The sequence below is a fragment of the Syzygium oleosum genome, unplaced genomic scaffold (assembly GCF_021117445.2).
Source record: "Syzygium oleosum isolate NSW1041296 unplaced genomic scaffold, Sole_v2.1 Sole_v2.39, whole genome shotgun sequence".
NCBI classification, from domain to species: Eukaryota; Viridiplantae; Streptophyta; class Magnoliopsida; order Myrtales; family Myrtaceae; genus Syzygium; species Syzygium oleosum.
Window position 1 is genome coordinate 1,885,461 of NW_026607523.1, and position 72,089 is coordinate 1,957,549.

At 39.5% G+C, this 72,089-nt stretch overlaps 3 protein-coding genes, 1 long non-coding RNA gene and 2 pseudogenes across 5 annotated transcripts; 4 read left to right on the top strand and 2 right to left on the bottom strand.

Moving 5' to 3' along the window:
- Positions 1–4,793: 4,793 nt before the first annotated feature.
- On the bottom strand, positions 4,794–6,846 carry LOC115691957 (desmethyl-deoxy-podophyllotoxin synthase-like). The gene is made up of 2 exons (XM_030618709.2): positions 5,911–6,846; positions 4,794–5,602 (listed from the first exon to the last, which is right to left on the bottom strand). The coding sequence occupies exons 1-2, from the start codon at positions 6,808–6,810 to the stop codon at positions 4,985–4,987; spliced, it is 1,518 nt and encodes a 505-aa protein (XP_030474569.2). The 5' UTR covers positions 6,811–6,846; the 3' UTR covers positions 4,794–4,984.
- A 9,855-nt stretch (positions 6,847–16,701) lies between these two features.
- Positions 16,702–20,124, top strand: LOC115691965 (desmethyl-deoxy-podophyllotoxin synthase-like; annotated as a pseudogene).
- A 5,582-nt stretch (positions 20,125–25,706) lies between these two features.
- Positions 25,707–27,250, bottom strand: LOC115691953 (protein ELC-like). Its single transcript, XM_030618705.2, has one exon. The coding sequence runs from the start codon at positions 27,145–27,147 to the stop codon at positions 25,912–25,914; it is 1,236 nt and encodes a 411-aa protein (XP_030474565.2). The 5' UTR covers positions 27,148–27,250; the 3' UTR covers positions 25,707–25,911.
- Positions 27,251–30,265: 3,015 nt separating this feature from the next.
- Positions 30,266–33,035, top strand: LOC130135903 (uncharacterized). 2 transcript variants are annotated; one of them, XR_008815062.1, is made up of 2 exons: positions 30,266–30,661; positions 31,013–33,035. It is a non-coding gene; the product is annotated as an uncharacterized LOC130135903 (long non-coding RNA). The 2 variants fall into 2 exon arrangements; XR_008815061.1 differs by having other exon boundaries at positions 31,017–33,035.
- Positions 33,036–43,811: 10,776 nt separating this feature from the next.
- On the top strand, positions 43,812–47,721 carry LOC115662177 (premnaspirodiene oxygenase-like). Its single transcript, XM_030584358.2, has 2 exons — positions 43,812–44,773; positions 47,067–47,721. The coding sequence occupies exons 1-2, from the start codon at positions 43,865–43,867 to the stop codon at positions 47,682–47,684; spliced, it is 1,527 nt and encodes a 508-aa protein (XP_030440218.2). The 5' UTR covers positions 43,812–43,864; the 3' UTR covers positions 47,685–47,721.
- Positions 47,722–64,550: 16,829 nt separating this feature from the next.
- Positions 64,551–65,545, top strand: LOC130135916 (uncharacterized; annotated as a pseudogene).
- Positions 65,546–72,089: the final 6,544 nt, after the last annotated feature.

Below are 72,089 nucleotides of genomic sequence, written 5' to 3' on the forward strand. Positions count from 1 at the left end.
TTGTTTTTGTATTTTCATTTAAAATTCTAAACTAATCCTATCTTAGTCTAGAAAAGAAAGAAAGAAACAATTGTATTGAAAAGCATTACGCAAAGTAAACAACAAATGTATTAAAACTAGCTAATTCTAAGTGCAAGAAAGAAAAATCCGCAACTCATAGAGTGTTTATACAACGCATATAAGAAACCCGAGACATATGTCGGGTAATGAATGAATTTTTATAAGAAAATAGATTGGAATGGACATCGACCATCGCCGTATACAAAGAATAGAGTCGGAATGGACATCGACCTTCGCCATATTCAAGACCGTCGTCTTTTTGGACCTATTCTAATCCTAATCGAAAACTAAAACTAAAGAAAGAACAACAACAAATAATATACAATCACAAAGTACACAGCATCACAAATCAATCAAAGATAACAAACAAGGCACAAAGAATTTCAAAGGTGGCTACGGGGTCGGCCTTTGTTCAAACATGCATCGATACCTTTTATTATCTACCCATGTTCGTTTTAAACACAATTCATGGTTATTAACTACCATTGGTATTCACCAACAGCAATTAATGCCATGAATCCCTAAATCAGTTTCTATATGTAATCCCCAATTTGGACCCACGATCATGCACCGTCCCTAGGCATACATCTAAAAATCACATGCATAGCTATGAATTAAACATGCAAGCAGGTCGAAAGACCTTGATTCTCATCTAATCACTAAAATTAATGAACCGACATCGGGTCACTTCATTCAATTCATCACGCGCCAATCATAAGCACATGCACTAGAAAATCGATAAATTGTGAGAATTAAAGCTCGTGAAGGCATTAAAAAACTGGTTCAGCATGCTTTATTTTCTAAAAATCCTAAAACAAAAGACAATTCATAAAGGAAAAACAAAGAACAGCAGAACAGGGGATATGAGATGCATTCAATCGGAAAAGGACCCATTGTTAAAATGTTCTGGAAAATTTATGGTACTTCAAGCACACAACAACGAACATTTTTTGTGAAGAAAACTCCTTAAGATAAGCTACACATGAATTTATAAAAATCACAGAACATGAAGAAGTGCATCAGAACATAACATAGGAACAGATTTTCAGAGCAACCTCATGGAAATTTGGGCATGTTAATGATGTCCAAAAATTATCAAATTTTGTCACGACCTAGGTCTGGGAATGACAATCAAAGCCCATGAAGAACTCATCATCAAAATCTTTACCGAACAATTCACACAAAATCAGCAAATCGCAAATACAGATTTGGCACATCAAGTATTCCGAATTCACAATTTTCCAGATTTCAGGGGAACCTCATACAAAATAGTAAAGGGGCCTATGGACATGCAAATGAGACAATCTCGGCATCATTAGAAAGCTTAAGACGTTCTCTAAGACTTTCTAGAAGGCATCGAGTTTGATTAACATCAATTTCATGGTCAATTGAAAAGGTTTCTACAATGATGCATATCAGTAATGAATTGCAGCAGATGAGTTCACAAGATACATGTTGTTTACTATCCTCATGACCTGGCAAAAAATATGATACAAATCATGTCAATAGTATACAATATGATGAACAATTTTCATGAGAAATCCAAACCTAATTGTGATTCTAAAGGAAAAAAAATGGGAAAACAGATCGGGTTCCTTGAAATCAACAATTACAGAACAAGGATTCAAGATTGAGCATGCAATTGACCATGCAGATGATGACCGAATGATATGATTTATACCTTTTTGAAAAGGTAATGAACTATACTATGACTTTCATGGAGACATCAGGGTCAAGAAATCACAATTGCACATTCAATTTTGAGCAAATCCAATTCGGGTTCGAGTAGAGGCAGACAAGACATGAGGTCAGTTCACAGAAGTTTTCACCTATCTACTTATCTCCAAAAAATCTGAAAAATTTATATGTTGCAACAAAGACATATGTGAACATTTTTCATGAGGAGACCTAAGTTTAGATCTTAGCAGAAAAATCAGAAAAAAATCGACAACAGTGCAGGTCAGGCAAAATCAGCATGTGCAGAGGTCAAATTTCATGAGTTTTCCACACTTAGGCATGTTTCAAAAATTCTGAGAAAAACCTATGTTATAACCAACCTGATTTAGATCATTTTTCATGAGGACAACTCCTATTGAATCTCAACACACAAGGCAGCAAAAAAAATCATCAAACTGAACAACCAGATTCAGAGTAATCAATGCAGAAAGTTGTTTCAGACCCTAGATCGATTCACAGAGGATTTCATTCATCTAGACTCATCAGAAAAATCTAGAAAAAAACATATGTTATGATCAAGATGATTCTCAGCAACTTTCATGAAGACCACAACATCCAGATCCGAACAGAAAAATCGGAAAAAATTAAGCAAAATTGCTCCGATCGTGTAAAAACGTGAAGAAACATAACAACAAAAATTCTGATTCTGATGCAAACTTTAGAATATGTTTTCAGGTAGCAAACGATACCAAATCAAGTGCCGTAAGAAACCAAATCGAAGCTCTCGAAGTGTATTACAAGAGTCCAGAAGGTGTCGAAGTCCAGAAATGAAGTTTAACAGGTCAAAATCGACAAAACAGAAAGTAGGTCCAGAACTCGAAATTGCAGAACTGGTTCCAACTCAAGAACATCATCATCAAATCATCAAACATGTAATCAGCAGCCACAAACCATCCATATGGAGTTCATAGGAAGTCCTAGGGTGAATCCTAGCCTCGGCTACCTATTGTAACCTCGCTTCATCGGATTCGAGACTGAGAGATTATCTTTTGTTATCGCGCGAAAACACGATCAATTGATTTGTGTCGATCAATGTATGAGGCACTCCGAGGGATCTCAGCTCACCAAGGATGGACGTTAACCACCAGAGGACACCAGGAAGTGTCCGGCGACGTCAGATCGGTGCCGGAACAGTACCGGCGAAGAAGAAGGATCAGACCAATCCAATTGGACTGATCTAATTCGCCGGGGAAGAAAGAGCCACCAGAACTTCTCTGGTGGCTTTCCGATGAAACTCCGACCACAGCAAGGTCGAGAAAACACCTGAGGAGAGATCGGCGGTGGTCGCACCGCCTAAATCAGCCGCTGAACAGAACTGGTTTGATTCGGACCAGCTCAAGACACCGTGGGAAGAGAAGGAGAAATGGAGCAAACGGAGGCAACTCCGGCGAGGCTCCGACTAGCGAGACGTCGAAGGAACGGAGGCGGATGTCAGAGGGGGTGGCGGCGCTGGTGGTTTCGCCGGCGAGGACCTGCCAGTGGTTTTTCACAAAACCCGGGGACTTTTTTGCAAAATCTGAAAATTGGAGAGTTCTCAAGTGAATTTCGCAAAATTGATTTTGGATTCGTGTTTATCTCACAAAAACGAGTCAAATGATATCAACCATTCGCGAATCGTGAACGATTGGTTCAAATCCCTAATTAGGGCTAAAATTGGGGGTTTTCATTTCAAAGAGCGGATACACAAAATTGGTCGCACGAGTAATCTTATGATGACATCTGGATCAAATGTCGTAAAAGGAACTAAGCTAAAATATGAACAAAATGAAAGTAATTTTGTTTTTGGCCAATTCCGAACCTATTTCCGCAAATTGGGAAAAAGTAGGTTCTTAATCAATTTTTGCAAAATTTCAAATGCCAAAATCAGATTGAATGTAAAATAAGATGATTTTTGAATTTTAGTATTTTCCGATTTTTTGGTCAAAGGTTTGACCAAAAGTCAAATCCTAGTTGACTTTTCACTAGGAGTTTGATTTTATGATCAAATCTTTGAATTTTTCTGCAATTTTCACTTCTAAAGTGAAATTAAACTTGAAAAGAATATTTTTATGCGAAAAGTCCCAATTTGATCCGGAGTTGACTTTTGGTGAAAGGATTGACCAAAAAGTCAAGCCGAAAGTCAACCATTTGACTTTTCAGGTTTTTGCATGAGATGAATGGTAAACCGTCTACAGAAGTTAAGCCAACAAACGGAATTAAAAAACGATACTTTTAACTCAAGAAACGGGTTCCGTCGCGATCGAAAACCCTAATCTTGAGTTTTCTGCTTTCAATGACGCGTCGGTTAAAAATTAGGTGTCAACATTGTATTACTTATTTTAACAGCCCTTATTTTAGACAGTTTTTCTCCCCTCTCCCCAAGGAATACCCGAATTTTAACGTCCCAAATTTCAGACAAAGTAGTTTAAGGACTTGCTTAAGTCCCATCTCCAAGATAATAGGAGGCGGCAACAAAAGACGGACAACCGGCGCTGGGAAGGGGTCATGAGAGAGCGAGAATAGTTTAAGGACTCGCTCAAATCCATTTCCAAGATAATAGGAGGCGGCAACAAAGGACGGAAGGGACAACCAGCAATTTCAACTGTGGCGGGCGTTGGGAAGGGGTCGTGAGAGAGACAGAGTTGTGTGTTGTTTTTTCACGTACTCTGAAATAAAACAAGATCACATTTACGAAGAAGCCAATAATATTCAACATCTTCTTTCCAATTCTTTTGCAATACATCTAATTGGCAAAACTTCGAGTTTAAACTTTAAAGTTGCATTTTCTAGGTTCAATTTGTAAACCTTTTTTGTTTGGTATCTTCCACCATCAATGAGTTACAACCCCAAATAAAATATACGCAAAAATACATGTGAAAGTAAACCACCAACATATGCCACCACAAAGCAAAGGCAGGCAATTTCTTGCACCAATAGAGGGAAGACAAACACGAGAAATTAAAAACTGATTCTAAGAATAACCTTACCAAAAAAAAAAGACAAACACGAGAAATTGATAAAGAGAGAAATTCCAAATCTTGGCATATAAAGCCAATACGATAAAAACCAAGACCGACACGATTTGACATGTTTCTAGTCCCTGTTTAGAGACTCTATTTTCTTAACTATGACGCGGGATGAAATAGATGATTGGCATGAGCACGATGGCGCAATAAGAATGGCCACCCCAACCAACAAGTCGTCTTTATTAGGCATGGCCATGGTTGTGAGGGGTGGCGATCGCATAAAGATCGCTCTTTCTGCGGACCGTGGCCTCAAAAGCCTCGGTCATCTCCAGTTCTTCAGGAGTTTGCCCATTGGGAAGTGCCCAGTCGAAATGGTACAACAAGACTGCTACTAAGAGCTCAACATTTGCCATAGCAAATGCGATGCCCGGGCACACCCTCCTGCCAAACCCAAATGGAACAAAATGGTGATATGTCCCAATGAAGTCTACTGATGATTCAAGAAACCTCTCCGGCTCAAATTTTTCGGGGTTTTTCCAGCGATTTGGATCCCTTCCTAATGCCCCGGCATGAACAAGCACCCTTGATTTCGCGGGTATATCATAGCCCTTGATCTTGCATGCTTGCCTTGCTTCTCTGGGGACTAATGGTACGGGAGGGTGTAACCTGAGAGTCTCTTTGATCACTGATTTTAAGTACTTGAGATCTTCGAGATCCGAGTCTTGCACTTGATCCTTTCGTTTCAAGGCCTCGCGTACCTCGGTCTGCGCCTTCGCCAGCACTTGTGGGTTCTTGAGCAATTCCGACATCGCCCATTCTACTGTTACCGATGAAGTATCGGTTCCGCCACCAAAGAATTCCTCAAAAGGTGCAAACAAAAAAGAAACGAGCATTTAGTCTACGAATGGAAGAATTTTGCTTTTGTAGGTCCAATATAATGAGTTAGAGTTCACAAACTGAAAGAACTTCGAAGGTGCTCGATACAGTTTTTCTGCAGTAATTTTAGCTGTGAAAGGAGTATTACCGTTTTTAAGCTGTTTGACAAGAACATATTACTCCAGCAGTTTGTAGCAACTTGTTGAAAATAGTGACACATAACTTTATGGTGTTATAACTTTAAAACATGTATTACCAAATTTACTAGCATAGCTATAGGATCTTAACATACCAGGATGACAGCTTTTATGTGGTTGTCAGTAAGAGGAAACGCAAGTTCGTTCGACTCTTGAATCCGTAAAAGTACATCGACAAAATCTTCCTTGACAAGGCTATCTTCCTTGGTACTCAAGTTTTCTTTCGGCCTCTTATGATCATTGAGAATACGATTCGAAATTTGATCACATCTTCGCCGAATGCTGCCTAGCCTCCATTTCGTCCCCCCAATGTAACGCAGGATTCTGAGGGACGGGAAAACATCCGCGATGCTAAAACCGCCGGCCTGCTCGACAGCGTCTTTAAGAGCTGAAAGGTACTCCTCCTGGCGCTTGTAGCTTTCACCAAATGCTGCTTTGGATATTATGGAATTTAAGCATGAAGAGATCTTGTTGGAGAGATTGAGAGGGCGACCCTGCAACGAGTGCACGGACTGGACCAGATTGCCCATCTCGTCATCTCTTACTGATTTGAAAGACCGAACGCGTTTGACGCTGAGAAGTTCCAAGACACAAATCTTACGAAGCTGCCTCCAATATTCTCCGTAAGGGGCATACATGAAGCTTGAGTCCGTGTCGAACATCATCTCTAAAGACTGGAATATTGGCTTCTGGGCAAAGTTGATCTCGTGCGTCTTCAGGACCTCTTCGGCAATTTCAGGAGACGTAAGAATGACGAACGTGAGCTCGCCGACCTTGAGGTGATAAATGGGACCATAGGTTTTCGCTAGGTTACTCAGATGATGGTGTGGCAGCTCGGGACTTATCAACTGGTGCAAATTTCCGATGAGGGGCAGTTTCTTTGGCCCCGGGGGTAACTTCAAAGCATTGGAACGTTTTGCTTTGAGAATTTTGATGAGCATGAACAGAAAGAGAAGACAAGGTAGGATGAAGGCAAAAGAACTGAAACTAAGCATCGTGGAGACTGGGTACTTTGGGCGCTCAGGGCTTAGATGATCCAGGCATAGTAAGCTAGAATTCACCCCCATGCATATTTATAGTGGTTTCTCTGTTCATGTGATTGGCTATTATGTCAGATTTTATTTGAATGAATCTAATTATTCGTGAGGGAAAATTCCAAATAATGTCTCAATGTTCTCTCATTTTCACAAATAAGGACATGAAGTGAACCATGTGTCAAATAAGGATCGAAATGCTCTCATTTTCTCAAATAAGACCTCGAATTGAACCTTGTCTCAAATAAGGATTTGAAGTAGCCATCTCAGTCTCAAAAAAGGGCCTCATCTCACCGGAGTCGAGGGCATTTTCATCTTTTAATTTTTTTGGTTTTTTTATTTTTTGATTTTTTTCCTTTCCAGTTTTTTTCCATAAAAAACAAACTCAAAAATGAAAAAAAAAAGCTGGAGTTTTAAAAAAAAAAACAAGGGGGAGGAGGCCAGCCCCGCTTGTGGCTGCCGCCCCATCGCCGGTGGGGCGGCGGCGATGGCCGGCGAGGTTGCCGGTGCCGCCCTCGCTAGAGCTGGGAGAGGGCTAGTGACCCTCGCCCAGCCCAGGGCAAGGTCGAGCGGCCCTCTCCCAAATCGGGGTGAGGGTCGCCGGCCCTCGCCCCGATCTGGGAGAGGGTCGCCGCCCTCTCCTGGCTCTGGCGGAGGTCGCCGACCCTCACTGAGGCGCCGGCGACCCCGCCGGCCATCGCCGTCACCCCACCAGCGATGGGGCAGCGGCCACAGGCGGGGAGGGTTGGCTGCCAGCCCTGCCCCCTGTTTTTCTTTTTTTTTTAAATTTTTTTAAATTTTAAATCTAATTTAACTAAAATTTATGTTAAAATTATTTTTGGACGAAAATGCCCTTGGCCAGCAAGCGGGGTAAGGCCTCTATTTGAAACTGTTATAGCCACTTCAGATCCTTATTTGAGAATATAAGTCCACTTCAGGCCCTTATTTGACATAAATTCCACTTCATATCCCTATTTGAGAAAATGAGAGCACTTTAAATCCTCATTTAGAATTTTCTCTTGTTCGTGATGACTGTAAGGAAAGAACCCGAAGCACCATGTGGGCTCAAAAAATCTCATTTTTCTTTTTTATGGACGGCAAAGAATCTTATGTTTAAGGAGACAACACAAACAATTTGGCATGTCGTGTAACTAGGTGGTCCAGGTGACTATTCTTCCGGACAAAAAAAAAAGTGACTATTCTAATTGGGTTGGCGTCCAATTTTTGGCCTTGTTAGGAAAATAACGATCCATCATTATCGTCCTCTCGAGTCTGTTGCGGGGGAGAGAACGAAGAGTCCTCTCACGTGTCTGGTCGAATTGACTATTCTAATTGGGTCGCTGTACTCGTACCTATCATACTTGGTCACTGAAAGGGCCGTGGTCATTGAATTTTGAATCAATGTACAAAAGATTTCTAAATTTTAACTCAACATGCAACGTAATCTTTGATCTTTTAATTTGTTTAACGAAGAGTCCTCTCACGTGTCTGGTCGAATTGACTATTCTAATTGGGTCGCTGTACTCGTACCTATCATACTTGGTCACTGAAAGGGCCGTGGTCATTGAATTTTGAATCAATGTACAAAAGATTTCTAAATTTTAACTCAACATGCAACGTAATCTTTGATCTTTTAATTTGTTTAACGAAGAGTCCTCTCACGTGTCTGGTCGAATTGACTATTCTAATTGGGTCGATGTACTCGTACCTATCATACTTGGTCACTGAAAGGGCCGTGGTCATTGAATTTTGAATCAATGTACAAAAGATTTCTAAATTTTAACTCAACATGCAACGTAATTTTTGATTTTTTAATTTGTTTAATGACGGTCCTCTCACCTGTCGAATTGACTATTCTAATTGGTTTAGCATCAATTAAGCAATGTGATTTCTAATTTTACTCAACCTATTTTTGAATTTTTAATTTATTCAATGCGGCCCTTGAAATTTTGATACATATTTAAATTATTCCCTAAACTATATAAAACTATTCAATATTGTCCCTGAACTTAAATTAATAGAATGATAACATTGAATATTTCATACAATTTATGGACTAGTTTGAACATGTACCAAAAGTTCAAAGATCACAATAAATAAATAAAAAGTTCAGGCACCACATTGTACATTGGATTAAAGTTTAGGAATCACATTGAGAAAATTGAAAGTTCAAAGACCACATTACACATTTCGCCAAAATTCAGGGTCTGTTTGTGTCATTTTCTCTCACTAAAATTAGTGAATTCTTTTTAGGGGAAAAGCCATTAAAAATCCTAAATATTTACCCTCTTTCAAAATTCCATCAATGAGAACCGTTAAAAATCTACCCACATGGACACCTGAAAGCAAACGGTCCGAACATGGCGCCCACGTGACTTAAGTGGAATAATGCTGAAAAAATCATCTGACGGAACCTTGTCAGAGAGTAAATGTGTCGCAAAGGTATAAGTTTAGAGCTTTTTATGTCAAAAGAAAAAGTTTTGTGTAAATGTGTCACGGTAGGTATAATTTTGGGTATTAAGCCGTAGAACTGTAATAACCAATGGAAGAACGTCTGATTTGAATCTCTTGACTTTGTAGGGCACGTGATGAAGACTTTGAACTTAACTTCGCTGTCTTTCTAGTAGTTAATGACAGTTGATTGTTCCTTTTAGTTCTATACTTTCGGTGTCGATCTAGCTCGTAATTAACACTTAGGCTATATGGCAAATCGATTTCCGTCGTGACCATCACGGCAGCTCCTTTTAGTTCTATACTGTCTAGCTGCTCGTGCCTATAAAATTTTTTTTTTTATTAGGAGGGAAAGCGCTAAAGTTATGGAAATATTGACTAGTAGTGCCTCAAGATATTTTTTTTTTCTGCCCAACAATCCGTGCCATTTGTTGGTAGTATTTGTCAAACTCAGAGTCCAAGACCTGGATCATTTGTTTGTAGTTATGGGCTTTGAAACATGAATTAATTTCATAATCTTAAGAAATAAAAAAAACACACATATTCACATTTTTGCATTGAGTAATGTTAGAAACACTGAGACTCATATGCTAAATAGTTTTACTAGATATTTTAGCAAATATTACGTGGTTGTTTAAGCACAAAATTTTCTAATGATTTAATAAAACCGGTTAGGATGCATTTGAGAGTACATTTACAAGCAGTTTTGAGTCTCCAAATGCTCTTGAACCAAAGCAGTTTTGAGTACAACCAAAGCTTTGGCGTTTGATTCAATTTCGCCCTCACTAGATATTAGTATTCCTACTTTTACTGCTCACAATTTTTTTTCTTCCAATGAAAGTTTAGGGATTTTCATGAACTTGCCGTGGCTGGGAAGCTTCACGGATGAGGTCGAGGTTTGTGAGACACCGGCAAAGCTTCACCAACAAGCACGCATCACTGGCAAGCTTCACGAAGGGTCGCTCGACGTTGGAAAGCGTCACTGAGGGTCGCTCGACCCCAGATCTAGCCATTGAGGGTCACGCAACATTGGCAAGCTTCGCCATGGGTCGCTCAATGCCAGATCTAGTTTGTCGACATTGGTAAACTCCGTCGACAGTTGTTCGACGCTAAATTTAGCTCGCACAAGGTCACTTAACACTAGATCTAGCGCATCGAGGGTCTACCCTCGTGTTGCCTAGTCATGTAGCCCCAGCTTTGCGCCACCTGGTGTTGCGCAACTAGGGTCGCTTAACCTCGGCAACATGTCGCCTATGGTTGTGTGATGTTAGTACTGGTGATACTGTTGTGTTGCTCCCCTGAACTGCAACTACAAGTTCCTATATTCTCCTTCTATATTTTATTTTCTTATTCTTAAAAATTCCTTTGCAAAGTATTTTACACGGTGTTTACCAAACATTATTTACTTTTCATGAGAAATCATTTTAGTTTCCTTAATTTAAATGCAAATTTCTAAAGCTACATGTATTGCCACAGAATGTCACGCGCAACATGAGATCTTTTGTTAAATTATGTATTTCTCTTTTAAGCACACAGAAGCATAACAAAATAATCACATCCTAAGAGAACGGAAATTGAGAAAATTAAAATAATTTATATATGCATCTTTCCTTTAAACTTCATCTTCCAAATATTAATACAAGTGCAAAAAAGAATTAGATAACAACACATTAATACTAGGAAGTAGTCGAGTCATCTATCGCCCTATACCCATACTTAATCAAAAACAAGCATGTACATCATCCAACCCACTGTCCAACTCATGGGTTGATGACCTCTAGCATCATCACGTCCCTTCCATCGTCATGCCCAGGGGATCATCAAAACCCTCTCAAAGGTCCAACTAACTCACCATTCTTATCAATGTACGGAGTGATGAAACAATGGGGGAGAAACTCAAGTAATCCTACATCCATCCAGACAGTAGAACTACACTTAACGTACACTCTCTCAAATTTCAGTACAAGTACATCTTGATAGTCTCATTCTATATTCACAGGTACTCTGAAACCTAGTAGCAGACGATGGTCCAATTTACAGATCTGAAAAAAAATAAAGGAGTGGGCCAAAACCTACTAAATGAAATCGTATAAAGTAGAAGATTGAGATCATCTTGCTACTCAACCTAATACCAATAAAACAACGTGAATTCAAGACGCATACAAAATAACTATGTAAGGCAATTGAATGAGTATATGTACTATTTTCCCTATCATGCTATGCTAATAAAAATCATTGAACACTATTGTAAAAGATTATTCACTCTAATGCAAGCAGATCAAAAAGCATATTGTCAAAGTAGTTCATCGATATACATGTGTGAATATATTTATAGATGCATATATACATATTTTACACTTGTCACCGGCAAATTCATCTCATCTAATGAGGCATTCCCACACATGGCACATTCCAACACACAAGGCCCTCAACTCTTGAGGCATCCCGACACACGGGTCATCTTGACTCCCGAGGTATCCCGACACACGGGACATCATCACCACTAATAAATGGGAGACGTGAATACAACATAATAATTTCAATATACAATCAAATTGCGACAGATAATAGCACTATAATCTTGTGATCTTCCTTGTATCAACAACGGAATCAATACCCATTTATTATTTCTTGCATACCCATTCCCAAAAATCAATATTTGGTATATAACATCATTTTATGCAATTCATTATGAAATACCATTGACATACCTTTTTCGATAATCACTTGCACAAGTGCAAATAACATACTTACCTTTTTGCATTTCCCATATAATCAGTGATAACATACTGAGAGATCAATAAATTCATGTGAGAAATCAACAAGTTAGAGAATCGACAACTTAGAAATCGACAGCTTAGAAATCAGCAACTTAGAGTATTGGCAGCTTTAAAATCAGCAACTCATATAATAAAAAATTTAGACATGGCAACTTGGGTCAAGATTGGCAACTCAGAAAATTGACAGCTCAAATCAATAACTTGATTAGCTACACTTAGTCAGTAAATCGACAACTTGGTCATGGTTACGAAAATTTCACTTGTAAGTCTAGTTTCACCATTTTCACATTTTCCACACCTAAAATGTCACCAAATCTCATTAACCTTGATCAATCGCACTCTAAGCAAGTAAAACTTATCGATTCAAGTCAAGTGAACGCAAAAGTTCAACATGCTATTATTGAAACCTACTCGCACTCAACATGAAAATTTAAACTAAACTAATAAACATCAACCAATCAAATCAAAAGTACTGCGTAGATTAAGCTAACTTAACTCTTAGAGTTTTCACTTACCTTGAATGAAAACTTGGACAACTCAAAGCCTTAACCTCCACGTAAACTCTTGAAAGGTGAAATTAGAAGCTTCAACAACACAAGTATGGAACCTTTTCTTTCACTCAAAAAGATTGTAAAGTGAGATTGAGAAAGAAAGTTGAAAGCTCAAAGTATTTTGGGATGGGATTATGTGGCCAAGGAGATTGTACCTAGAAGACTACATAAGAGTTGCAAGAGGATAAGAACAATTAACCAAGGTTAAAAGTAACGATGACCTTGGGTTTAAAACACTAGGTGGAGAATGAAAAGAGAGGTGTCCAAATTAAAAGGTGGCAGATGGCTTAGCTTAGGTGGTTCCAAGGTAGAGACTTTGATAAGTTACTAAGATTTCTAGTGTTTTAGTATAAACAAGAAAATCAGCGTTCGTTTTTAAATATCGATGATACCGAAAAACATATTGAACCTACCAAAACATTTAGCAAATGTTACATACCGCTAGGTGAATTACAACTCGGTAAATTTCTAACTTGAAAATTTTCTGATATGCATTTCACCATTACTCTATATATACAACCTATGCACAAATACCTATTAATTAAATGCCGACGAAATTGCATTCTAAAAACCACGGACACTTAATTCCTTTCAGAGTTTTCATGCACCACAAAGTTAATAATCCAACTGAGACTTGTTGCAACCTTCCTCAAGGTACATTACCAAGGGAAAGTTAATGGATTACTAAGCAAATACTTAGCGCGGACTCTCCCAAGCTCATACCAATTGCAACTTTGGGTTTTAAGTTAAGCAATTATACATGCAATTTAATTCAATTAGAAGTCGTAACTAATATATATGGACCAATTAGAAACCTAAGTAATCTTACCTTGTGAACTAGAGATTTCATAGATACGTGAACTTGATTACACTAAATAAATCTAATGTTCTTTCGGTACATTTTCTCTTTATTTCAAAAATACTTTGCAAGCAGTCTTGGTTAGACTTGTCAAATGGGTGGGTCGGGTCGAAAATGGTCCAACTCAAATAGACTCATTTACCCTATTTTGACCCATTTCTATGCAATGCAAATCTAGTAACCCATACCCGGCCTATACTCAGCTCACACCCGACCAATATTACTAAAAGACTTTCATATCTAACCCAATATAGGAAAAATCATTCCCAAACTAAGGTGAGAGTGTGGAGTGAGTGAATGCGAGATCAAATGAGGGCGAGAGAGAATAAAGAGAGAGTCATGAGTTGTAAATCCATTTATGACCCATTTAACATCCGTATTATGTTTAACTCATTTATAACCAATTTATTAAATATACGTAACTCATATAACAACTCACCCCATCATATATGGGTTAAGAAATGGGCATAGGACCCATTTTGACAAGTCTAGTCTTAGTTAATTTTAATCCTAAACCATGTGAGAGGTGATCACGTGGGTGCGCAATTATCAATTTAACACTTAATAAATCAAAATAATAAAGTGCAAGAAAATAATCAAACCTCAAAACCTTAAGAAAGTCAAGTCAAAGTTCATCATAATAGGGTTCCTACAAACCACAAATTAAAATATGAGTGCAACATGATGCATGAATTGATTATAAACATGAAACATATGTTAACAATTTTTAATTAACATGAATGCAATTTAATTTAAATTTTATGTCTACATCAATTCTAGTTTTATCAGGCATGAATTATCAAACTAATGATGTGTGACATGGATTGATTAAATGCCATCTATAAATGACCTAATTCTAGTGACTGGCAAAAGAATCATGAACTAATCTACTATGTTATTATTAAATTGAATGCAACCTAAAAGCAATTCTAATGACATGAATAGGATCAATATAAACTAACCCTATTATTTAAACTATGTGAGAGTTTAATTATTTTTCTTGAGTTTTCTTTTAATAAATAAAAGACTAAACTTTAAGACACCTAAATATGACCTAAGTGACGTTATTAAAGAATGATGATCTAATGATGTAATGCATGGCTTAAACACAATTTCTAAATATAATTACTGAATAACATGCAATATATGACAGATATTAACTAATTAACTCTATATGAGATTCAGACCAAAAAAAAAAAAACTCTATATGAGATATGCATGAAGTATTTTATTATTATTTTTTTAATTAAATAGGAAACTTCCTAAACTTCACGATGATCTAATTTAAACTAGGAAATAATTTATATTCAATCCTAATCTAAATTAAGTCATTTCCTAAATTACTACATAATTCATAAAACATGCAATCCAAACTTAGGAAATTTAGTTGATGCAATCTATCCTATATGTAATAATTTTTTTTTGTATTTTTTTTTGTAATAGGGATGCTTCCGCAATGAATGACATATAATAGTTAAAAGACACATGATTAACGATATATGAAATATTCGTCACAACCAAAATCGAAACAAATTTATTCAGGGATCCAATTTTTAGTCTCAAAGATCAAATCCCCAATTACAACAACCCAAATGGGGAAACTTGCCTATTCGAGATATAGATAAAACTCAACCAAAATCACATTAGAATCAAAATTCTTCATATTAGGTATTTGGATATTTGAATTGAGCATAATGTAGGAAATTACCTAAATCAAACAATGGATTCCAACGATGACCAGCATTGAGAGGGCTTGACGGAATTCACGGCAATCGGCGAGCCAATTCCGGGCACAAAAGCTTCACAACGCAAGGCCAAGAACTGGCTATTAGGCTCAACGTCGCTACAGGTGGCTGCCGTAGCGCTGGGCAAGGATGACCGAAGTTTAATTGCTTCACTGGTGCGAACAAAGCTTCGGAAGTGTCGGAAAGCAACGTCGTCAGGGAACCTGCCGGAAATACTCAAGTCACAATGATTTATATAGGACTATGACAAGCATAATGTTTGTCAAGCCTCTAGACCTACCAAAGTATAAGAAACGATCTATGATCAGGGCTAAGGCAACTCGGGTTTAGTCATTCAACAAAAATAGGTTGGACGAGATCTTCAATTTACTCCTGAATGATGGCTTAATAAGATTAACAAAAGGCCAAGTTGTTCCAAGTAAGGAGGATTTGATAAACAAGAAGATTTGTAAATGGTACCATTTCTGAAACCACAACACATCTCATTGCATTGTCTTCAGGAAGACGATTCAGGAGGCTATTCAGTAAGGGAAAATCAACCATCGCCGATGACAAAGGAAAAGCTAAAATGGAAGTCGACGCTGATAAATTCCTTGAAATCGTTAGCATGGTATCGGCCAAGTTTGAAGGAAACCAACCTCACCAAAATCTCTGCTAACAATATCGACAGGAAATCAGTCGAAATTCTAATGATAAGGGGAAAGAGAAAATGAAAGTAGAATTCCATCCTGGTCGAGGTAGAAATGTTAGTTATTAACCTACTCCTATCGGTCAGATGCAACGTCCGAATGTTTTCGATCGAGTAATTTTCCCTAGGAAAGGTCCGATAATTGGCACACTATGTCAGCCCAGTGGCAAATTTAAGGGGACTGCAGCTCGAGGTATGATCCTGAGGACATCCCCTGTGCTCACAGCGGAATCGCAGGGAGAGATTGAAGGCGAACACAGAACTCTCTGCAAGGAGCGAGGGCGAGAGTGAGAGAGAGAGAAAGAGAAGATGAAGAGAGAAAGAGTGACGCCCTCGCTTGTGGTCGGTGATATCGCCGAGGCCTGGCGTCTAGTGGTAGAAACAAAAAAAAGAAAGAAAAGAAAAAATCAGAAAATTATTAAACAAAAATTTAAAAATCATCCACGTCAGTGTGTGGCCATGCCACGTAAGACGGCCGGCGTTAACTAGACCGCCACATCAACTAAAACGATAACATGCAGCAAATTTGGGAAAATTGTCCAAAAGACTTTAAATTTATTATATGGCAGTGAATTCCCATTGAATGGCAATTTGTGGTCTGTAATGCATCGTTATTCTGTAGCAAGTCCCATTTAAAACTTTTGAGTGGTTTAGATAAAAACTGCTGCATAAACAAGTCAAGAGGTGGGGACATCGTGTGAAACAAGGTTGAGTGGTAGACTCAAGAAGTTCAAAAAAGTATTTATTTGAGATCGCTATACCTTACTGATTTGATTGCATGTTCTTGCAAGGATCAATTACTCCCCCGAACACCAAAGAGCTGACCGAAGTGTTCACAATGCTTCTTCATTTGTGCCTTTTTGCCACCATCATTCCTTGTTCTCTCTCTTTGTTCATGCTGATGATTAAATTCTTCAAAGCAGATGCTGCGAAGAACTCAAACTACAATCTGAACTTACCGCCCGGGCCGAAGAAATTGCCACTCATTGGAAATTTGCACCAGTTAATAGGCCCTGAATTGCCGCACAATCGACTGAACAACCTAGCCAGAGTCTATGGTCCGATTTACCGCCTTAAAGCCGGCGAGCTCACAGTCATAGTCCTTTCGAGTCGTGAAGCTGCCAAGGAGGTCCTGAAGACGCAGGAGATCAACTTCGTGCAAAGGCCGCTGTTTCAATCCATCGAGATGATGATGGTCGATGTGAACTCAAGCTTGATCTTTGCTCCTCATGGAGACTACTGGAGGCAGATCCGAAGGATTTGTGTGTCGGAGCTTCTGAGCACCAAACGCGTGCAGCTTTTCCGATCGATTAGAGAAGATGAGATGAGGAATCTGATCGACTTTGTGCGCTCGTTGCAGGGTCACCCTTTCAATCTCAGCAACAAGATTTCTTCATGCCTAATGACCGTAGTTTTGAAGGCAACATTCGGTGAGAGCTGCAAGCAAAAGGATGGAACTCCTTTCAGCTCTTGAAGGAGGAGTGAAGAAGTCCGGCGGGTTCAGCATCGCGGATATATTCCCGCCATGTAGAATTCTGCATTGCGTGAACCGGACGAAACGGCAGCTAGACGGGATCCGTCAAAAATACGATGAAACCATGGATTGTATTGTGAATGATCACAAGAAGGAGAGAGAGACCATGAGTAGTACCCGAGAAGAGAGTTCGGTCAAGGAAGACTTTGCCGATATCCTCCTGCCTAGGCAGGAGTCCTCCGAACCGGATTTCATCTTACGACGGACAACATCAAAGGTGTCCTCTTGGTACGCGACTTAAATTACTATCTTTTTTGCTTCTTCTTTTTTCAACATTAGTAATGATTTTATTGCTCAGAGAAGATAAGGATATCACAAAGTGCCGTTATTTTCCTATGGCGCTCACTTAAGTGCCATAATTTTTTCAATCACTTGAATGCCATGAATTCTAAAAACCGTTCACTCGAGTAACCATGATTTGTAAAAAACGTTTGGCACGTGTTTGAGTTTCGGCACTTGTGATGAACGTTTTTAAAAAGAGTTATGGTATTTAAGTGAACGGTTTTTTAGAAGTTAGCTCGAGTGATTGAAAATAAAATTATGGTACTCAAGTGAGCACAAAGAGAAAATTGTCTAAAAAATTCTAAACATATTGCACTTTTGCCAATTCAATCTTAAATCTTTCAATTTTGCCAATTGAGTGTTAAACATGTTCACTTCTTGCCAGTTAAGTCCTAAAACTTTTTACTTCTTGCTAATTGAATCCATTCGGATAATTTTGGTCGAAAACCGCTGACGTGGACGTTGGCCGGCCTACGTGGCGCTGACATGGATAATTTTTAATAATATTTTAATATTTTTAAATTTTTTATTGTTTATTTTTCTTTTCTATTTTTTTTCCCTTTTTCTTTTTCTTTTTTTTTCTCCCCTTCTTTCTCCTCGAGCCGATCACCGGGCGCTGACAATCGGCTAGAGGGGAGGGCCAGCGAGGTCAACCTCGCCGGCCTCGGGCAAGCCTCGACCTTGCCTAATTCGACAAGGTCGAGCCTCGCCCAGCCACCTCGCCCGATCTAACGAGTCTAGAGGGGAGGGCCGGCAAGGTCGCCCTCGCCATGGCTAGGTGAGGCTCGAGCTCGTCAGATCTGGCGAGGCCAAGCCTCACCGGACCTCCCCTCTGGCCAATTGCAAGCTGGAGGAGGAAGAAGGGGAGGAAAAAAAAAAGGAAAAAGAATAGAAAAGAAGAAGAATAAGAATAAAATAAAAATAAAAAATGTTAAAATTGTCCACGTTAGCGCCATGTAGACCGGTTGGCGTCCACATCAACACTTTCCAACCAAAATTGGACGGATTGACTCAATTTGCAAGAAGCGAAAAGGTTTAGGACTCAATTGGCAAAATTGAAAGATTTAGAATTGAATCGATAAAAAAAACAATAGGTTTAGGACTTTCTAAACAATTTTCTCGCCAAACAAAAGTTATGACACTTTGTGGTGTCCTTTTCCCTTGTCTGGACGTACAAAAGAAAATCCTCCCATTCTTACTAAGGTTAATATCACGAAAAACTCCAAACTGATATACCTGTGACAATTTTGTCCCAAACTAATTTTTTGACAACAAAAAACCCCAAACTGATACACCTGTGATAATTTTACCCTCCGTTAATTTCCGTAAAATTTTACCATCAAATTACTGAGTTAAATGACACGTGACAATTGACGGGTGTACTAGTTTGAGATTTTTCCCTCCGTTTGTCACATGTGTACCGGTTTTGTAGTTTTTCAGGGTATTAATCCAAATTAACATAGGGTAAATTTGTCACTAATATACCAGTTTGGTATTTTTAAGGTCAAAAAAATAGTTTATGGTAAATTTGTCACGGGTGTACCGGCTTGGGGTTTTTTATTGACAAAAAATTATTTTGGGGTAAATTTGTCAGGTGTGTACCAGTTTAGGGTTTTTCATGGTATTAACCCTTCTTACTAACAATGCTATTCGGGATCAATTTGCTGGTGCAAGTGATGCTCCAGCAATAACCGTGGAATGAGCAATGTCGGAATTACTCAAAAACCCGGGAGTGATGACAAAGGCGCAGGCCGAGGTCCGTGAAGGCCTGAAAGAGAAGGGCGACGTGCAAGAATTGGATCTCAAAGCACTCAAGTACCTGAAAGCAGTTATCACAGAAGTGCTTAGATTACATCCTCCGGTGCCGCTAATCCCAAGAGAACCAAATGATGGATACAAGATCGGTGGGTGCGATGTGCCCATGAAGTTGAGGGTCATCGTCCATGCCGGGGCGATGGGAAGAGATCCGAATTATTGGAGAGACCTGGAAAGATTTAAACCAGAGAGATTTCTTGAATCATTAGTCGATTTTGTCGGGACAAATTATCATTTTGTTCCGTTTGGATCTGGTAGGAGGATATGTTCGGGCATTGCATTTGCTAATGCAATTATGGAGCTTCTGCTAGCTATCTTGTTGCACCATTTTAACTGTGCACTACCAAATGGGCAAACTCCAGAAGAGCTCGACATGAGCGAAGTTTTCAGATTATCGATCAGGAGAAAGAATGATTTGTATGTCATTGGCACACCCCTTGAAATCCTGTTAGTGCCTGATGAAGATGACTTAGGGGTCGGGTGGCTATTCTAGTTATTTAATGACGTTCCGGTATTGTATAGAAGGTTGTCTGAACGAGTCAAGTTGCGTCAGCGTCAAGTTAATACGCATCCATGAATGGTCAATTGACTAGATCTCGTCTGGTTTTGATCACTTCACTAGCATTCGCCCGCTTTAATCTACGTGACGTAAGTTTTGATAATGAGATAAGTTGCATTGAATTGCTATTCCGGCGCATTTACGCGAAAACAAAACCGTTAACTTTCAATGTTTGGTTTTGTCAATCGATTTGGACCAATAAGAAACCGCGCAAACGTATTTGATGATGCATTGGAAAGTGAAAACTTATTCCAACTGTAAACAAAAGCGATCCATTTTCTTTTCAAGCTTCAACTATCTGGAGGCAGCTTTTACGTGATCACCTTACCTGCTACAGCTCAAGGAAAGCCAAAATCTCCACCAGCAACATAGTTTTAACCATGATTTACAATACCATTACCTATAATTATTGCTTATAACCAATAACTATGCAGATCATGCCAGTTTAAAACATATTAGATCGGGTGACTGCATATTATAGGCCTAAGAACCACCAATCTCTGCCACAGAAACTACCATAAAAAAGGGGCATAAATTGATCATGGCTCGATAGCTCACGGACAGGGAAAAAAAAAAAACACACTTCTAAGGGCTCTGGGAAGAAGATGCAAAATGCCAAGGGATTCATATAACTAGCCTCACTGCATGGGACAAGTCCTGATTGTTGCAGATGATGTTATTGCTATTGTGATTGCTCTGAGGATTCTGTTCTCCAATAATATTCACGCACAAAGCCGATATACATCTCCAATTCTTGTGCCATAGTATGACTAATTGAAGCACATCATAAAGCTGTCTTTTCTCACTTGGTCTCAGCTAAAAAGAAAGTTTGTGCCAAGGCACACCATGTCTCTTCACACAACTATTCATAAACAAAAAGAAGAAAAAACAAAGAACATGAAAAGGAAGCATCATGCATCTGAAACACCTGTCTAGAGAAGCCAAACTGCATAATAGAGCAGTACTACCCATCACCTAATGCAGTACAAAAGACAACTTACTAGCTGGCAAGTAACCAACACCCCACACGGCCAACACAAACTAACCAACTCTACATCTTAAGATTTCTAAGATTGCAGGCACTGAGACTGGACAGATTTTAAGCATATGCAACTACATATATTAAGATAGCATCTGAAAGAAAAAACCTAGATATGTTTCATGCTAAGTTTGCTCCAAGCAAAGTAATAAGCAGATGGAGATAGCGAAGTAAAGGTTCGATGGAAATATAAGGCCAATGGCATCTGCGGGAAGAGGGCACGGTACCAGAATAAAATGGGTCCTCAATAATTCCTTCGTATCAAAGAATTTTTGTTGTTACACCCACATCGATTTATCTCGCAAGGACGTTAAAGAAAAATAGGCATTGCAGAGAGATATTTTAATATTATGGCAGTCACCATATTGACTGTTCCTATAATGACAAACAATTTGCATCACCAGAAGCTCAAATTGAAATCCTACAGCAAACCAATGGGCTTCCATTAGTTCAGACAATGCTAGACTCACATAAGTCTGAACTCAGCATATGGAAAGCAGATGGCAATAATTTATCATGGGTAGTTTATATTCTCTACAATTACAGAATAGGTAGATATCCCGGAACTAAAATATAAGCATACCAGCTTTCACCCTAATGTCGACTCTCTATAAATGAATCCATTCAAAGTGATGAGCCTGTAAAGCTAGCCGTAACCAATTTTAATGAAAAACGTGATAAATTTATTCCAGAAAAGAACTGCAGTACTAACAGATAAGCAGGTCTTTCTGAGTATATTCAATAAGCAAGGAATGACCAGCAGCTTGGATGTAGGAAGAATAAAGGTGCTCGCACATGGGGACAAATAAGGAGGCAGAATATGTAAGAGCTAAGAGCAGCAACCGAGCAATTTCAAGGACAGATAAGTGCAGCCTGCTTTACTACGGCCTACAGCATACAGCAGTCATTTCTATAAAGCAGGATATGTAGTAAATCATGGTCACTGATCAGTTAACACATATTAGTCCACATGTCGAATTTTTGCCAGTGATACATCAATCAGTTGTTTAAAAGGTAATGACAATTTCTTTTATTACAACAAAGTTCTGATTGATATATACACTTCCTCTAAGAAAACAATAGATAGAGACAGGAAAGTGTTCCAGGACAGGTTATGATATATTAGTAGGGTTGTAGATTTTAGAGCAGACATCATGCCCCTGGAAACTATGAAAAATGGAGATTGACAAAGAAAAGCATACCCCAGGGAAACCAAATAATTTGCCATGTATAAAAGGTGTAGGGAATAGGGTAAACAAAATGACTGAGGAAAGTATGAAAATGATCGTTCAACTATGTAAACTGATAACCCGCCAAAATGCATATTCTACACTATACTTTTATTCGGATAAGAAGCTCCTCTAAGAAATAGTTCCCAAACATAGCAGGACTACATTTTCGTGCTTAACACTTTACACCATCAACTTCAAATTTGGGCTTTCTACTCTCCAACTATCACCACACAAGTGTCCCCAAGACGTCACTTGTCTCGAAAATTCAATCAACGACTATGAACCATTCATTCTTCGAAAAAAGAGACCGACATCGAGAACACAAAATTATTCCCACCAGTTCGTAGAGATGAATACTAGCTTGGGATGCTGAAGATGACTAAAATGTTGCATATGAAAATTATCATCCCAACAGAAGATCATTGACAAAATGTTGCGCAAACTTCACCACAGTCAGAGTACATCTTAAAGAACCCAAAATCTCCACCATTTACATAGTTCTAACGAGGACGTCAATATCATCCACTTATAAGTTATAATTATTACTGCTAACCAATAACAAAGTAGACCACGCTAGCTTAAACATATTGAATCAGGTGACCACATATTATAGCCCTGACAACCACTATTTCAATCACAGAAGCTACCATTAGCGTGGGAATAAATTGATCAGGACTGGCTATCTCACAACCAAAAAAAAGAAAGAAAACATATGGAAGGAAAGAACATATTATACATGTTAAAAGGCCTGGGCGAAGGCTTACAATGATGTGTAAGGAGACCATTAAGCTAAAATCTCGAGCAGTTGGAGCTCAATGAAGATTGAACAACGCAATACGCAAGATGACGTGTGCAGTTAGCCTCAATTAGTAGGATGAGTCTTGGTTGTTGTCGTTATTGTTTGTTATCATTGTAAGAGCTCTGTGTCCAATATTATTCAAGTACAAAGTGGAAATACATTCTGCACATTTTGTGCCTAGTTAGAATGACTAGTTTAGCAATAATTGAAACGCATCATAGTGATGTCTTTTCTCACACGATAAAACACAGGAAGGTACAGCATGTTATACAGAATAATTCATAGAGAAAAAGAAAAAAAAAAGGAAAAAGAAAACAATGAATGAGAATCACCATGCATCTGAGACATCTCCATAAAGAAGCCAAACTTAGCAATGCTGGGGGAGAGGTTCCCATCGCCCAAAGCAGTATAGAAGATAAATTACAAGCCAGCAACTAACCAACCGTACACATAGCGGCATAGCCATAACAAACTAACCAACTCAAATCTTCAGAATTATCTCAGATGCAGGCAGTAAGACCAATTTTTTAGCATAAATAACAACACATGTTGGAATTACCTCCCCAAGAAAAAACCCAGACGTATAAATTCTTAGTGTGCTGCAAGCAAATTAATAACTAGATGGAAATCACATAAATTGGCGAAAAGAAAAAAAGGAAACAAAAGATAAAAAAGAAATACAAGGGTGATGGCATCTGCGGAAACAGACAGTGCCAGAAAGGATCTTTAACAAATATGAATATGCAACAATTTAGCAGCATCAAGCATTCTTATTGTTACTCTCCTATCATATTCATCAAGCATTCTAATTGTTACTCTCCTATCAAATTTATCTCGCAAGGGCATTAACCAAAAGCAGGAATTGCAAAATGTCTTTTGCCTTATCATAGCAGCCACTAATCACCATTCTGTGTTTCAGGAGCTGTATAAATTGAACTCAAGTCATCTTTCACTAAAAGTTAGCAGACCAATCAGCTTCCACTAGTCTCAACAGTGCTAGACTTATAAATCTGAACTCAGCAAAAATAGATGTGATATGTACCACCCACAAGCACACAAACTGTAGATGTCCTGGCAATAAATTTAAGCAAACTAGTTTTTCATTTTAATGCATACTCATTGCAAGTGAATCCATTTGAAATGACAAGTTTGTATAGCTAGACGTAACCCAATATCGCTTATTTAATGCAAAACTCATTACGTTCTATCCAGAAAGGAACAGCACAAACAGATATGCAGATCTTTCTGAGTATATTTAATAGGCAAGGAAAGACCACAGCCTGGATGTAAGAAGGATAACTGTTTCACACTTATGATAGTTCCAATGTATGCAATCATTTAGGAAGCTTCTACTATGGAATTACCAAAGGGCGAGGGACTTTAAAAGAGCACTGACACAGAAAGGGAAGAAAATGACAGTCTAATGGAGAAGAAAAGGTGGCACTGCAGGTACAAATAAGGGAGGAACGGACTAAGAAAAATTAAGAGCAGCAACTGAGTATTTTGAAGGACACATAAGTGCACCCGCTTTACTGCCACACCAGTCACTTCAAATACAGCGGGATACACAGTAAATCATATTATGATCAGATCATAATACATACAAGTGAACAAGTCGAATTTCCAACTCGTGATTTGTCAATAAGTTATTTAAAAAGTAATGACTATTTTTATTACAACAAAGTACTGATTTAAAGATACATTTCTTTCAAGAAGACAGTAATTAGAATAGAGACAGGAAAATCTACCACGAAACGGTTTGATGTATATATTTCAGCAGGATTTGCAGATTTTACAGCTGACTGTCCCTGGTGAACTAATAAGAATCAATATTGACAACGGAAAGCATCAAACCCCATACCCCACGGAACTGATTAATTTACCTTCTATGCTGGGTAGAGATAGAACGATAAATAAAATAATAGACAAAAGCAAGAAAATGGAACATTCATGGTAACCAGCCAAAACGCACATTCAAAGCTATATTTTATTCGGATCAGAAGCTCCTGGAACATGCATAATACCCAAACAAAGGTGACCTACATTTTCGCTCTTTACACTTTAGATCATCAACTTCAAATTTTGATTTCTACTCTCCAACTATCATCATACAAATGTTCCTTAGATGTCACTTGTCTAGGGAAGTCAATCCATGCCATTCTATGAGTCTTCTTCACTCTTCTAAAAATGATCCACACCAAGAACTTATACTTTTTCCTGTTAGTTCATTGACAATACAAGCCGGATTGGGAATCTGAAGATATAAAATATTGAATATGAAAAATGTGACCCAAAAAGAAGATCATCAACAAAAAGTGGCCAAAATTACAGTAATGTGAATGACTGTACCGGAGAAGTGACATATAGCAATAAAATGTTGAAGTTGAGAATGCTGAAATGTGAAGTTGAGAGTTCTGAAGCATGTTGTGTCAAATTTAGGGACAAAAAGCCATATTCAACCCATAAGGTAACTGCAGGAATAGAAGCCTTGCAGAAAAAAGTCCAATCAAGCACCAGAATAAATTGCAGAAATCATAACTTATATATCATCAGATCGCTTGTGCAATGCAATAGGTACATCGATCTGAGATTTACCACATCAACTACCGAATCAAAGCAAATTTTCACAGCAAATTATTAAGGTAATCACCAATCCAGTACATGTAATTGTTTCAAAGAACAAAATTCTTAAGCCATATACGAGGTTACGAAAAAGGAATACCCTTTTTCAGCTCACATAATGCGGTGCCCTGGCAGCCATGCTCGCAACCTGAGCTTGCATCTGCACCGCTCGGACCTTAATCCCCGTCGCCCTGTGAAAAAACTGCTCGCGGGACAACAGCCTGACACTCCTCAAGTACTGATCGAATGGGATAGCCCCTTCCTGCGCCGCCTTATCCATCGAGTAAATTACATCTTCGATCGCCAAATCTGCAGCTGTGCAATCGAGCATCTGCTTGGAGAGTGCGTCAGTGCACTCGAACGCATCCTCAGCCTCCAAACTCCCCGGCTTCTTGCCAGCATTCTCCCTCAGCCACGCCTCGAGCACATCGCTGTTCATCAACACCATCTGCAACTGCTGCTCCAAGGCCTCCTTCTCGTCCTGCATCTCCTTCACGCCCCGGCTCACCACCTCCTCCCTCTGCCTCAGAACCGCCTGCGCGCCGAACAGCCCTTCCATCTCCGCCTCCCGCGCCTTCCTCAGCGCCGCCACGTCCCCGTGCACCGTCTCGACGAGCTTATTCACCGCGTTCCGTTTATAGACCTCGCTCGGGTCCTCCGTCTGGATCCGCTGCGAGGCCCCACCGGCGGCGGGGGGGACCGCCCCATACGGCGAAGCCGGGTAGGCGCGGGGCGGGATCGCGGGCCTCGGCGCGTAATTCCCCGAATTCAGGCTCGGCGTGAGGCCGAACCCTTGCCCGGGGCTGGGGCTAGGGTTCGGGGGAGCGGGAGCGGGGGCGGGGGCGGGGCGGCGCTGGGAGTAGAGCGGGGGATCGCGGGCGAAGACGAGGCTGAGATTGCGGACGAGGTCGACGAGGTTGGAGCTGGGGTAGACCCAGTTGTGGAGGTAAGGGAGGGAGACGAGGCCGGAGGGGTTGACGTGGGGGTGGGGCCGCTTGATGACCATGTCGCGGGTGGGGTTGACGTAGACGCAGGGCGGGTGGCGGGGGTAGGACTCCATGAGCCAGAGGACGACGGGGATGTTGTAGGTGACGCCCTGGAAGGGCATGGGGACGGTGCCGTCGGCCTGGAGGAGGTTGACGGTGCGGCCGTCGTTGTGGGTGAAGGAGGCGGTCTTGGGCTCGAGGGATGGGTAGGCGGTGGCGAGGGCGAGGAGGTGCTGGCGGATCAGCCACTTGGTGTCCTCCGCGTAGGGCAGCGACGAGGGCCCCCGCTGCGAGAGGACGGAGCTCAGGAACTGCTGCGTCAGCTGCGGGTTCGGCGACGGTCCCGGGTGCACCATGGCCGCTGCTCCGATCGATCGATCGATCGATCGACGGTGGTGGGATGATCGCAGACGGAGAGATATGGGGAGCTTTCGGAGGAAGGAGAAGATGGCGGTGCTGCGGTGGTGGTGGTGGTGGTGGTGTCGTCGTTTGCTTGATCGGAGAGAAGTAGAGGAGAAAGCGTACGCGCGTGGATGGCTGACGAAGAAGGTACGGGCGAGCCGACAGGGGAAAATTTTATTTATCATCTCATTTTTGAGAGGATTTTCAAAAAAAGAAAAAAGAAAAAAAAGGGCGAAAAAAAGAAGCTCGAGTGGCGGGGGCCATTTTCGTAAAATAGCACCCCCGGAAGCCGGTCGGTAGGTTCGTTTCGACCGTCCTTCCAAAAGTCTATGATGTTGGGGCCTCATGGTGCCCGGGTGGGAAGAGGGAGCAACGTAGGAAGGTCGATTCAATTGGTTTATACGAGTGGAATGGAGCGGATGTTCTCTAAATTAGCAATGCAAGTGTATGTATCGAACAAATAATAAAGCGATGAAGTAAAAGTATCGTTCCCCATGGAAAATTGTAGATAAATTAATCAAATTACTTATTAAAAGTGAACAAATCTCGACTTTATCTAACCAATTGAAGATTTAATAAAGAAATCGAAATTCTGAAGAAAATTAAATTAACCTATTAAGATTGAAATTTCCGAAGACTAAATTAACCAAGGCAGCAAATCAAAACCAAAAATAAACATTCACAAACTAAACCTAGACATTTCGAACATATAGAAGTAAGGAGTAAAGGACTTTGATCAAGAATTAAAAACGTTAGAGCATCCGATTTCACTTAACCAATCAAGATTAATTAACCAAACTCGTCATGCAATCAAATTGAAATCATAGTGTGATGGTAGAACTTCCTAATTTAAATTACTATCCTTGGTCCGGTATAGCAACCCCACTTAGATTAAATAACCCACACTTGGTCCATGTGAATTTAAGTAAACCTAAGTGCATTAAAATCTATGAATATTCCCGGATTCAATAAACCACCCTCGATTTACCCACTATCGAAACCACACAAACAACCTAGTATATCTCTATCTAAGTTAAATTCATGGCTATATATCATAAAGCACTCACATAGAATCTCCATTCGGTTTCAGCATGCAACAAAAATCATTCAAGTGGTGATCAAGCACTTAAAAGCATTAAAAACATGATATATAACTCACACATACGAGATCTAGACTTGCATAAACAAGTCTTGAAAATTAATCAATCATAGTTAAGCTATATCGTAGCTCTAACAACAAGTAGTCTAGAACATAATGAACATTAAACTAAAAACAATAACTAAACCCAATTGATCGAAGAGAAGCAGGGGAGGAGAAAGCGTATGCACGTGGATGGGTGACGACTGTATGAGCAAGCCGACCAAAGGGGAGATTTTATTTATAATCTCACTTTTTCGCGAGAATCTCCCAAAAAAAAAAGAAAAGAAAGGGGGAAAAATGAAGCTTGAGTGGCAGGGGCATTTTCGTAAAATAGCCCCCGAACCTGGGTGGAAGGGCTTTTAAAATGTTGAACCAAACGCACACAGGTATAGAGGGATCAATGTAAGAAGGTCGATTCAATTGGGTTATACGAGTGGAGTAGAGTGGAATGGCGTCGGAGTGTATGTGCTAAGAATTCAGGGTCTTTTGAGAAGCGAGATTGGCCTCCCTCTCAAGGTGAGCATAGTTTTGAGGTAAAACTGGGATCTGAAAAGCCGAACCGAGGAAAATCCATCCGGTTTTAGGTTTCGATGCCCTCCCAATATGGTTTTCGGTTCGGTTTCCCGAGGAAATCGAGAATCGAAATGGGACCGAGAAAAAAAAATGAAGGTATGCAATTGATGTTATTCCATTTTATAACGAGGATATCTTGTTTGAAAGATTTTCTTTTATTTCTTTTTTTCTGTCAAAAGTTCTTCTTTTGTATTATATCAATAGATTTGTTGTTGACTAAATTTTCCCGTATTATTTGAAAATTAAATTGTGGTTTCTTTTATTTTTTTCGTATCAAATACTTTCCATGAATAGTCTTGATCCTTAATAACTACCTATTAAAATACTCGTGCCTATGTCAAAGTTGCTTGTGTTTGACTTTTTCATCCACCAGATGTGTTGGGTGAAAATAATGTATATTTTATATATAGAAGAGCAATATGTACTAAGGAAAATTAGGGAATGTTATTTTAAAAATTGCAAAAGAAAAAAGAGAAGAAGAAGAAATTAGTTCTATGATCTTCGCGCGAATTGTTTTTCTCAATCCTCGCATTAAATTTTAAGGTGGGGAGTTCCCACCTCTTGAAAGTAAATTCGATTGATAAACCAATTAAAAAATATTTGTTATGTAGAAAAAAGTGATTAAATTTATTTATCAGATATTCAACATGAGTCATCTTTAACCTATGCATCGTTCAGTTATTTACATGAGAAATTATAGAGTTACTAATACCAAAATAGAGCATGTAATTAGTACGTATTTGTGTTTCTTACGAAAAAAATTGAGTCAATATATAGATTGTGTAGCTTTGTTTTTCATGTAATCAACAATGACATTGCTTCTAAGGTGATGCGTATTAGCACTACACATTATATTCATCACCATACTCGAAATATGTATAAGGTACCATAGTGTTAAGGAGAGCAAGTCACCGACCAATTGATGATTGAATGTAAATAAGAATAAATCAAACTCATACTCATAAATTCACATATACACACGCAAATGTATTTGCCTATATGTTCAAACCACATTTTTTTCCGGTCAGGAAATAACATCAATGCATTTGGACGAAAAGTAAAAGAAAAGTAACTTGTTAAACCTATGACAACATAAATTTCTAGAATATGCATGATAAGTTGAAGTTTCAAAAAACGAGGAATCCTATTCAATGGGTAGGCTCCAGGAATCTTGAATTACTCATTAGTAGGCCTCTCGTACACAAATTGATCAGAAACCGATGTCGATTTTACGATGATTTCCATAATAGGCCCGAAATAGTTATTGTGCTGAAGCGATCTAAGTAGACTGCGCATGCTACCATTCTAATATAAAAATGTCATTCGTCATAATTGTTCTTTGAAAACGATCCATCGTGGGCATGAGCTCGTACTCGGCCAGAAAGTTTTCCGCCCGTGACACGTATTACACGCCATTATCAGCCCCATGAGCAGGGGCATTTTCGTCCGAAACCATATGAACTCCAATTTCCTGTATCCCAATATCCCTAAACCTAAACCCTAATCCCCAAATTTCCCTAAATTTCCCAATAACGCCGACGAAAATCTCTCATGCAATTCAATCGAAGCCCAAAACCTCTCGAAATTCGCTCGCCAAAACCCGAGGCTGTCTCAGTTTGAGCTTCGATCAGCAGGGGAAGGGACGCTCGGAGCAATGGCCGGGCTACTTATGCAAGGTGGTGTTGATCGGCGACCTCCGGCGCCGGCGAAAATCCATGCCGCTTCTGCATGCTGCAAATTGGGTTGATTCCTTGGTAAGTCTCCATCTCTGCCAAAAGCCAATGTTTTCAGTAGGGATCAGCCCTCGGGGAATGCTGAACTGCCCTTTTAACTCCAATTACTTGGCTTCCACTGTGTCTGAAATAGCACAAGAATTTTGTTCTATTGAGCTTCTTTAGCTTCCACCTTCAACATGTTAAGCTTTGTATGCAATCTGTACATAAGATAGCCTGCAATTAAGTCCAGTAGTTATAAAACTCGAAAAGTCTTGTCGGGTTCTCGTCACCTTCCAATTCTAGCTGGAATTCATGCATAAGAATGATCTGACACAAGCCCTGGAGATACAATCTCATGAATAAGTCCTAATCAGTGGGCTTTTGTCGAAGGCAGGAAAATTATGGAAAATGGGCTGCTTGCTCAGGAGGTGGTTAAGCATGGCGACCGGAAAGAATAATTCTCCGAGGAGTGCTATAAGAGCAGACTAAATAGAAGGCCTTTGGCCTTTTATTTTCAGCACGATGCATGTTATTGGCTTGCCTGTGAGTTACGTACAATGGGTTAAATGCTGCACCTCTTCTTTACATTTTTCCATCTCTATAAATGGTGGGCTAAAAAGTCATTTCCCTAGTGCAAAAGCTTTTGAGACAAGGAGATTTGCTCTCTCTCATCATATCTTTGTGATGCTTATTGAAGTTCTCTCTAAGTTGTTGAATCGGGCTGCAGAGCTTGGGATGTTGAAATATCATCCTAAGTGCTCCGAAATTAAGCTAAGCCACTTGTGCTTTGCTGATGACATTTTATATTGACATATGGAAGCCTGGAAGCTATGCAGGAGATATTATGTATATTTCGAGCATTTTCTTTGATGTCAGGACTGTACTGAGATTAAGTCCTGCTAAAACTGAGATATATGCCTTTTGTGTTTCTGATGAATTGCTGAGTGAGGTGGTCCTGAGAAGTGGATTTAAGGTTGGTTCTCTTCCAGTGAAGTGTCTTCCTTTAATACCTGGTAAGCTCTCAGAAAAGGATTTCAAGCCGGTCATTGACCGAATTTTGAGTAGAATTAAAAGCTGGAGCTCTAAAGGATTGTCCTTTGCTTGCAAGTTACAACTTGTTGATTCTGTCTTATATAGCAGTGTTACATACTAGTGTGGTGTGTTTGCTTTACCAATAAAGGTTATTGAGGCCATAGAGAGTTGCTGTAGTGCCTTTTTGTGGTCTGTTTCTGAAATGAAGACAAAAAATGCAAAAGTGAAGTGGCTTGATGTTGCTTGCCACAGGAGGGAGGTTTGGAATAAAGCAGATACACCAATGTAATAAAGCTGTCATGAAGCTAATATAGTTGTTGCTTGTGGATGCTGGTCCTTTGTGGATTGCTTGGATGAAAGCTTATAATTCAAAATAGAAGAGCTTTTGGCCAATTCTTTCCTCTGGTTCTTCCTCTTACATTTGGAGGAAGCTTCTTAAACTCAGGGCAGAGATAAAACCCCTTTCAATATACTGTTTGTGATGGTAAAAACATCTTGTTATGGTTTGATCCACCGCATCCAATGGGAACATTACTGGAAAAGTTTTCTGCTAGATGGTTTGTGATTCGGGGCTTTCATTGCAAGCTAAAGTAGGATATGTAATTAAGCATGGAAACTGGGTATGGCCAATTGCAAGTTAGCCTTGATTCAATCTGCTCTGTGTTGCATATTTTCATCCATGGCAGGCTGATCAGGTGGTTTGGAAGGAAGCTTCTTCAACGAAATTTTTGGTTAATAGTGCATGGAGCAGTATAAGAACTTGAGCAAGGAAAGTGGCATGGCCCAAATTAATGGCATTTACTCCTAACATTTCAAAGCATAGTTTCATCTGGTAGCTTACTATATTGGATAAACTCTCAACGAAGGACAGAATGATGAGATGGTTTGCTGGTATAAATGACACTAGTGGTTAGAGGAATGCCTCTCTGAATCCAGAAATCATTTGTTCGTGGAACATGCTGTTGCTATGGAGGCTCAAAGCAAAATTTATGCTAAGTCTGGAGTTACTTGAGTTGTATTCGGCTGGGACTTGGAGTAGTAATGGGCATGTAGTACTTGGAAAGGCAAATCCATCTCAAATGTGATCTTTAAAGTGACTTGATGCGATGCAACAAATCCTATATGGCTATACAAGATTTAAAAAGGTTCATGGCAGGAGTCTTCTGTTTTCTAGCATTATTATTTTCTCCGATACTTACCTTGATGTTTATGTAGGCTAAGTGATTTGAAGACTAGTGAAACGTCATCTCCACATCATGTGGAGATCTGTTGAGCTTGGGGGTTGATAAAAAGTGAGGCTTGATACTGCATTTTGGTTCCTCCTGTAGCAGATTTACTCTGCTCTGTTTAGTACATCAGAAAAGAAAAGAAATTCTAGTGATTTACTCTTGCTTTCTACTATTGTTTTTTCTCTTTTTCTTTTCTGTATTCTAGTGATTTGCTCCTCCAAAGTAACGCAAGCAGGACAAAAGCTAGAAGCAGAGTGAGAAGAAACTCCTCCCTCTCCTTCATCTTCGCGAATCATTCTAACAGATTCTACAAGCAAAAACCATTACAGCTTCGATTTGCATCCTCAAAGACTCTCGGACTCACGACCCAAGGGATTAGTTTAGAGATTTTAGGAATTTGAGATCGAACGAATTCGGATGAAAATGCTCCTATCCATGGTGAGTATGATGGCACGCGACATGCATGTGGTTGCCGTTTGCTGAAGTTTTGTGCCGCCGGTGAACTAGGCGATCAATTGAGACAATCACCAAATTCACGAGCTATATTGACACAAACATTATGGGATAATTGTCCAAAAAATCTTAAATCTATTGTATGGTGGCTGATTTAGTATTAAAATTTTTAATTTGGTCAGTTTAGTTCTAAATCTTTTTAACAATTTGCCAATGTAATCCTTCTGGCCAGTTTTGGCCGAAAATCGCTGATATGGACACTGGTCGTCCTACGTGGCACGGCCAGCATTGATTGGAATATCACGTCAACGATTTCTGGACAAATTGGTTGGAATGATTATATTTACAAATCATTAAAAGGTTTAAGACTAAATTGACCACATTAAAAAATTTATGATCGAATTAGCCGTTGTATAATATGTTTATGATTTATTTGACAATTTTCTTCTGACAATATTCTTGGAAGTAATTTATGAAAAGCATTTTTTGAAACTTTCCCTCTTTTATTTGTCTATTTGGATTGGAAGGGACTTTTATTTAACTCCAAGTTGACAGTAATTTTGTTTAAAATTTGACTGGTGGTTTTTTTTTGGAAAACATTCAACTCATCTCATCATTCAACACATTTAGAACAAAGTAACTGGGCTACTAAACACAAAATATGCCATAGGGGGTCTGAGGTCTTTGGGCCTTAGCAACAAATCATCTCTGACAACCTGCAACTCTTTTGCAAACCCATCAACTGGAGTACCTTCGAAATCGTCACAAGTTTTACCTACGGGCCACGGCTCCTACGGATGACCTTTTTGCTAGATATCTATTTGTTTCTAGAAAAATAAATAATTTAAAAAATAATTTCTTAAAAATGATCACTTACATCTTTTGAAATAATTAGTCAATTAAAGATGTTACATTATGACCAACAATTTATGTTTAAATATTTTCGTGGACGATGAATTTTTTTTTGTTTATTTATTTTTGTAAGTGATACAAGCAATAATTTTTAAAAAAATATTTTTCAAATTATTTATTTTCCATGGAATAAATGTGCCATAACCTTTGAGGATCCTCTTTCTGGTGGTTTCCACTTTACAGGTTGGTCGCCTCGCTTGTTCCTATGAATTCCAGTAGTTGGGTTCCTTCTCGTGAAGGGAAAAATGTCAGAAAAGTATTAAACATATTGCATTTGTGCTAATTTATTCATAACCCTTTTTTGTGCCAATTTAGTTTTAAATTTTTTTTGTGCCAATTTAGTCATAAACCTTTTTTAGTACCAATTTATTCCTAAACCTTTTAACGTAGTGCTAATTCAATCATTCCGGCTAATTTTGGCCGAATATTGCTAATGCAGACGTAGGCCGTCGCTTACGTGAATAATTTTTAATAATATTTTAATATTTTTCAAAATTTTATTTTTTAAATTTTAATATATTCTTTTTCAAATTTTACTTAACTTAGATTTAATAAATTAAAATTTAATTTTTTTTTTCTAAAACCAAGAAAAAAAAACAAAGGACCAAGCCCTCATTGGTGGCTACTGCCACCACCGTCGGGAAGGGCCAGCAAAAGTTGCTTGGGCCTTGCCGGAGCCCGACAACCTTGCCGGTCCCTGGCAAGGGCCTACTAGCGCAAATTTAGGGGAGGGCACAACCCTCACCCCAGAACTGAGCAAGGGTCGCCGACCCCCGGTGAGAGCCTAGCGCCCTCCCCAAGATCTAGGCCAACAGGCCCTCGTCGGGGGCCGGTGAGGCTCTTGCGACCTTCCGCCAACCCTTTCCAGTGGCGGCAGCCACTTGCAAGGGCTATGATGTGATTTACTTTTGTTTTATCTTTTAAATTAGTGTGTTTTTTTCTAACTTTTAGCCTTTTTATTTTTAAATGTAATTTAGTTGTATTTTTTTAAAAAAAATTTCTAACATGTCGCTTGGTGAGCGCCACATCGTTGTCACATGTTTTAAAAAGTAATAAAATAAGACACTTTGTAAGAGCCTAATTGGACAGAGTTAACAGAAGGACTTTATTGCACTAATTTGACAAGTTTTTGCACTTTTTGAAAGTTTTAGCACTCAATCGCACTTTCGTGGAAAATTTTAGGAATTTCAGTACAGTTATCCCTTGATTAAATCAAAACTCCAAAGTTGCAATTAGTATGGGTTTGGGAGAGTCCACGCTAAGTTTTTGGCTTAATAATCCATTAGTTTTCCCTTGGGTGGTTCACCTCTGGGAAGGTCGCGATATACTTATTAACAAAGTGATCTTTAGTAGACATGCGTGGGCCAAATATTAAGCTAACTCTAGATCCGAAGAAGTTACCGATTATCAGAAATTTGCACCAGATGATCGGCGAATTGCCGCACCATCGCCTAAACAGGTTGGGCAAGATATATGGATCGGTCTTCTATCTTCAACTCGGTGAGCTTCCTGTTGTAACAATCAAAACCACTAAAGTAGCCAAGGAGGTCCTAAAGACTCAAGAGATCGCCTTCTCGGACCATCTACTGTATCCAACCGCTCAAATGACCACTTACGAGAACTCGAGTATGTTTTTCGCTTCATACGGCGAATATTGGAGGTAACTCCGGAAGATTTGTGTACTCGAACTCCTTGGGGTTAAAACTGTGCGGTCATTCGAATCAATAAGACAGGATTAGGTCAACTATCTCATTGTATGCATCGAGTCCTTCTCCGGTCTCCCTTTCAATCTCGGCGAGAAGATAATAATCAGTAGTATCAAAGCGCCACGTCACCCGTTGACGTAATTTTGGCCAGAAATCACCGAAGGGTTACGTTGGCAAATCATTAAAAGATTTAGAACTAAATTGGCAAATCATCAAAATGTTTATGACTAAATTGGTATAATTGAAAGGTTTATGACTAAATTGGCCGTCTCACAATAGGTTTAGGACTGAATTGATACAATTGAAAGACTCAGCACTGAATTGACCGATGTACAATAGATTTAAGACTTTTTGAATAATTTTCCCACTTGAAAACTCTTTTCTCTAAGCACTAACGTTTCCAATTGATAAAGCCTTTAAATAAATAATTATTTTCTGATTTTTGTTTTCAATTTTTGTGAGTCCCACACATATTGAGTATGACATAGATATGATTAGGTGAACATTTTCCACTCCATATCCAGCAAATTTATAGTAAAAGAATGGGGAATGAGAAGACAATGAAACATCCTTAGTTTTCGAGAAAGATGTCCTTTAGATGAATTAAGCTCTTATTCGATGAAAGAGCACTAAGCACGTGTCATAATTAATTCATGCTTTACGAAAATGTCATGATCAGTTCATGTCATAATCAACAACTTAGGTAGCATGGACTTGGAGTAGCATGATGAACAGCTTCCCCTTAATCTGAACTTTTGCTGTGAAGAGCCTTTGCTATTTTGAGGATTTACAACATGCAGCTTTTAAATTTTTCCTTTGATATAATATCTAAAACAAATAAAAATAGCGAGGGCAAATTTGATCACTTGAATAATTTATAAATTCCTGCATTTGAGGGATCATGATATTCTATCACACTCTTATACATGCTAAAAATCATATAATGTGAAAAAACATTTAAATAAGTGGTTTGGATATAATATTCACTATTCCATGTTTTTTCAGCTCTCCTGCACGAGAAAACATTCTAATAATCGTCCATGTCATATGTTGTACGAGATAATTTCTTTCTTTAGGGTGCGTTTCTTTTGCGGAAATTAATGGTTTGGAAAACATTTTCCTAAAAATAAGCATTTGTTTACTTTGAAAAATGAATAAACGAAAAATGTTCCCATCGTCCATGAAAATGTTTAAATATAAATTGCTATCGCTAATGAAAATATTTTTCGATGACTAATTATTTCAAGCAACGTAAGCAATAATTTCTAGAAAAATATTATCTAAATAATTTGTTTTTCTAGAAACAAGCGGAGCTTTAATGTCACTTTTTTTCCCCGCACATACGCAGGTCATTTTTAGTTTGTGCTAAAGAAAGAAAAACCTTAAAAAGGGTGTGTGCTAAAAAGGTACATACTGACCACATGACATATATAATGACGAATGGATCACTTCAAACTTAAGCATGTTTCACGAGTTCTAATTCATAGTCAAATTTGAAACGGTATTTTTTTTTAAGATAAAGTCAAATCAAGGACTTTTGGCAAATACCAACCGAATTCTTTTCCTACAAGCAAAGGTCAGTTGAAGAATGGCATCCCAAATCTTCGATAAAATCTATGAAGTCACCCTCAATTTTGTCTTTAACCAAGATACCTATTATCATCATTGTCCATCCACGATGGAAACATCATCGTTATTGGTGCTAACTTAGCACTGCTGAGCATGAATTTGTCACCGTTTCTTCCGCGACTACACACGCACACAACAATGTTGTATGTGTTTCGAAAGCCAAGCAGTCGAACAGTAAAATTGACAAAATAAAAAAATAAATTGGACACCAGATTTACGCGATTCGATCATGTGACCTACATCCATAGGGAGAATAATACGGAATTCCACTATAGATCAAGTAATATAACGGAGATTATAATTACACTCGAGTCACTTAAACACTATCAGTGTTTCCCAAATCCTAATTACACTTAATAACTCACATAGTGTTTAGCCCCACATGTAGCATGGAGTTGGAGTAGCATGATGAATAGCTTCCCTTTATCTGAACTTTTGCTGTGAAGAGCCTTTGCTATTTTGAGGATTTGGAACACGCAGCTTTTAAATTTTTCCTTTGATATAATATCTAAAATAAATAAAAATAGCGAGGCCAAATTTGATCACTTCAATAATTCTATAAATTCCTGCATTTGAGGGATCATGATATTCTATCACACTCTTATATATGCTAAAAATCATATATGTTCAATACGGTGAAAATATAAATGTGAAAAAAGACGTTTAAAATAAGTGGTTTGGATTTAATATTCACTATTCCATGTTTTTTCATCTCTCCCGCATGAGAAAATATTCTAATAATCGTCCATGTCATCTGTTGCACGAGATAATTTGTTTCTTTAGGGCGCATTTCTTTTGCGGAAATTAATAGTTTGGAAAATATTTTCCTAAAAATAAGCGTTTGTTTACTTTGAAAAATGAATAAACGAAAATTGTTCCCATCATCCACGAAAATGTTTAAACATAAATTGTTGTCGATAATGGAAACATTTTTCGTTGACTAATTATTTCAAACGATGTAAGCGATAATTTTTAGGAAAATGTTATCTAAATCATTTATTTTCCTAGAAACAAACGGATCTTTAATGTCACTTTTTTTCGCGCACGTATGCGGGTCATTTTTATTTGTGCTAAAGAAAGAAAAACCTTAAAAAGGGTGTTTGCTAAAAAGATACCGAAGTACTGATCACATTATTGGGAAAACCTCCTAATAAATTTTAAAGTTGACAAAACTGTTCATGAGTGTTTTGTAAGTCTGATAAATGCTTTGAAATATTTTGATTCAGGAAGTTATTCTTCGAAGAGAAGATGTGGCAATCTTGTTCAGATTGTGAAATTACTTCAAGAGGTTCAGACTTTATACTGCAGACGAAGATGTTAAGACTTTATACTATAGACGAAGAGGTTCAGATTTTATACTGCAGATGAAGAGGTTCAGACTTTATACTGCTCGTGATGAACTTGAGACTCAAGTTTAGAACATTAGTCCAAACAATGGCACAAGTTCAGAATGTAAAGTCCAGAATGTGATATAAGATCAGAATGTACATAACGGCTAGTAATCTGGCTTGGATTTTACACTTAAAATAAATTGATTGACTCAATCTTAAAGATTGTTTTGCAACGGTTTAATATGCAAAACATGTTGATTGATTGGCAATTAATCTCGAGACAAGCTATTTTCCAAGCGAAGAAGTTCCACTTATGGAAACCAAGACTTTGATTGTATGGGCGATCAAATTCAGCGGAGATTCAGATTTTGTCCCTCAACGACTACGCAATATTCTTGATACAGTTTTGTCCAACGGGTAGATTGGAAGACGATTCTCTAAAGACTGTCCAACAGCTAGTTTGGAAGTGGAGAAGTATAAAAGGAAACCAACGTGCCAAGGAGCAGAAGTAAGAGATGAGATCTAGAATCTAGAATCCTAAAGTCTGAGCGATTTTCAATCTATATACTTGTCTTTCGTGAGCTTTAAAGTATAATCTTTGAGAGAGACTGAAAAGAGTAATTGAGTGAGATAGTGAGATCTATCATACACTATGGATTATCACTCACAATTGTAATCTCTTGATTGATCATCTAGTGGAATCCAGTTAGGAAGCTGTTAGCGTGGGTGAGTGGATGTAGGCTTGTTCTAAGCCGAACCACTATACATCTTGTGTGCAGATTTTCTCATTCCTTTAAACTCCTTTTATTTATTACATTGCACATGTAAACAATTGCTATCAAAGTCTATTTAAAATCTGAACGTTGTTCAGACTTTATTCTTGATCTTTTACTGCCGCTTTAAATTGGTTAAGAATTTATTTAAATCACCTATTCAGCCCCCTCTAGGTGATCCTTGCTAGCCTCCTCACACATGACATACATAATGACGAAATCACTTCAAACTTAAGCATGTTTCACGAGTTTTAATTCATAGTCAAATTTGAAACAGTATTCTTTTTTAAGTTAAATTCAAATCAAGGACTTTTGGCAAATACCAACAGATTTCTTTCCTACAAGCAAAGGTCAGTTGAAAAATGGCATCCCAAATCTTTGATAAAATCTATTAAGGCACCCTCATTTTTGTCTTTAACGAAGATACCTATTATCGTTATTGTCCATCCACGATGGAAACATCGCCATCATTGGTGCTTCGCATGAATTTGTCGCGGATTATTCCGCGACTATACTCACACACAACAACGTTGTACAGATGATCGAAAAGGGCCCTCTTTAATATGAACTTTATAGTTTAGAGCTCAATTGGCGTAGATTAAGCAGCAAAAGATTTCATGACGTAGTAGTTGTGTTATTATCATCCTAGATTATACATAATTATTGACTATCTTTCTTTATATTCTTTTCTTTTGCTTGGTGTTGTCTTTACTTAATATTATTCATGTTTTTCCGTTGCGCCAGATTGCCTATTCCTTCGCTTGTAATATCAAAGTCATCTTGGAAAGATGTCCAATGTTAATGTGATAATTGCATCTGCATCTCCTATGTCATACCTTGTACTTAAATGAGGTGAATAGATTGTGCAAGTAGATTGGGTGTAAACATCATCTGGTAGTCCGACTCCAGAGTTGGAACCAGCAACCATACCGGGGGGGAATAGTTCTAGAAAATCTGGAATCGGGAAGCAATCGATCCCCTTTGGAAATGATCACGAACTTAACCGAACCCCTTTCTTTTTTCCTTTTGTTTAAACAATCCCTTGATTTTTGCGAAACTGTAGAGATCAGAAGAGAGGCAAAAGTAGGCATGGGCAAGGAGCGAGGCGGAGCCAAGGATCGCATTCCCTGCCCCGTGAGGAGGAACTTTGCCTTGCCACCACCGCATGCCCCATGTTAGGCACGGAGTGCCTCACAGGGCACCATGCCCTGTGGGGAGAATATTTCACTAATGTTTGTCAAAATAATATGTAAAAAATACATAATTAATTATAATTTTGTTGACACCCAAAATTACCCCTAGAGGGAGTGGGCCGTTTACAAGTTACAAAAGATATAAAGTACGGCCCACATAGCGAAAATCCAAAAAAGGCCGCAAATCAGGCCCAGAGACATTAAGAAGACCTAAGATAATTATCGATAGGACACGTCATAGAGGTGTCGACAAGTTCAAAATCACGAGCCTTGCACGTGACATCGACGAGTTCAAGATCACGAGCTGTGCACGTGACGTCGACGAATCCAAGACCACGAGCTTTGCACGTGATGTCGACGAATCTAAGATCACGAGCTTTGCACGTGACGTCGACGAACGAGCTTTGCACGGAATCATGGTAATACATGGCGGAAAATTCATTTACACGTGTCAAAAGGTAGAGATATGACAGTGGGCGTGAAGATCAAGAAAGTAATAAAGGGACACGTGGAAGAAATTGGCTACTACGTGATGCCCAAGGAGCGTAAGCAACATCGATAAGTCAGGAAGCAGTTAAAACGCGAAACGTAAGGAAGTGGAAAACGACTTTCAAGGAGAAGTGCGGTCAACAGTTATCAAGCTGCTCTATAAATACTCAAGGATTTCCAACGAAGAAAGGACTTTTCGCAAACAACACAACATATCTTTTATCAAGCTTTACTTTTAGCACATTAGGAGTAGTTTTAGCTGTAATTTTCAAATTCTGGGTCGTAGATTCAATTCCGGCAAGAGTCTTTATCAGGTTCAACATTGTAGATTAAATTCCAATGTTGTGTCATTAGTTCAGCGTCGTCGATTAAATTCCGGCGTTGTGCTTGGAATATAGCTGTTGATTAGATTCCAGTCATATTCTCTCAAGTTACGTCATTGATTAGATTCTGGCGTACCTTAAATGGTAATACCGCATATTAGCTGTGTCGTTGATTAGATTCCGACATAGCTTGGTCTCGGTATTTGCAAGTTGTCGTTTCATTGATTAGTATTGTCGAGTTTGGTATCATATCGAGTCAGGGTGTAAGATCTAAATTGGGATTAATAAACGCATTTGACATTCTCTGTCCAAGCTTGGCTCAAGACCCTGATCTCCTCTAATAAAATCCGAAACGCAGCGTTCAGTGAAAGATTTTCGACGGAGTAAAAACCAGCGAAACAAATGTTCATGACGATGATGAATTATGCTACTTTAAAATTATTCATGTTCGATAATCAGTCATCAAAAGTACTATAATCTCATAAGCGAGACACTCACGATCTCATAAACGCAACTCTACTTATTTATAATATATTTTTTGTATTATACACTTAACAAAATATACATTTTATCTTTTGCTAGTCGTAAAATAAGTGGGTAATAAATTATAATGGATAATCGATATTTTAATGTATTACTTGTCACTAAATTATATTAACAGATATTTATTCAACAAAGTAAAATGCCCCGCCCCGTTTTCACGAGGATAATTTGCTTCGATCGGGCTAGGGCACCGCGGGGGCAAGATTTCCCCATGCCTCGTGCCCATCCATAGTCAAAAACTAGAATGAGTGAGCAGATTGTGATCTTGTTTTTGTGTTCTTTGAGTTCTATAGTTGTTAATGAACTTAAATTTTTGCTAGAAAATAGTCTTGACCGGTTCAAAATCGTTTGACCCGAGAACCAACCTGGTCAGTTCGATTTCTGGGTAGAACATATGAGTTCAACTCTCAACCTAGGAATCGAACTTGGTTTCTCTGGAACCGTGAACCTGCACGATTCTCTTTGGAACTAGCTTCGAACCAAACCAACTAGGCCGGTTCCTCAATTGAACATGGACAGTTTCTCAGTCCTAACGTGACTAGGCAAGGAGGGCCAAGAAGGTATTGGGAATGTTTGAACTTTAAAGACTTTTGAACGAAAGTGAGTCTCAATTACATAGATGAAATTGAAAAAGAGTAGCCAATATATTCGATTGAATATAACTCATCGGTTTGTGTGTCACCCAATTATGAGGTACTGGATTTTGTCTAGTGCCACAATAGAATATGTTGGTTTTTCTTTTTCAATTTCATCTATGTAACTGAGATTCACTTTCACTCACATGTCTTGCATGCATTTCAATAGAACTGACTTTTACTCCTTAAGTTAAAGTTACGTACCCCGTCACGCTATTGCAATTAATTTCTAAGTTTAGCTTGTTTTCCTATTGGTCATGCCTTCAAATTAATTCTTCAAAATCCAAGCCAAATAGGATTTTGTTTCCTCATAGCACAAAATCGAATTTAAAAAATCTCCGCAGTTGGATTAAACTATTAATGCTCACATGACATGAGATCCATCGATATTTGCTTTAAAATCACCCCTCAGGTAAAGGGACCCTTGGATCACTAGTTTAACGGTCTCTAAACATCGTATCCAAGTTCATTTTATGGTACCTTATACTCAAAAAGTGGTATTTCACAAATATTTTAGAAAGTTTTGATGAACGATCAAGATTTGTTCTTTTGTAATCTAACGGTCACCGACTTTTGAGGATCTGGTCCTCTGAAATTTGTCGAAGTGTCCATTACCCATCTATCCTCGATTTGACAATGGTTTCGCCGCGCCAGGAATTGGGTGGCTCAAAGGAATTAAGGACAGTATCCCCATGGATCCAACTCCAGAAACCTCAGCACTATGTTGATATTTCGGTTGCATTGGATGGGGATTGGTAAGAGATGTGATTTACTTTGAAAACTTAAGTGATTTAGGCAACTTTGAGATGCTTATATTCAAACCCAATGATAGGTCATATTTAAAACAAGACTCCAACTATCTGAGAAAACGATGTACCAACAACTAGAAAGATCGCATGCCAACCAGTGGATAACAAAACACAATAAATGGAGCTCAAATGCATGGCAAAATCTTCACCAAAACACAAGAACCGCCTATTATTAGCTTTTCAGGATGCTTCAGCTCTCTGCCTTTTCCTTCATCCTTTCACTGTCTCTCTTTTTGTTCATTCTAATTAAAGTGATCTCTAGCAGACATGGAACAAAAGGGTTCAATCTAAGGTTGCCCCCAGGCCCCAAGAAGTTGCCACTGATTGGGAATTTGCACCAGATGTTCGGCGAACTCCCGCACCATCGCCTAAACAAGTTAGCCAAAACATATGGACCAGTTTTCTATCTTCAACTCGGCGAGCTTCCCGTCGTAACAATTTCCTCTCCTGAAGCGGCCAAGGAGGTCCTCAAGACCCAAGAGCTCGCTTTTGCTGACAAGCCACCGTTTCCAGTGGCCGAACTGACGAGCTACGACAACTCGAGCGTGTTCTTCGCCCCCTACGGAGAATACTGGAGGCAACTCCGCAAGGTCTGCGTTTTGGAACTTCTGAGTGTCAAGCGCGTGCGGTCATTCACATGGGCGCGAGAAGAGGAGGTGAACAGTCTCGTCAAGTACATCGGATCGTCGTTGGGTCTCCTTCTCAATCTCAGCGCTAGGATCTTCGCTTGCACGAATTCCATCATTTGCAAGGCGGCTTTCGGCCAGAGGTGCAAGCAGCAGGACGAGTTCATCTCGACGCTCGAGGAAGCCTTGAAGTTGGCAAGTGGGTTCGGCCTAGCCGAGCTTTTCCCTTCCCTTTGGTTTCTGATCTATATTAACGGGATGAAATTCAAGTTGGACAAGATAAAGCGGAAGTACGACGAAATCTTGAATATTATTCTTGCTGACCACAAAATGCAACGAGAACAATGCTCAGTTAGGCCAGAAGATGCGTCGGACAAAGAAGATCTGGTCGATGTGCTACAGCGTCTCCAGGAGTCTGATGAGATCGGATTTCATCTCACCACGGACAACATTAAAGGCGTCATCTTGGTACGTTATCTTAATAATTTCTTATGAACACATCCCTGGCTCTTAGCAAAAGTTTGACTAGGCAGATTCTCTTTCATTTGGTCATATTGCGATTATAATGAAGAAATTATCGTATCAAGAGTTAATATCACGAAAAACCCCAAACCGGTACACTTGCGATAAATTTACCCAAAACTAATATTTTGACTACCGAAAATCCCAAATTGGTACACTTGTGACAAATTTACCATCCGTTAGTTTCCGTTAAATTTACCCCAAAGCATTATTTGTACCGTGTTATTTGATGTTAGAAGCTCATGTACGGAATAACCAATGTTATGATGCTCGAGAGAAAATATATTTTACTATGTTTTTAGACTTAATAGCTTCCATACAATATTCCCATCTAACTTTAATGAGATTAAAAAAGTCAAATACTAAAAACTTATACTAACTTCTGTTTTAATATGCGTAAGCTACTACCTCTAAATTTATGATTAAGTGGAATTAATCACTCTTTTAACGATTATTTTTGTCTTATTGATACCTCATATTAAATATTTTTTTTCAAGAAAAATGAATCACATTTTCGCCTTAATTTTCCGCACAACAACTGTTCAAGTACCATGACAAGCAATAGATTAACTATAACTAAGTTTTATCAGAACTAAACATAACACGTTAATAGAGAAGCTTGTCATCCTCAAGAGCCAATGCATTGTAATTTACACTTTACCGAACTCGAGTTTTTATTAAATGTTTCCAGTCTCTTTCAATATTCCGTCAGGCATATTGAAAGATAAGACATAAGGCACTATAACTATGAATGAATTATATATCAAATTGATATGGCTTTAATACCTATAGAGTTGAAATTTTATTATGATACTTACATTAATTTGATTATGGTTCAGTATTCCAATTTTATGTGTATTTTTAACAGTCCATTTAAAAACATGATGTAAGACAACATAAAGATTGAAAAACTGCATTTAAAATAAAATATCTCCATACAATCCCTTTATTAATAAATTCATTATATTATCTTTGCTATTTTTACTTTAAAAAAATATGGGAATTTTGGTTCAAATTTGCTTGCCATAAAATTTTGTGTTATGCTCTTTGCAAACAGATTCACTTCAATGAATAGAAGCTGGTAATCTTTCTATTTTCTCGCTTTTTCCAATCTCCCACTGTCTTTATTACTATCTGCAAATCTCACATAATACACAGGATGTTTGTTACTTTAAATTCAATGGGGATTTCGCACTATTTGCGGCGGGTAAACCCTTAATTTATAAATTCAATGGGGCGATTTTATTTGAAAGTAGACTTTCTTTGCTTCAAGGGAATATTAACAAACATTTGCTACGTTAGTAGCAAAAGGGAAAGAGAAATTGCAAGTGAAGAGTTGTTATTGGTTCGGATCGGGTGTGCCTACTCGTTCTCTTCCGGCTATAGCAGCCCAAATCGGTTGAAATCCACTAGTTTAGCCAAGAGTGTGAATACCGCCTTGCGTAGAAATTGCCTCCTTCTACAGCTACCTCATTATAGATTCCGTCGCCAATAGACTCTTCCGACGGTTGTTTTCACACCTTGTCCACATGAAGTAGTAGACTCTCTCCCAAGACCATAAACTACATCTGCGAAGTGCATACAAAGAGCTTCCCACACACTTTCTCTCACTTAGGCAAATGTCTTCACTCCAAGTACGACCACTTATCTTGTATGCTTACAAAGCGAGTTGACACTCTTGCTAACTCTTTGGATCAACACTTAATCGACTGCGATGCAGCAATGGAGAGACAGACTCAAGAACTCTCTAAAAAAGCTTTGATTTCTCGGTTTCAAGCACTTGTAGATGGATTCAGGTTTGCTCCTTGTTTGGTCTTCTTATATGCATCCAAATTTGAACGTTAAGCGTGGATCTGGTAGCCATTATGTCCATCTGTCTACAGGTAAAAGAGCTCAGAGAAATTCCTCAATAAAATTAAGTGTAGAACGTTTAATCAATCTGGCCAGTCAAACAAATCATTGGATTGACATGGTTCGTTGTTCCATTGCTTCCACACTTTCTTTTACGTCCTCCAGTACTTAAAACATTTTTCTCCCTATAAGATTGTCTCTACCTTGATTGTTAACGAACTCTCTATTAGAATAGCCTCGGGTTCATTTTATATCAATGTTCACATAATATAGCTTCATACTTGATCAAATCCATTAAATATTCAAATAAGTTTTACTATCATCAAATCATTTTGAGATGCTCGCTAAAAATTATATATAATGGGGTATATTTGCATGACTCTCGCAGGATATAATTGCTGCGGGAAGCGAGACATCATCGACAATGCTCATATGGGCGATGTCGGAAATGCTCAAGAGCCCGAAGGTGATGGCCAAGGCGCAGAACGAGATACGGCAGGTTTTAAAGGGAAAGGACCGTGTTCAAGAATCGGATATCGAAGAACTCCATTACCTGAAGTGCATTATTAAAGAAACTCTCAGAATGCACCCACCAGGACCATTGATCCCCAGAGCACCGAGGGAAGGGTGCAAGGTCAACGGATACGATATTCCTATGAACTCGAGAGTCATTATTAATGCATATGCTATAGGGAGAGATCCAAGATACTGGACAAATCCGGAGAAATTCGAGCCCGAGAGGTTTGTCGAATCTTCGGCGGATTATAAGGGGATGCACTATCAATTCCTTCCATTTGGATCTGGTCGGAGGATCTGTCCAGGCATTGCATTCGCAGCAGCCAGCATCGAACTTATACTTGCATCACTGTTGTATCATTATGATTGGAAGCTAGCAAATGGGCAAGCGCTGGAACAACTTGACATGACTGAAGTTTTAGGTGCTACAGCTGGGAGAAAGGATGATCTGTATGTAATTGCTTCACCACGTGCTTTGATTTCACCTTGATAAAGAAGGCATGTGGAAGACCGTCCTTCATTGGAAAAATGTATTATTTAAAAACTTGTTGTGACATTGAAGTGAAATAAGATCGAGGTTCTCCGTTGTTCTGAACCAAAACTCTTAAGCGACATCCGCCTGTCTATTTTTCTGGCCATTCAAACTTTCATTCGTCAAAAGCAAGAAAATAACATCAACACCCTATGGAATGAGAAACCAGGAGGGAGGATGAGGGTAGTAAAACCCGATCGAAGCTGCATATACTCCTCCTTTGTATGGACAGCAACCCGATTAGCACAAGAACTTGCATCTCTACTGATCGGGTTGTACTCGAGAGAGCTGAAAGCCCTTGCGAATTCCCGGATGTCTTCGAGAACGGCCCAAGTTTTCCGGTTGCTAAGCTTTTGAGGACGTGACGAATCTGTCATACAAGTCCGCCATCTCCATGCATCTCCACTTTAATCTCCTTCCACTGCTCTTGTTTTAGCTAGAGAGAATGCCGCTTCAATGGGATGTCATCACCTTGCCTAACCCGAAATTTAAACCAAACGCGACGAACAATTACTAAGGGCGACACATTTTTCATTGCCTTTTGGTGCCAATTTGGCCTGAAAATTGACCTAAGGCGACGAATTTTTATCGCCATAGACCCAATAAACGCAACGAATTTTTGTCGACTTTGGCTAGTGTATGGCTACAAAAATGAGTTTTGCTGCCTTCGAGTAAGACAACCTTATTGTTCCGCCTTTGGTTTCCAAAGGCAACAAATTAGTGTCCGTCCCGCCTTTCACTACCAAAGGCAATGAATCATTGTCCGTCGCCTTTGGTATCTAAAGCAACAAATAGGTATCAAAGGCAACAAAATAAAAAGGATTTTGTCACCTTAGGTAAAGAAAATGAAGCAAACGCACGAAACGGTCGACAAAAAAATTGTCGCCTTTACCTAAGGGGACAAAATTAGACCTTTTGTCACAATTTTGTCCCCTAAGCCCATTTCTTTAGTGAGTTAAGGACTCAAGATTGAGATTGGTTGTTGGTGGTGAAAATGTATTACCTAAGGGGACAAAATTAGACCTTTTGTCACCTAAGCCCATTTCTTTAGTGAGTTAAGGACTCAAGATTGAGATTGGTTGTTGGTGGTGAAAATGTATTGAACCACATGGCATGAGTCAATCAAAATGATGTTCTTCTCCTTAGGAACGAATTCTCAAAGTTACATCAAACAATTAATCTTATGTCATACACATGAAACTACTTTAATTTCATCCATAATACCTTTAAATTGTCATAGTCTTTGGGAATATTAATTGGTGAAATAGTTAAAATTGAAGATGTGAAATTCATGATACACCCCGATGAATTTGTTACTTAAATATGTTAAAGAGAAAATTAAAACAAATTTGTAGGTAGTCAAGCCACATGGCACTCGATGCATGAGTAATATCCACAAATGCTTGCAAGGGCACACATATAAATATCATGTATGATTTCCGCTAAAGGTTTATTTGTACACATATAGATTATTTTTCTCGTGTTACGTCATTTATGACGCTGACCTATTTATGCTAAACGAACCTATTTAATTACGTGCAAATGGTAATTCATAGTCAAATTTGATCACTTCATATTTAAGCATGTTTAACAATTTAATTCATAGTCAAATTTGAAACAGTATTCATTTTTTAAAGTTAAATTCAAATCAAGGACTTTTGGAAAATAACAACCGATTTCTTTCCTACAAGCAAAGGGCAGTTGAAAAATGGCATCCAAATCTTTGATAAAATCTACGAAGTCACCCTCAATTTTGTCTTTAACGAAGATGCCTATTATCACTATTGTCCATCCACGATGGAAACATCGTCATTATTGGTGCTAAGCAAGAATTTGTCGCAGTGTATTCCACAACTATAGTCCCACACAACAACGTTGCATAGACGATCGAAAAGGGCCTCTTTATCATGATTTAATATGAACTTTATAGTTTAGAGCTCGACCGACGTAGATTAAGCAGCAAAAGATTTCATGAAGAAGATTAAACTTGTCGGTGCAAAATGACGTAGTAGCTGTGTCATTATCATCCTAGATTATAAATGATTATTGTCACTATCTTTCTTTAAAATGATTATATATTCTTTTCTTTTGCCTGGTGTTATTTTTATTTAATATTATTCACATTTCTCCGTCGCGCCACATTGCCTATTTCTTGAGAATTCAAAGTTATTTCACTAGATTACTGTAAGCCCGTCTTACTTTTGCTCTGTGTCGTCATCAACTTCGGAATCCCGCTCAATTAGGCCATATGCAGTTTGTTTGTAATATCAAAGTCATCTTGGAAAGATGTACAATGTTAACGTGGTAATTGCATCTACAGCTCCTGTGCCGTACCTCGTAATTAAATGAGGTGAATAGATTGTGCGTGTAGATTAGGGATAATCATCATCTGGTGGTTCGGCTCCAAAGTTGGAACTAGCAACCGAACCGGAGGAACTGTTCTAGAAAACATGGAATCAGGAAGCAATCGATCCCCTCTGAAACTGATGTGGAAGTCAACCGAACCCTCTTTCTTTTTTCCTTTTCCTCAAACAATCCCTTGATTTTTGCGAACCTGTAGAGATCAGAAGACAGGCAAAAGTAGGCATGGGCATGGAGCGAGGTGGAGCCAGGGATCGCATTCCCCGTCCCCGCCCCGTGAGGTGGAAGTTTGCCTTGCCACCACCGCATGCCCCATGTTGGGCTGCCCTGTGGGAAGAGTATTTCATTAATGTTTATCAAAATAATATGTAAAAAATGCATAATGAATTACAATTTTCACGACCATGATGAAATATACTACTTTAAAATTTTTCGTATTCTACAAGGTTAATACCAGGAAAAACCTTAAACTGGTACATCCATAACAAATTTACCCTCCGTTGATTTTTGTTAAATTTTTACTGTTAAATTACTGAATTGGATAATACATGACAGTTGACGGGACAGTTGACGGGTGTACTGATTTTGAGTTTTATCCTCCGTTTGTCAGAGGCATACCAATTTGTGATTTTTCATGGTATTAATTCAACTTAACGGAAACTAACGGATGATAAATTTATCACAAATATATTAGTTTGGGGTTTTTGGTAGTCAAAAAATTAGTTTGGGATAGATTTGTCACCGATATATCAGTTTAGGGTTTTTCGTGATATTATGCATATTCTATAATCGGTTATCAAAAGTATCATAATGTCATAAGCGAGACTCTCACGGTCTCATAAACGCCACTCTACTTATTTATAATATTTTTTTGTATTATACTCTGTTGCGATATGAACTAATGCGGAAACTAACCCGGATCCCGTAAATTAAGTCAATGCGAGAATTACCGGAGAAATAACAAGGAACAATAAAAGATGCCCAAGACTTACATGGTTCGGTCCGATGTATCAGTACCTACATTCATGGAGAGAGCCAACAGTACATAATCCACTACTAATTGGAAAATTCAAGCCTACAATCGCTCATAATTCTCGAGCATTTCCCGTACCTAAAGTAAATTTAAATTTTAAATGTTTACAAATAAATAACTCATTTGGATAAACAAACCCTAAAGACAAATCCACGTGTGTTCTCAGCTCTTATACATGGCCAAGCAAAGAGCTCCCCATTATTTGATTTCTTCCTTTTCGGTCTTCGTGCAGCGACTCAACAGGAAGCCAACGTGCGGCTTCACTGTGCGGCCATTCTTCAAGACTCCAAAAAAGAACCCATGGTGGCTACAGCTACAGTACTCTCCATCTCGTGGTCTTGTCAATGAACTCAATAGGCGGCTATTTCCAAGAGAGAAGACAATCTCCCCTTCCCTTGTGCGGCTTCTCTCCAAAAATCGACAACCTAGGAGCCATCAAGCAGCTATATCAAGAGACAAGGACTGATGAGTCAACAATATTACCTCTTGATTTTTTTTCTTGAATCTGCACCACCAATGAAGAAATGTGAGCCCCATCTTTTGGCTTTTAGTGGCAAAGATCTTTCCCTTCATTTTTTTCTTTCATTCGTGCAGTTCATATTTGTATATTTATCCAACGGAATCGTATTCCATAATGATCCAAACTCGAGACATATAATTTAATAATTCTTCATTTTGACTTGACATTTAAAGTCAAGTTATAGTGCTCGTCATCCATGCTGCTCCCAACACCTTAGTGGATGCTCATCCATCACATATATCTATCAAGCTCAAACAAAGCTTGAACTTGTTTAGAGGAATAAAGTCAGCCCACATGTCCACAAGATTCACCACCAGAAGAACCTTCTTCGCGGTCACTTCCTCTCTTGACATGCTATATCTAACGTAGAAATTTCGATCGCCAATGAACTCGATACTCCGGTAATATCTTTGACTTCTACCGAACATCACATCAACAGGATGTCCCACGCCAACATTACTAATCAAGTAATTAGATTGCACAGCCTCTTCAACTCCTTCCATTGTTACCATTTCTTCAGTCTCAATCGTCAACGAAACTGTAGTGTCTCCAACTCATAGCACAACTAACAGAAGTAAAGGCATAACTACTCGGTAATCGACCATCTCTCAGGCTTCCTGCATGACCCGAGTTCACAAACCCAGTTACTGCCACACTATGTGAACTACATCCTCTAAATCATAGCTCAATGTCTGTTGTCCCCAACAAAATCAGAAGGATCCACTTCACAACATCACAATGTATACTTGGATTAATCATATACATTTTCCTAACTGCATGTAATAGATCAAGCCTAGTACTATCCATGAGATAACTCAAGCAATCAACAGTACTGGTAAGTAAAGTATCGGACAATTGCTCCACCTCCATCTAAGTACACAATGACAATCTAGACAATTTATGATGTGTAACAAGTAGAGTACCTACAAAATTTCTCAACTGCATGTTGACATGCTTTGAAGCTTTCCCCACATAACTTCTCCATGTCACTCGCAACATTCCAACAGTCTCTCTCTGCATTTCCATACCTAAAACTATCTCTACAGCACCCAAATTATCTATTTCAATATCTGCATACAACTGTCGCTTTATCTCATCCGCCTCCATTGACCACCTCAAAGCTACATCAACTGCAACCTCGGAATAACTATAAACCACTATGGAATCTAGCAACTCTGCAGAAACTGTTACATCTACTGCATTCTGAACATCTCTAGGCTCTCCTTGAAGCTCTACCTATTTCTGAACATGGTCCAGATCTTTCTTTCCATCCAATTGATCCCTCACTCGTCTTATTAAACAGAGCATATTCGTCAAATGTAGCCTTTCTGTTGAACATAAAATCGGGTGAATCTTTCTCAATGCACCACAGCTTGTATCCCTTCACCCCATGTGGGCTCCAACACGCCATCACTCATACAAGCATAAGCAGGGCAACCAAACTCTCGGTCCAATGTAATCAGAAGACTTACCCGACTACGTTTCCTCAGGAGTTTTCCAATCAACTGATGGTGATGGTGATCTGTTCACTAACCAACAAGCGGTATTCACAGTTTCAACCCAAAAATCTTCATCTAATCCAGCATTAGAGAGTAAAGAGTGATCTCTCTCCAATATAATTTTGTTCATCAGTTCTACAACTCCGTTCAACTTTGGTGAATCGGCAACAGTGCATTGTTTCACTATGCCTTCCTCTATGCAAAACTGGCCAAGCTCATCAGAACAGAATTCCAACCCTTTATCAGTTTTTAGGCACATGATCCTTCTTCCTATCTGCCTTTCGATCATTGCCTTCCATGACTTGAATCAACCAAGCATCTCGCTCATGCGCTTAAGAAACTAATCCATACTTTCCTTGAAACGTTATCAACAAAGGACAACACATACTCGGCACCACCCTTGGACGAAACCTGAGAAGGTCCCCATAAGTCTGAGTGAGGTATGGTGAACTGTCGTACTGAACTTCACTCTCTGCTGACTACCCATGTTGCAGTGACCACAGAAATCCAACTTCTCAATTCGATGGCCTCCCAATAGACCCCTATGACTCATAACAATCATTTCCCTCTCACTCATGTGTCCAAGTCTCATATGCCACAACTGTATGGTGTCCTCACCTGAAGCCTTAGAGAATCTAGCAGTCGAGCCAATTACTGTCTTTCCCTGGAGGAGATACAACCCACAGTTTATTTTCCCTCACATCATCATAAGCATACTTCAAGAGACCTTTAAAATTCCACCATTAGTGGAAATCCGATATCCGAACTTATCAAGAGCACTCAACGAGATAAGATTCTTTCTTAGCTCTGATACATGCCTTGCACCTGTCAACGTTTGCACCGTCACATTGTGCATCTTAATCTGAATTGTTCCAATCCCTACCACTTCACAAGCAGCACCATTTCCCATAAACACCTTATCACCCTCCGTGCACTAATAGGTAGTAAACTAATATCTATAAGAAGTCACATGATAAGAACATCCAGAGTCGAACACCCAATCATCACCTGATGAACTCGTGGTGATTGTTAACACATCATCGGCATCGCTAGAACTATCATCTACTGCGGTAACAATATTATCATCGCCTGCAGACTCCACCTTAACTCTTTTACCCTTGTACTTCGATTAGTGCCCTACCTTGTCGCGGTGATAACATCGACGGTTCCGAACATTAGACCTTGATTTAGAACGACTCTTCCATCTATTACCTCCAAACTCTCTTCGTCCATCTCTACCCCAGATAACTAAACCTTGCGCAATATTTTGCACTAAGTTATTTTCTCGTAACTTCTTTTGCCACTCCTTAGAAAACAAAGCGGACTTTACCTCTTCTAAGGTAATCGTAGTGCGCCCTGTAGTAATGAATCTATAAAGTGCTCAAAAGAATCCGATAGAGATGCCAACAACATCATACCTTGTTTCTCATTAGGCAAGGCCTCATTGACGTTCTTCAAATCCATCATGAGTTTGTTAAACTCATCTAAGTGGGCTTTAATGGATGTGCCTTCAACCATCGGAAACCGAAATATCCTTTTCAACATATACAAGCGATTGCTCAAACCCTTCATCAAATAAAATGCCTTAAGTTTTGCCCACAACACTACGGCATCCTTTTCTTCGACCACTTCTATCAATACCTCATTCGACAAATTCAACAGGATCATACTCCTCGCCTTCCTCATTAGCACATCCTTTTCGGCATATTTCATTGATTCGGGTAATTTATCTTTGCCCTCCAATGCTTCAATCAAACCTTGAGTTATTAACAATGCCTCCATCTTAGCACTCCATAACCCAAAGTTGTTCCTCCCGCTAAACTTCTCAATTTCAACTTTCGACCCAGACATAATTGCAACAAAAGAATTTTCAGATAATAATCAGACAAGCAAAAGCCCCAAATTACAATCCAAAAAATCCAATCATCAAGCTCTGATACCAATTGTTATGATATTAACTAACACGGAAGCTAACCTGGGATCTTGCAAATTAAGTCAATTAAAAAATTACAAGAAAAATAACGAGAAATGATAAAAGACGTTCAGGATTTACGAGATTTAGTCCGACGTATCGATACCTATATTTACGAGGAGAGCCAATAGCACATAATATATTAATAATTGGAGAATCCAAACTTATAATCGCTTATAATGCTCGAATGTTATTCGCACCTAAATTAAATCCAAATCCTAAATATTTTCGAATAAAAAAATCCTCAAGACAAATTCATGTGTGTTCTTAGCTCTTACGTACGGCCAAGCAAAGAGCACCACACTATTTGATTTCTTCCTTTTCGGTCTTCGTGCGGCGGCTCAACAGGAAGCCAACGTGCGGCTTCACTGTGCGGCCATTCTTCAAGACTCCAAAAAAGAACCCATGGTGGCTACAGTGCTCTTCATCTCATGGTCTTGTCAATGAACCCAATTGGCGGCCATTTTCAAGAGAGAAGACAATCTCTCCTTCTCTTGTGCGGCTTCTCTCCAAAAATCAACAACCTTGGCTTCTCTTTTTCAAGTAGCCCTCAGGCGGCTATATCAAGAGACAAGGACTGATGAGTCAACAACATTACCTCTTGATTTTTTTTCTTTGACCTGGACCCACCAGTGAAGAAATGTCAGCCCCATCTTTTGGCTTTTAGGGCCTATTTGGCAACTTGCCAAATAGTGATTAATTATGTTCTTTTGTTCCCAAAATCAGTTTGGGAACAGAAATTCGTTTGTTAAATTTTTTGTGCCCGGGCACAATTTTGCAAAAAATTGTGTTAAGAATCAGTTTTGGAATAGAATCAAGAATAAAAAAAAAGTAGCTTCTTGATTCTAGAACAAATTTTTTTAGAACTGATTCTTCTTGGTTTTTTTCTTTTTTTTTTGTTGTTGTTGTTCTTCAGCCCCGCCACCCGTCGACCATCGGCCATCGGCCACCGCCGCCGGCCGCCAATGACCACGAGCCGGGGCCGGCTAAGGCGAGCGGCCTCGCCAGCCAAAGGCGAGGCCGGCCTGCCGCCGTCGCCACCCAAGGCGACGGACAGGTGGCACGGCAAGGTCGGCCTCGCCGACTAGGCGAGGCCCTAAGCCAGGCGAGGCCGACCTCGCCGTCGCCATCTGCGAGGGCCGCGACACCCTCGCCGGCCTCGGCTCGTGGCCGGTCGGCTGTAGCGCAGACGGCCAGCCATGGCCAAGAAAGGAAGGGGAAAGAAAGAGAAAAAAAAGAAATAAATATTAAAAAATTCAAAATATTATTAAAATATTATTAATAAAAAGAAATTTTGTGTAGTTACCAAACGCATTTATGTTCTTTTTCTATTCTAAGAACAAAAATTTTGGGTAGTTACCAAACGCCTTCAAATGCTTAGAAATTATTTCCGGGCACAGAATCAAAAAGAATCATTTATGCCCAGAATCATATTTTGGGCCCAGAATCATATTATGGGCACAGAATGGTTTCTATGCGCAGCCTTAGTGGCAAAGATCTTTCCCTTCATTTTTTTTCTTTCATTCGTGCAATTCGTATTTATATATTAATCCGACGGGATAGTGTTTTGTAACGACTCAAACTCGAGATATAATTTAACATATGCACTTAATAATATATATATTCATTTGCATAATTAATAGACAAAATCTATTATTGCACTAGATAAAATCCGGTACCTCATAATGGGATGACATGCGAACCGATGGACTATATATCCAATAGAATATATTGGCTACTCTTTCATTTTCATCTATGTAATTGAAACTCACCTCTACTCACATGTCTTGCATGCATTTCAATAGTACTGACTTTTACTTCTTCAGCCCGTCACGCTACTGCAATTAATTTCTAAGTTTAGCTTGTTTTCCTATTGGTCATGCCTTCAAATTAATTCTTAAAAATCCAAGCTAAATAGAATTTTGTTTCCTGGTAGCACAAGAGTGAATTTAAAAAATCTCTCACATGACATGAGATCCTTCGGTTTTTGCCTTAAAATTGAGAAAATATTCACTAGTATCATACTGCCACGTCATTGTCCTACGTGGCATATTTGTTCCATTAAGAAAGTGACACGTGTCAAGTGACGTGGAAAAAAAGAAGAAGAAAAATTGGAAAGTTTTTAGACGCGCGTGTTCTCTCTTTCTCTTTTCCTTTCCTGCATCTTCTCCCCCACCCTCTCTCTTTCTTTATTTCAAAACTTCAGGCCTCACGCTTCATACCTCCCTCTCTCCGTCTCGCAAAATCTGAGGATCATCTCTGGACAACCATTGCCGAACGCGCTGCTGGAAAACAACGGAGGCATGGTGGAGTGGGGTCGAGGTCGGAGGGTTGATGGCACGAGCTTCCCTCTGAAGAAAAGGTTGTCGGAGAGAGAGACTGGCGCGAGTCGTGGTTTTAGCCAGACGACCCAGAAGAGAGGCGAAGTCGAACTCCCTGTCGACGTTGTCGCCGTCCTCGACGTCTCGGCTGTCCCTTACCAAGACCCGGACCCGACTTGCTTTACACCTCCGGGGCTAGCTACTCGCCCCTGTAGGACCCGTCGCCCAACTGGAGCAAGTAGCCAGCCGAGCTTCCAAAATGAGCTTCGAAAACAGTTGCGCTATCACCAACCCATTTCTCACTTCAAAGCAAGAGATTTGATAAGCTTCGCTAGAGAAAGAGAGAGAGAGAAAGCTGGGGTCTTCCGCACCTCTTCCTCCTCCGCCGACCAAGACGCAAGTCCCTCTGCCGCCGGACCCCGGTAAGCCCGCCTTCCGATCATCCTCTAAATTCCACCGTTCTCGCGAAAGTGTCCGTTTGGCTGAACACTCCATGTCGATTTCAGGAGTCGATCGTTCTCTCGAGTCGAGCCCTTCGTTTGGAGGGTGGCGAGGTTGATGTTTCTTCGTCTTCCTCGCCTGTGTTGATTCCGATGAAATGCCGGAAAGAAGGAAAATGTGATGCGATGTGACGTGACGTGATGTAATAGTGTCAGATCGCGATATAATTTGCTCGCGACGGAGCTCTTGAGTGTGTGAAAAACCTAATTTCTTCAGCGCTGAAGCTGCTTGCTTTTAATCCGATTGGCTAATTCTCGCTGCCTTTTGGCTTGGTGGTTTTGTGTTGAGTCTTGTGGAACTGTGCTTGTGGACGGGGGATGGGAAAAGTTATTCAAGAAGCCGGCTAAGGTGGCGGTGCATTGGGATTTGCCATTATTCTGACTATGTATTGTTCTGTCAATGCATCGCGAAAGGATTTTAACCAAATTTACACTACCTTGAAGGCTGCTTGATGTAAAAGAAAAAAATAAATAAATTATGTGAATATACAGATTGTAGATTGTCTTGAAGTGAGGTATTTGTAATAGAAAGTAAATCTTCATCTTGTTTCGATTATCTTTTAAGCAAGCAAGTGGGATTTACTTTATTTTCACTTGTCTGTGTCAAAGCAACTCGTTCCATAATACTTTGGGCCACTAGGAGTCTGCATTTCCATAGAGGTATGAAGGTGGAGAAATTATCAATACATAGTAATTATCAATACAGTGGTGTTTTTGTGCTTGATTTAGGTAGTACCGAAGGATACTGGATGAGACTGGATGCTGCTAAAGTCATTGCTCAAGTTTTGTTCATAGCTTTTTATATATAGAGTACTATTTGGTGGCATGTCCCTGCTTTTAATTTGCCTCTTGTGGTGATTAGTTTGCGCATTCCGGTATGTCATTTGCAGTTATCGTGGTGGATATGGTGCGATAGTGATTTGATCGTATGCAATTCTAGAGTAAATCACGACGACAACTGCGTTCATCATACTGATATTATACTAACTCATATATTGTTTGCGGATTTGTATGAACAAATCCTACGACAACCCTTCCTTTTGTAACTCTTACACAAAATCAGTTGTTCTTGGTGTGGCAAAACTCTGTGTTGATCCTATAATACTGGAAAAACAATCGGTGCATCATTTCAAACTTTAGGACAAATAAGTGTACAACGGCATTTCAGGGGGTGTTATTATTAATTCCTTCTGTAGTTGTGTAAAAGTATTGATCTTCTTGCTCCTGAATCTGATCCTTTTTTTAGATTTTTTTTAATTCCTTAGTCTGACATGTGACTTGTTCCGATGAAGTTGGTTTGAGAAGGTCTTGGGCTTGGAGGAGAGCCTGCAGTTGGGAGCTAGAGCAGGTATTCACTCATGCTTTAATTGATATTATAAGAAATTAGCCTTTCTTTGGCAATATCATTTCTAGGCTATTTGTATGACTTTGTGACTGAATTCATCACTCTGTAGATGTGTTTTCTCCCCTTCAAAAGACTATTGGGGAAGCAATATAACTTATGTGTTTCTTTACAAAAGATATTCACCTTCGTCGTAGATGTGAAATGTTGAGTACAGGAAACTGAGACAGCACAAGTGCTCATGACTATAAATATTAGTCCTTTATTGCTCAAGACCATGGAATTATATATTTGCCTCTAATAGTGTACCATGGATGTTGCTAAGAAGAAAGTCTTGCTTGGGTTAGGTGGCAGACATTACACGACTTGGCATATGTACATTGTCCAATAAGACGTCTTTTAACTTTTTAATCCTCCTTAATGCTACAAGTCTTTTCGTGTGGTTGATATCCATGAATATGCTACCTGTTCTGATTAGAGATATATACAGAAGAAAAATAAGATCTTTTCAAGTTGGAACATCCCAGTCCTCATTTTTGGAAATGCCAAATCTGCTAGCAGTAGCGTTCTGTGTGTTTTCTTTGGTAATTAATTCAATATCTTGATACAGACTGCTTCATGAAAGTAACGTCTATGCAATTTGCTCAATCATCAAGTCGTGGATAGTTTACTGAAATTTTCTAATGTTTTGCTAACAAGTCGTTTGGTTCATTGGTCTTATATTGATTCCTACCCTGAAATTGGCTTTCGGATCTATGTCTTGTTAGGCTCGAGTCAGTCATCTTCGCTTCTCATCATCCTGCATGAAGCTATACGTCAATTCTTGCTGGCAGCATACAAACTAATGACTTGCTGGTCATTTCAGTTCTTTTTTTTTAGCGCAAAAAAAAGGGTCTTTGAGTTTGTCTGATAACTTGCCTGTCACTTTCTTTTTAGGTTAGGTTGCATTATAGTAGTGTGCTTGATCTGTTTTTCCACCTTGAAGCATTTTCATGAGCATTTTGTTTCATAACAAAGGCTTGTGTGGTGTACCTTCTTCGCCTGTCCTCTATTTTGTATAAAATGACGGCTTGTCCACTGGTGGTAAACTTGCCATAGCCATATCGTGTCTTGTTGTGTTCCAAGTGCTGCTTTTGGTGGTATACATATGCTGCATAAGAAGGGGAGGCATGATTATGACTTTGCACTGCCCTTATCTCTAAGGGTTGGTTTTAGATAGAACATTTGCTTGTTCAATTTGCAGTAGGACAGAAATTAAAAGAAATCACCACACCGAATCCTGAACACAACCAAGTAAGTATTCTTGTCCTATTATATTATTACTCCTTTTTGTCACATTCTGTCATTAACACTTTTTTTTCTGGCATTTATACACATCACTCTCGGTGGTAGTCATGGTGTACTAAGAGTACACTACAAGGGTCGACAGGGTGATTTCTATGTCATAGTATGCTGTTATTTCCTTTTTGGTTTGCAACATCAAACATTTTCTCTTATCTTCTTTTAAGTTGTAAACGTCTGTTTTGCGGTAGATGTTGATTTAAAGAAGTGGAAGCATATTCCTGTCCCACGTAGCTAAATCGACTTCTTCTCAGGATAAATGGGTATGACTTCATCCGTTTAGAATTAAATTTGTTTCCACTTTATCTTTCTTCTCTAAATAATTAGATATTTTTTTAAATTGTAGAGGCTCCAAAAGATAATATCATCGTGCATAATGTTGATGAAGAATTTGAATTTAGAATTGGCATGGTGTTTGCTAATGAGGACGAAGATTATAATACATACAATGCATATGCAATTTGCAAGGGATTTGGAGTGCGAAAAGGACAAAAAGCAAGTAATAGGAAAAGGATATTGCGACGATGCAAATTTGTTTGTAATTGTGAAGGACACTCTCCACCAATCCCACCTCATGAACAAAGAGATGTTTATATGACAGTAAAGAGAACTGGATGTCAAGCTTGCATTAAATTCGTAATTGAAGATGGAGTTTGGGTAGTTTCCAAGTTTGAGGATGTCCATAATCATCCCTTCATTGAAGACAAACAAAAACATCTTATACGATCATATCGACACATCACGAATACTAGTAAAGGTATATTGACTTCCATGGCAGGGGCTAGTATAAGGGCTACGAAAGCATATACCTACCTTAGCAGTGAAGCGGGGGGACTGGAAAATGTTGGCTTCACATTAAGTGATTGTCAAAATTTCTTGCAATCCAAAAGAAGGAACCTGATTAGTGTGGGGGATTGTCAAAGTCTTATTAACCATTTTAATTGCTTACAATCAAATGGAATCAATTTTTCTTATACATTTCAATTGGATATGGAACAGAGACTGACCAATTTCTTTTGGTCCGATGATGTATCCAAGTTGGACTATGAAAGTTTTGGAGATGTGTTGGTATTTGATACCACTTACTGTACAAATAAGTACAATATGATATGTGCACCATTTGTTGGCTTGAATCATCATTGGAAAAATGTGATATTTGGTTGTGCTTTTCTATCGGATGAAACTATTGGTTCTTTTGTTTGGGCATTTCGATCCTTTTTAGAGGTGATGGGTAATAAAGCACCCAAAACTATTTTCACTGATCAAGATCATGCCATGGCAAATGCTATTAGAACTATTTTTCCAAATTCTAATCATCGCTTATGTGTATGGCATATTCCAAAAAATGCTACGCATCATATTGCACATCTTCTTGGAAAACCGGGTTTTCGTGATAAATATTGGCAAAAGCTTCTATATGATTGTGAATCTGAACTGGAAGTGGAGAACACTTGAAAAACAATGTGTCAGGAGTGGAGCTTGGGTGACAACAAGTAGTTGGATAGTTTGTATCAACTGCATCATAAATGGTGTCTTGCATTTGGCCGTGATTTCTTTTCTATAGGAATTAGATCTACACAAAGAAGTGAAAGCACAAATAGTGTCTTTCAAGATATGGCATGTAAGACCATGACTTTGACTGAATTTGTCAAACATTATGAAAAGCAAGCTAAAAAAATGCACAATGCTGAAGTTGTTGATGATTTTGAGTGTGCTCGAGGAAAGCCACGAATTATGGTTGACAATGCAATTTTGAAACATGCTGTAAGCGTATATACTCATGTCATTTATAGGAATTTCCAGGCCGAGTTCATGAATGTTTTGTCTGTACATGTTCTTGGATCAGAAACTGATGGGCCGTTGCACACTTATATCGTGGGAACCTGAAGTAGTGAACGGAAGCATATTGTCCATTTTAGTCCAAGTGATTCTGCCATTATATGTAGCTGCAAGTTATTTGAAATGCGAGAATGGTTGTGTAGGCATACTTTATGCATCTTGACCCGTGTTGTAAATGTTGCAAGCATTCCATCACAATACATTTTGAAGAGGTGAACAAAAGTTGCAAAACAAGGGACTTATTGTGAAGATGTTGCACAAAGCTCTCATCATGCAGTTTAATCAAAGACATTGCGTTTGAAGAGGTTGATGCGGTTAGCTTTCAGTGTTATGAATGATGGTGCCAATCATGATGTTACAGAGGAGCTTGCAACTACAACCTTGTTGCGTCTTCACTCTGAAATTACAAATAAAATGCAATCTTTAACGGGTAAAGATCATGTTCATTTCTTGGTGGAAGGTGATGAAGCTGAATATGCAGAAAATCGTGGAATTCAAGTACGTGATCCACATCGGAGAAGGCCAAAAGGTGTACTAAATACTCGGATCAAGGGCGCTGTGGAAAAGAGAAAGAGAAAAGCGTCTTCATTCATAGGAGGTACCTTGCACAAGGTATGATGCTTGTTTAATGTGACAAAATGATTCCATCAATTATTTTAGCTCATTTTTGCATGAAGTAATTCTAAACTCTCATTTTTTTGTAGGATTGACCTTTGACAAAATTTGTAGTTATTAGTGCAGCTTTTGGGTCTTTTTGCTATGAGCATGCACTTCTACGTAGGGTAGGATCGATTTGCAAATTGTTTTTGGGACTTGTACAGTTCACTGCTCCTTCTAGAATCAACAATGCCATATTTTGATGTTGAATTGTTGATCAATAGAACAATCTGCTTTTGGGTGTAAACAGTGACATCGTTGTGTCTATGGTGATTGTTAGGAGTAGAAAAAGGGTAAAATGATTTTTAGGACCTTTATGACTTATTTTTGGTATATGTATTGGACACTATCGGTGAATACACAACACACTTTTCCCTCTCTCTCTCTTTCTCATGGTATCAGAGTCTGGTACCTAAACCTCTCCCCCATACTCGCGACCCAGCTCGTAGGAACAACCCATTGCCGGCGACCTTAGCTTGCGCGAGGCTCTAGCCGCGCAACCCAGCTCGCCGGAACAACCCGTCGCCAGCAACCCCAACTCGCGCGGGGCTCCAGCTCGCACAATCTAGCTAGCGCGGGGCTCCAGCCACGCGACCTAAGCTCGCGCGGGGGTCCAGCTCGCGTGATTCAGGTCGTCCGAGTCACGCAAGCTCGGTGACCGGAGGTTTCCTCGCCATTGATGTGATTGAAGGTCTTCTTGTGGCTCGGTGACTCCCGGCTCTTGCGGTCGTGAAGTGATGTGGTAGATTGTGGCTTGGTGACTCCTCTGGTGGCTCGCCATTGATGTGATTGACTCTGTTGAAGTTTCGAGGTCTGGCCGGGTTGGATTACTTGGTTGTTAGACCTTAGATTATGGGTGTTTGATCAATCGGCTTATGGTTTATTGATTGGTGGAGTTGTAGGGGAATGCTAATAACGTTGACAAGCCCTGGGAGCTAGTATACGGTCTGTTGGAGTGTTGAATTGTTGTGCCAATATACGGTCTGTTGGATTACTGAATTGTTGTGGTTAAGATTGAGGTGCTTGGAGTGAGAATCCTCTTATTGTTGCTGAAAAATGGGTGATTCTGAGAAGAATAATCCTGTGATGACTGAGGTGATGTCCTCTTCGTCTAATCGAGTTACTGATAAGAAGCTTATGGGTAGTTCTAACTTTCATCAATGGAAGAAAATTGTAAAGCTCACTTTGACAGTTAGGAATCAGCTTAGACACATAACTGAGCCGAAACCCGAAAATGATGCAAATTGGGATATTGTTGATGCATGCATCCTTGGTCAGATCTTAAACGCTATGGAAAATAATATAGTTGATCTAGTAACCCATATTGACATGGTCAAAGAAATGTGGGAGTATTTGGATGTATTATATTCTGGCCAAAATAACTTGTCACGAGTTTATGAGTTATCGCGGGAGTTTTACCGATATGAAAGGAAGGGACGTCCTATTACGCAATACTTTGCTGAGTTTAAGAGAATGTATGAGGAGTTGAATGTTGTTCTTCCCATTTCAGCCAATGTTCAGCAAATGAAACTTCAAAGAGAACAATTGGCTGTAATGGCATTTCTAGCAGGCATTGGTCCTGAATATGAAACTGTTAGGTCTCAGATTCTTGGAGGAGAGGCTATCGCATCACTCACCGATACGTTTGCTCAGTACTTCGGGTATCTCATGAGTCTCCTCAGGATATTACATCTATGGCAGATAATTCAGCTCTTGTGTTTTAATCTTGATCGGGTAGTGGTAGTAGGAGTGATGAAGGAAATCGTGAAGGATATAGTAGTGGACGTGGTGGTCGAGGGGGAGGCCGAGGTGAAGGAACAGGGAGAGGCCAAGGCCAACAGAATGTGTCTACCAACAACTCAGGGGCCATACGGATTTGTCATTATTGTGGCAACTCTAGCCATATTCAAAAATTTTGTTACAAGCTACATGAAAGATCAAGGCAGTAACAACAGTTTGCACATACTGCTTCTGGTACTGATTCTTCTCCACAGTCTTCTGAAGGCAAGGTAGTTGTTATGTCTGATGAGGAGTTTGCACGGTATACCCAGTCACAGATTTCATAGCCCGCTTCTTCCACTGCTACTTTGGTACAGACAGGTAAAGCTACCGTATGCCCTTCAACTGCTTCTCGTCCTTGGATCATTGATTCAAGGGTTTCTGACCACATGTCAGGTCTTTCAGGTATATTTTCCTCTTTTACTTCATCTTCATCCATGGTAACTATAGCCAATGGATCATCTACATATGTTAAGGGGGTTGGTACAGTTTATCCAACTCCTTCCTTGCCATTGTCCTCGGTGCTTTACCTTCCTCAATATCCATTTAACCTCATGTCTGTCAGTAAATTAACCAAAAACTCTCGGTGTTCAGTAACATTCTACCCTGACTCTTGTATTTTTCAGGATCTGGCTACGAAGAGGACGATTGGTAGAGGACGTGAGGCAAAGGGGTTGTATGTACTTGAAGACGCTCCTTCCATTGCATGTCCTAGTGTTGCATCTTTACATCAGATCCATTGTCGCCTTGGTCATCCTTCTCTACATAGCCTTCAGAAGTTAGATTCTAGTTTTAGATCCATTTCTAGTTTAGAGTGTGAGTCATGCCAACTTGGCAAATTACATCGTATTAGTTACCCGCCACGAGTCATTAAACGAGTAGCGTCCCCTTTTTTGTTAGTTCATTCAGATATTTGGGGTCCTTGTCATGTGGCTTCCAATTTGGGTTTCAAATATTTTGTTACTTTTGTTGATGACTATTCCAAGGTCACTTGGTTATATCTAATGAAAAATCGTTCATAATTGTTTTCTATATTTCGTGCATTTGTATATGAAATTCATACACAATTTGGTGTGCAGGTTAAAGTTTTGCGTTCTGATAACGCTAAAGCGTACTTTTCTGCACCATTTTCTGATTTTATGACTCAATATGGTATGATCCATGAATCTTCCTGTCCTGATATACCACAGTAGAATGGTGTTGCTGAAAGAAAGAATAGACACTTATTGGATGTTACTAGATCCATGTTGTTTGAAATGAAGGTTCCTAAAACCTTTTGGTCTAATGTTGTTCTAACTGCATGACATCTCATTAATCGCATGCCCTCTTTTGTTTTCTAATGAGTCACTTTTTGTCTTACCACCCCGTATTTTTGGTTGTCTGTTTTATTCGTGATCATCGACCTGGAGTATCGAAACTTGATCCCAAGGCAATCAAGTGTATGTTTTTGGGTTATTCTTGTACTCAAAAGGGATATCGTTGTTATTCTCCATTACTAATACTTTATAACTGCTCATGTTTCATTTTTTGAATCCACTCCTTATCATGATGTTCCAATTTCTGTTATTGAGTTGGATGAAGACGTCTATGTGACTACCCTTCGGTCAACCGCTCCAACCACTTCACCAGTCTCTACACAGGAACCTCCTCCTCTCCAGGTTTATACTCGATGTCCTCGAGTAGCTATTATTTCCCCCCTTCCTCCAGACACCACTACGTCATCTTTTGCTCCAGATCCGCCATTAGCTGACCCTCCTCTTGTATCTGATCTTGATCTCCCTATTGCTTATCGCAAAGGTACACGTACTCGTACTCAACACTCTATTGCAAACTTCATCTCATATTCTTCTGTGTCTCTTCTTTTTCGATCCTTTTTATCTACTATGGACCAATATCCAATCCCCAAGTCTGTATCTGAGGCATTACAAAATTCTGGCTGGAGGACAGCAATGGAAGAAGAATTAAAGGCTCTCCAGTTTAATCAAACTTGGGACTTGGTACCTCTTCCTTCAACCAACACTATTATTGGTTGTCGTTGGGTATTTGCTGTGAAAGTCAATCCCGATGGTTCTCTGGCTCGTTTAAAAGCACGACTTGTTGCAAAAGGGTATGCTCAGGTGTATGGGGTTGACTATCTAGATACTTTTTCTCCTGTTGCCAAACTTACTTCAGTTCGTATTTTGATATCCCTTGCTGCCACATATAATTGGCCCTTATTTCAGCTTGATGTTAAGAATGCCTTCTTGCATGGTACTCTCCATGAGGAAGTTTATATGGAGCAACCTCCGCGGTTTGTTGCTCAAGGGGAGTCTGGGGTTATGGTTTGCAAATTAAGAAAGTCCTTATATGGTTTGAAGCAATCCCCACGGGCATGGTTTGGAAGATTTTTTGAGGCTGTACTTTCTTTTGGACTATCTAGATGTGGAAATGATCATTCTTTCTTTTATAAATAGTCACGGGGAGGCAAATTGTTCTTGATTGTGTATGTTGATGATATTATCATCACAGGAGATGATTTGATTGGTATAGCTGAACTAAAGATGTATCTTCAGCAACAGTTTCAGACTAAGGATTTAGGAAGATTGAAGTATTTCCTAGGAATTGAAGTTGCTCAGTCACAGAAAGGTATTGTTCTATCACAAAGAAAATATATGATGGATTTGCTCAATGAAACAAGTATGTTGGGGTCAAAGCTTCTTGATTCACCCATAGAACAAAGGGTCAAACTAGTTGCTGAGGGAGGAGAAATTCTTGATAACCCTGAGAGATACAGGAGACTGGTAGATAAGCTGAATTATCTCACAGTCACTCGATCAGACATTACCTTTCCAGTTAGTGTGGTAAGCCAGTTTCTGTCTTCTCCTCGTACATCTCATTGGGATGCAGTTATTCGGATATTGAGGTACTTGAAAAAGACTCCAGGGAAAGGAATTGTTTACCAAAATCATGGTCATAGTAGAGTCGAAGGATTCTCCGATGTTGATTGGGCAGGGTCTCCAGATGATAAGAGATCAACTACTGGCTATTGTACCTTGGTTGGAGGAAATCTAGTATCATGGAAAAGTAAGAAACAAAATGTTGTTGCCCGCTCAAGCGCTGAGTCAGAATATAGAGCCATGGCACAAGTGACATGTGAATTAGTGTGGATTCAGTAGTTATTAACTGAGATAGGCTTCAAAGCTTCAGTACCCATGACTCTATGGTGTGACAATAAAGCTGCAGTGCATATAGCTTCTAACCTTGTGTTTCATGAGAGAACAAAACACATTGAGGTTGATTGTCACTTTATTCAGAAAAAGTTGCAGAGTGGAATGATCATTCCCAATCATATTCGAACCGGTGAACAACTTGCAGACATTTTTACTAAACATTTGGGTAATGGGAGGATAGAATATATTTGTAACAAGCTGGGCATGATTAATATATATGCTCCAGCTTGAGGGGGAGTGTTAAGAGTAGAAAAAGGGTAAAGTGGTCATTAGGGCCTTTATGACTTATTTTTGGTATATGTATTGGACACTATCGGTGAATACAAAACACACTTTTCCCCCTCTCTCTCTCTTTCTCAGTGATGAAGTACGCAGACAATATTGTGAAGGTAAGACATCTTTTGCATATGGCATCAAAGAATGAAACATTATACTAAATTACTGGAGGTTGTTTGCTATCTCCTGACAGTTAGCTTAAATTTTTGCAGAGTCCAGTGCTGGAAATGCAAAACAAGTGGATCTTTTTGGGCAGGACTTGATTGGAGATCTGTTGGATGCACTAATATCTGTTCTGACTAATGCTTCTTCCTTCAATGAAAATTCATCTGAGCTTGACCTTTTTGCTGATGCAAGTTTTGTTTCGGCACCTCCTTCGGTAGAATCATCTGAGAAGAAGGTGAGATACTCTTAAGTTTTTAAATTGTGGACTATCTGATGCTGCTTACTACTGGCTCTGTAACTCACTCTTGCTATCCTTTCACTGTAAGGAAGAATTTGATCTCTTAGGGGCAACTACTCTATTTTCAGTCACAAGCTAACGTCGATGATTTTGCGCATGTGTTGATTATATGAATTCTTTTGCGGACTGAGGTAGATCTATTTGCTTCGCACATGCTGTCTCTTTGCAGTTTCTCGCACGGTTGACCTCTTTGTCTTGCGCCAGGCTCCGGTTACTCAACCTCGAAACCAAGCCCATACAATCTGTTCCCACTAACCCTATAGTGGATCCATTTGCTCTTGTTCCACCGAACAATTTTTGACAGCTCTAATCCTTTTGGCTCATTCACTTTTTCGCCCGATTCAACATCGCAGGACCTTCCCAAAACCCCGTCGATGATTCCAACATGAGTGACTCAAGTAAGAAAGCTTCAGCTATCTTGAATCCACAACCAAAGAAGGACGCATTCCATGTCAAGTCTGGAATTTGGGCAGATTCCCTCAGCCGTGGACTGATTGATCTTAATATATATGCTCGTAAGTATATCTAAGCTCGTCTTGTGGCATTGCAGTTGTTCCCTGGCCTCATATCTTATAACTCTTACACATTCAACTTAAATACAAAAATAAATGGGTTGTATAGATGTATCTGGTTTAATTAGCAATCTCTTCGAATTATCAGGGGTCGTTTATAGAAGCAATTTATATGTCATGGAATACAAATTGGGCAAATGCTGAAGTTCTGTGAATTCTTTCAAGTCATTGTGTCCTATTGGGGGAGCAAGAACACCTTGAAGTTGTTTCTAGCAAAATCAGTCATCTGGCTCATTCTCATATTGTGATTATTTGGGTCAGCCTGACACGTTTTTTCCTTTAAATATATCTGCTGCTGTACCTTCTTGGCTTAGCAAAATGATGATGTACTTGGTTTTTTGGAATGTAGAATGGATGTTTCCCCTCCCTTGTGCTCAGTACACTTGTGCACCCACGACACATTGCAACTTATGCCTATTGTACTATAACACAAACTCACACTGTGGTTGGGAAGTGTCTGTAAGCCTACTAATGTGGCTATGTTTTGTTTGCTCATAAAAACTTGCAGCCAAGAAGGTTTCACTTGCAGATATGGGTGTAGTTGGTGGGCTAAGTGATGATTCGGATGAAAAGGGATAAGGGTCCCCCAACTTCATTTTACATGGGAAGAGCCATGGGTACGAATGGGGGTGTATCGCTAACCGAATCAGAATGATCACGTAGAGAATAGAAGAAAATTAAATGATGCACGAGTTTACTCAGGTTCACTCCCGAATAGGGCTACGTCCTGCAAAGGGATTTCACTATGATTTTTAGGGTTTACAACCACAACCACTCGTTATAATGATCTCTCATACGAGTACAATATATATAGGACTTAAATGGGCCCAAAGCCCGAGCCTATCAAAATCCCTTTGATCCCATAACAAACGGGCTAGCAAACCCGATGTTGTTTCGGGGGCGCTGCCCCCGAGCCCCTGCCGGTTCACCGTCGAGCAGGGTCGCCGTCCGCTCACCAGGGAGCGGAACCCTCGCCCGCTGTCCGGTCAGCGGGACCCCCGTGTCGGGGGCGCTGCCCCCGAACTCCTACATTCCGTGCACAGGGGTCATATGTCATCGGATCATACTTCGATTTCCCTAAGCTTATGTGGGCGTGCCCGGTATGAGAAACAAGGGTCCTTGAAGTATTCGCCAACTCCAACAGGTATAGGGACTGGTCTTGGCATGTCTGGTTTTACATCATCACAAGCGACCGGTGGAGACGACTTCTTCTCAAGCTTTGCTAGCCAATCTCAGTATGGTAGCTTCAAGAAATAATTCGTCCATTCTTTCTCTTTTCTTGTTTGACTTCTCATTTTTTTGTCTTGAGAGTATTCACCAAAAGTATATTGTCTCAAGAGCAACGGTTTGGGGTTTCTTCTGTGCGGACACTGAACAGCATTTCTGGTATGATGTTGTAAGTATTAAGAGTCGATGAATGCCATGGAAAGGTAACTTGTGTGAATTGGATGGTTGTTAAGTTCTGTGGGCCATTAGTTTTATGAATCAGCTAGTGTCCGAGTTTAATGGTGCTCTGCTCAGTTTCGACCCAGTAGAGGAATGTGATAGCGAATTAGAGGTTTGCAATAAAACGAGAATATAAGCCTGGACATTTCATATCGGAGTTAGAATTCTCTCTCTTTCTCAGTATATTTAGTTTGGAAAATCGCAAGTGCCACTATCGCAATCTATGAACTTATCCATACTCTGTCGCAGAGTGTCATTGATCGACAAGGTAGTAATCCCATGGACAATTGTTGAGTCCATCAGGTTTTTGTAATCGTAACAAGAGATGCAAGTGTAACGTTTTCCTGATATGGGTTACATTAATTGAGATTGTTATTACCCGCTTACGGGTTTGGCTTAATAAGTTTGGATATAAGGTTTCTTAATTGGTCGGATATGGGCCCGGCTTGTGTGGGCCGAGTTCGGCCCGCCCGTTATGAGAGGGCCTGGCTGGAAACTCTATAAATAGAGCTACAGGTCCCTCCTCTGCACCTAACTCTCTCCAATCTCTCTCAAACGCTCTCAAACTCACCTAAGGCTTGCGAGGCGGTCTCATAGCGCTGGGACTTCGGGGGTGACAAGGGAGAAACGGCACCGGTTCATCGTCATTTCCGCATCCAGGCTGATGGAATCCAAATCAGGTGCACAAATTCTATCCATCTTTTTACCGTACCGTTAATATCTCGCTATGGTGATCCTAGGGCGCTCGGCCAAGCCATACGGGCTGGCCAACATGTGGTATCAAAGCCGCCATAGTCGAGAAACGGTCTGGTACTATTCTTATGTGGTTTTGATTTTTTCATCCGTTGAATGTTAGAATAAATCACATAGATGGATAGATCATCGCGAGTCGAGAAAAATGAGTGGTCGCCGGCCACCAGGGGTAGCCGGGAGTGACCGCACGCGCCGCCACGTACCGGGGCGTCGTAGAGCCCCGGCGGTACACGCGCGGCCACGCGCGGGTGTTCCCATGCGCATGCAACGCACGCTCTAGGTTTTCTGCGAGTCGGGTCGATCCGGCTGACCCGACCCGACTCCGGACCCGACCCAGATCTGACCCGTTGACCCGACCCAGGGTTCGACCCGTTGACCCGACCCGGACCCGACCAGTTGATCGAAACGGTCAACCGGTCGGACCGGTAAGCGGTCAGACCGGTCGGACCGGCTTTTTGGCCGGTTTAGGCGCCGGCGCGT

What these genes read in the sequence shown, in the direction of transcription:
- LOC115691957 (XM_030618709.2), bottom strand. Translation starts at nt 6,810, where the DNA reads ATGCTTAGTTTCAGTTCTTTTGCCTTCATCCTACCTTGTCTTCTCTTT. An exon ending in ACATAAAAGCTGTCATCCTG is followed by an intron (nt 5,603 to 5,910) that starts GTATGTTAAGAT and finishes GCACCTTTTGAG; the next exon opens with GAATTCTTTGGTGGCGGAAC.
- LOC115691953 (XM_030618705.2), bottom strand. Translation starts at nt 27,147, where the DNA reads ATGGTGCACCCGGGACCGTCGCCGAACCCGCAGCTGACGCAGCAGTTC.
- LOC115662177 (XM_030584358.2), top strand. Translation starts at nt 43,865, where the DNA reads ATGCTTCAGCTCTCTGCCTTTTCCTTCATCCTTTCACTGTCTCTCTTT. An exon ending in ACATTAAAGGCGTCATCTTG is followed by an intron (nt 44,774 to 47,066) that starts GTACGTTATCTT and finishes TGACTCTCGCAG; the next exon opens with GATATAATTGCTGCGGGAAG.